We start from the raw sequence: 72,089 nt of genomic DNA, 5'->3' as shown, positions 1-72,089 counted from the left end.
TAGGACAATAGAGTCACAGGCCTCCAGCTTCCTCCTGAGGGATGTGGGCAACAGCCTGGTACATGTCTTTGAGCTGTTCTGCAGAATCTAAAACTCCACCCAGCTGGAGGAGGGTAACTATGTGCTGACCACAAGCATGTAGACCCCAGACTGGCTGGAACCAGAAGGTTGAGATTCCAGAAACATCACCCTATTACCTCACCACCAACCAATCAGAAGAAAGTCACACATCCTGCAGCCCTCACCCCAAATTGAAAACTCTTCCCCGCAAAACAATCGGGGAGTTCGGGTCTTTTGAGCACGAGCTGCCCGTTCTCCTTGCTTGGCCCTGAATAAACCTTTCTCTGCTCCAGACTCCGCCGGTTCAGTTTGTTCGCCTCCCTGTGCGTCAGGCACATGAACTTGGGTCCACAGCCTCACTGTGCATAGGCACACGAACTTGGGTCCACAACGGTCCTGTTCAGTGAGGCACTCAGGGTACTGGTACCCGTTTCTGTGGGCAGGTTGGTCATGGGGAGGATCCACTCTCTTCTCTGCCCCACTAAACCTCAACGGAGGAGAAATGGGGCTTTTCTATTGCTGTCTGGCTGGAATGGGGTAGATATTGTTTAAAAGATTTTCTGTTCTTAGATCACTCTTTTCTCGATCCTTTAGCTGAGGGAATAATCTTTCCTAGGATGTTTGTCTGTCTCTGTTGGCCATTCTGGGTGTATAGTGCCCTGTCTGGGGTATATGGGAGGCAATACAGAAAGACAGGGAACTCACCCCCTCTGTTCCTCAAGTCCCAAGGTCCCTACCCATTCTGCCTTCTTTTTTTCTACTTTCAGAGTCTCCTTGTTCCTGTTGGTTTTCTTATGAACAGAATTATTTTAGTTGCAAAAGAGAGGAACCGGGAGGAATGTGGCAGCTCTATCTTTGCCAGAAATGATCAATATGCCTTGAAATAAAATTATGCTCAAATTTTCTGCCCAACTATTGAAAATTAAGTGCACATTTAACAAGTAAAATCCAGTATCAAAAAGGCAGAAACTGACTTGATAAAATGATGTATGGAATAACGTGAGTTATTTATACGGCTCGTAAAAACATCGTGGAATATATTTACTTTGAAAGCAGTGATGAGATCTCTTCAAAAGCTGAAAAGCCCCACATCTGTGCTTTCTGGTTTCTGTTCACTTACTGGAAACCCTGTCTTTGAGCCAAATCTTTAAGTGTATCTCTCTTTGAGGCTGAGTGGCTGTCAAACTGAGAAGATGCAAGGATGCCTGCTAAGGGGAAAAGGAAAACAAAAATGAGAAAACAAACAAAAAACCAGAGATTAAAACCTTTGGATGCAATGAGACATCTGGGCCGCAGGGCACTGTCCTTGCAGGGAGAATTCCTATTGACTCCTGAGGACATGAGGGATAGGAAAGTTGCCTGTGTGGGAACCTCCAAATGTGTCAGGGTAAACACAGCTATCGAATGAGAAGCCACTTGGCACTCTGAGGAACCAGAGACACAAATATTATTGTGCCTATGGTATGAGTTTGGCTACTTAACTACAACATAGACTCTTTCTTGTGACTGTTTTCTCATAGCCTTTTAATAATTTCTTTTTTCCTTCTATTTAAATCAGTCACCATCTATTTCTGTTGCTTGCAACCAAAGATCCTAACAGATAAACCATCCCAAACATGTTCTCCAAACTTGGACAAAACCTCTTTCAGGGCTTTTCTTGATGATATTCTAATTGATAGATGTCTATTTTTATTTACCATGTATGAGAGATATAAGAAATAACTGGTACCATGTTGAGAGAAGAACCTAAGAGATTAGAGTTTCCAGGGAATAGATTTGAAAGTAGTAATTCTTGAGCCAGTCTGCTAAGATTGGTATACTTGGATCTGCAAGAGGAGGGTGCTCTAAGTTATCAGTAAGGTTGAATCCTGGATTAGGGACACACAGCCAGTTCTGCTTTTTGGCCTCTCCATATTGCCATCCCTTGCCTAATTGATAAATTTTATTCCAAAAGCACATTTGATGAGCTTTGCTTTGTCTCATAAATATTCTCTCTTAAGGGCAATTTTCTCACTGCATGTTCTTCTGGTGTGAACTCATTTCTGGATTTGGAATGAGCTAAATTCAATTACATTGTGAGTGAGTTTTTTGGCAGAATATGTTTTGATGAAGAAAAGACATTCTACTTTTCCTATAATTTTCTATTTCAAAGCTAAATTTATTTTTGCTTTTGAGATATGATTATACAGGGGTGATTCACAAAGAAATGAAGAGAGGACACTGTTTCTTCCCTTCCTTCTTTCCGCCCCTTCCTTTGCTTTCTCTGTGCTAAACTGGACACTTGACTGTATACATAGTGAAGTGCATGTATTTATATACATATATAAAAATATATATATATGAAGTTGACATGATAGTTCCTTCAAATAATATGTTAAACAACATATACCTTTTAAATTTATTTATTATTATTATTTTTTTTGCGGTACGCGGGTCTCTCACTGTTGTGGCCTCTCCCGTTGCAGAGCACAGGATCCGGACGCGCAGGCCCAGCGGCCATGGCTCACGGGCCCAGCCGCTCCGCGGCATGTGGGATCTTCCCGGACCGGGGCACGAACCCGTGTCCCCTGCAACGGCAGGCGGACTCTCAACCACTGCGCCACCAGGGAAGCCCCATATACCTTTTTTTTTTTTTTAAAAAAAAAAAAAAAACCTTCAGATGCTATCAGAGCTCTAGTTTGGTGGTATTGTAATTAAGACCTATTATTATGGAGAGAAACTTGTGTCAAGATTTGACACTAATTTTTGAGATTCACGGTTCCCTAGGTTTGCAGTCTCACGTTTCTTTGCTTCTCTGTGAATGCGCGCTCACCGTGCACACCTGAACCACACTGGTGTACCTGACACAAGACTTCTCTCATGAGCTTTGTTTCATGTGTGTGTTGTCGGTGCTTCTGTGCCTCAAAAGTAACAGGCATGGCTTTCCCCATATTGTCAATCAACCACGCATCACTGGCAAACTGAGGAGAATGAGGTCACATGGGGCCTCCGGTCTGGTTCAAACTTGCCCTTCTTAATGTGACATGTGAAGTATGGGTTTTGTATGCCCTTTCTCTCTGTAAGTGCTTACGGGGGACTGATGTAATCTTCTGCTTGGCTGGGTAGGAACTAGCAAAGCAGGACTCCTTGTCTCACCATGTCAGCCTCTTCAGTTCAAAATTTGGAGATGGCCGCTGACATACTTCTGCTTTTTTTGCTCAAGGTAAAAACAATTTCGCAATCTTCAACCAAAAGTATAGATCTGTCAAATGTATTGGAGATTCAGACTTTTAAAGGAAAATTATTATCTTCATTAAATTGCTGGAAGTATAAATTATTTATAAAAGTCTAAAACGAGTTGCAGCTGTGGAAACAAAAAAGTATTATTTCTTCCAAATGACTAACAAGTAATAGAAAACCCAGGGATTTACTAGAATCCTTTGACAGGTGAGTGGTGGTAATACCGGAGGGCTGCCACCAGAGGGAGCTAGTGAATTTCACATGAAGTATTTCCCAAGTAGAAAAGAAGGGAAACTTTCTGTAAAAACAGAGGTTCTAAAATCTTACTTCGATGACTGGATCTCATCCAATGAACTGAAAATCTATAATTGTGTATTGATTTTTTAGTGTGATTTAAGGCTTAAAATATAATTATTTTACACTAATGCCTGTCCCTTCCCTCTCTCTTCCTCCGGAAGTGGCAGAGTAGGGTAAGGATGAAAGTTAAAGGGGAAATTTCCTAGATGCTTGCATATATGAATAAGTGTTTTCACCTTCTGCACTCCACTCACAGCCCCCTCCAAATATTGATCACAAATAGAAAAAAACGCAATATTAATTGCAATATACATCCTGACATCCTGTTTCCAAATCAGATTAAAAATTCATGGTTAACTTCTAGTTGGTTGATGCATTAACTTTGTGTTATTAAAAGAAAATTCTGTCTGTAATCAACTTGCCTTTTTGTGTGAAGAAAATTGGGAGGAGATCCCTGAGAAGGAATTGCAACCCTTTTGTTTTATGTGCCTGTCTGTTTAAGGAGTCCTACCTTTGTATCTGGGCAGGTGAGGGACATTCAGGAATGTGTGTTTGTGCACGTGTGAGGGGGAAATCTGCTAACCTACCTCTGGGAGCTCTCTTCCTGTGTGCATTTATACATTAAGCATGGTCTTGGGAACGTGAGCTTAACTTATGCTTCTCGGAAGAGCTTAGGGCAATAATTATTTCAGATGTTAATTGGGGTTAATGGAGGTGTTCTCTTAACGGACTTTCATTTAACCCAGATTGTGTCTTTATTAAATTTATTTTATTTATTTTTCTATTTCTTCAACATACTGATATTATTCCAGGGACTAGCGCTGCTCCTGGCTAGCTGAGTGCTCTCTACTTTCTGGATTTTAGAATTTCTGCTTCCTGTAGTTAATTTGTGTGTTTACCAACGGATGGTTTTGTTTCTTCAAAACGCCATTTGTAGTGGCTGAGCTTATCAGCTTAATTATGTGATGAAATCAAATGTCACCTAAAGAGACCAACTGTGAAGGAAAATCTAGAGACTTTTTTTCTGTAAAACTTATGTTGAATAGTTTTGAAAAACTTCATAAGAACGAGTGAAAGAAAAGCCCCATTTATGTATGAATAAACATTTAAAAGTTGAAGAAAACATGCACAAATTCATCCTGAGGCTGAATCAGATTGCTTCACAATCTCCACACTAAAGAACACGGAACTAAAAGTCATGAAGATGCTGTACTCAAGATAGACTAGACCAGACGTCAATAAATGGATTCCAACTCAAAGGAGGGTTCTGGCCCTGAATTAACAGGCTGGCAAATAAAAATGCATGTGTGTTTCATGTTCAAATATGATGTGTAACATACATAAGTATCACAGTTTTTGATTCCTCAATTTAAACTGCCTTTTTGATTAATTGATCAACTATCAGACACTTTTGGACTAGAGGCATTAAAATGATAATCATGTTTACTGCCTTTAAATTCCCTGAGACGTTAAAGCCAATAATTAAGGCAGAGAGATGAAGCAAGTCTAAAATGGAACACATATTTGATAAGGACAGCTGTGTACATAGGTGCTGACCCAGGTTAAAAAAGAATCTACCAACACTTCTATTGGAAAAGGCAATCATCAAATTGGTCTAAGATGAATGCGGGGAACTTTCTATCAGGCAAGAAACTGCAGTTTTTCCAGGACCCCAATGTGAGAAACACTGACCATAACATTACCCAAAAGATAAATTATTGAACAATTGATTCTGTTAATGAGAGTTTTCTCAAATAGGGCAAAATATCAAAATAAACAATAAACTGCTTATTCTTACAGAAGCCAACGTAAACCCCCTGCAGCCAATCATTCAGCGGGTGTGTTACACCATTTATGCCCACCTGTCTTTCTCTGGTCAGTTCAACCTCCCAGCCCCACCATTTCTGTCATTATTTAATTTTGCTAAGTCCCCTTTTATAATTTTTATAAACAAGGTCCTTTTAAACAGTGCAACCTTTCAGTGTGGTATCTGACACGGTTACTAACAGACCCAAATTTATCTTCAGTTTCTCTACAATAGGAAGCCAACAGTAGACAGACCTATGTTCAGTAACTTGTGTTTTATTATCTTACCTTATTTGGAAATGATCTAGATAGTCAACGAAGTTCCATCATTTAATTTAATTTAGCAAAACTCTTAGGGTGTAGATTACCCAAGTGATTTGGGAAACTGTTTAAGTAGATATATAAAACAATTATTGTTTAAAAGTTCACCTAAAAACTCTTATTCGTTTACATCTATTTAATTCATTTGTTCTTAACAATCATACTTAGATTACTCCTGAAGATTTTAGAAGACATTAAAGCAAGTAGCCGTCTTATGTATGTATGTATGTATGTACGTAACTGCTGACAAACTTTGTAATAAAGCTAAAGTGCTGATTTGACTTTTCGTACACCTACGTAGGACAAAAGTATTATACTTAATGTTGACATTTCTAAAGACACGTCTGTATTAATTAAACCAACAAACGTAAACTGCTTTTATTGACTAAAGATTAATCCTAGACCATGTGAATTTGAAAAGCATTTGGGTTAAGTTGTATTATACTTTAATTCATATAAGTGATTGTTTTTAAACCAATTAAATAGAGCTCTTTTAGAAATTAATTTTGGTAATACCATCTGGAAGTGTAAAAATACCACATCTGTAATGTACATACATAAACATACAGACAGACACAAATAGAAATCTTTTAGCTTTCATTTGAAAACTTTAGCCATCAGTCAGGTACATTCATTTTTGATACTTCTGACAAACTTCCCCCAAATCAAAATTTACTACTTTATAAATAACCGTTGGAATTAATTAGTTTCCACTTGCTCGGATGGCTAAAGTATTGCTATTTGTGGAGAAGAGTTTTAAGATCTGTATTTGCTCTTGACAAGCAATCTTATGGCGGCTGTGGTGTAGAGTTTGGTGAAGAGAGCCCTTTTGCAGTTTGAATTTTAAAAAAGGTTTCTTTTCTTTTTGTTTTTCCCTTCTCTCTCAGGTGTCTGTGGGCTGTGTTTATACTTCAAAGAGATGGTAAGATTTATAACTTCAAGAGACGGAGAAAGAACACAAGATTTTTTCCCTAAGGGTTTCAGGGTAATTGCTATTTAAAATTTTCTTTTCTTTCTTAAGTACAGGACAGTTTTGTTCCAATATCTTTATGTTTTATAATATCTACAAGCATTTTGAGAATTGGTTTTGGAATTGGTAAAGATAGGTGAGCTTCAACTTGCATCTAGAATTCTACTTCTGGTTTTGTATAGATTTTCAAGACAGAGACAGTTGTTTCTATTAGTCCTTGAACCTTGGCGTCCAGCTGGTCTACTTTCTGATTATTTGTAGGAGGGCAATTCTTAAGAAGGGGAATTTTATGTTGGATTTTTGTCGTAAGTCTAATTTTTCTTCTTTCAACCTGTTAGGGAGGCCCTAAGGCTATAACTGCCACATCATTTTCTTTCCTGCTTTTAACTTGGTCTTCCTTAGGTACCAATGAGACAGCTGTTTGTGATCAGAACTCTCTAAAAATTTTCATTTCAAATGTAGCCAGTTCAAAAGATCCATCATGAATATTTCTGTTTGTTTGCTTTTATTCAGGCCTCTGCCTAAAGTGTTTTCAGTTATGAATAACTGAAGATGGTTTCTCTAAAAACATCAGGCTACGAGAAATAAAGAAAGTGAGCCCCAAATTATGGATGCTTCTATGTAGTTTTGAGTTCACCCATTTATTCTGTCAATGTTGTAGCTTTTAGAGCTGTTTGAATACACTTCTTTAAACTGAGCATTATACTAGGTAGGGAGGGAAGGAAGAGAAGAGACCCTCACCCAGTATAGAAGACACTAAGATATAAAGCTTTAGGTTAACATTCCTTTAATTTTGCTCCTTATAACTTTCTAACTTCCTGACTTTTTGGTATTTAATTCACAGCATCCTTGATTGTTTAGTATTTCTAATCCATTTGTGCTCTATAATCCATACTTTTCTAAGCACTGGCTGCATCCTTCAGTAAAACAGAGATGCCTATCCTTTAGGATCTTATGTTCTTACACATAACATCAGTAACTGATGATTAAATCACAGAGTTAGTTAAAGGCTGAAAGGGCTTTGGAAAAAAAAGTAGGGTAGAGGAATGAAGATTTAGAGAAAAGTTTACAATTTTAAATAAAGTAGAGAGAGTAGAACTTATGAGGATGTGCCCTTTAAGCAGACCTGGAAGCAAGAGTGGAAATTAACCAGACAGATGCCTGTGAAGTGAACATTGCATTCATGGGGAACAGAAGAAGCTCAAGACCTGTCATGGGGATTTTCCTGGAATGTTCCAGGCAGAGCAAAGGGACTAGTGTAGGTGCAGTGAGACAAGAACTAAGGAGAAGGAAATGGTAGAGCCAGGTCATCACAGTGTAACCGCCCAGTGAAAAGAGCTTGGTTGTTCAGTACAATGAAAAGCAGTGGGGTGACAGAATCTGATATCTGAAAAGATTGTTTTGCCGCAGCTCCTTAAGGAACAGACAATAGAAGAATAGCGTGGAAAGAGCGAGACCCGTTCAAAGCCTTCTGCGTTAGTCTAGGGGAGAGATAATAGTGGCTTGGATTAGCCAGGTACCCATGAGTGAGCCCACATTATTGGGCTCCAGGTACATTTCAAAGACAGAGCCAAAAGGAGTTCCTACTTGTTAGGAGGCAGAATGACAAAGGGCCAAGTATTTTCTAGTTATTCCTTGGCTATAGAGTAGAAATCAGTGAGATGGGTAAAGGATGTGATGAAGGATTTGGTCTTGAGGGAATGCAAGGAAGAATTTACCATCATCAAAGTGAGGAAAGCAGACATTAGAGCAGATATGATGAGAGAGATTAGGATCTCAGTGTGCGCACCTGTCATCTGGGGATGTCTGTCAGACATCCAAGCTGAGGTATCATGTTGGCAGTTGGACGTATGAGTCTGGGCTTCAGGAAAGAGTTCAAGGGTTACAATACATGTAAAGCAATTGTCAGCATATAAATGGTATGAGGCCATGAGACAGGATTAAATTACAGGAGGTAAGGATAGAGAAAAGAACCCAAAACGGAACCCTTGACACTCAAATTTAAAGGATTTGGGAAAAAGAGGAGAAACCACAAAAGTGTTCCCAAGAATGAAAATCAATGAAGTAGGAGGAAAATCAGGAGAATATTGTGTCCTGGAACCAAATAAAATGTGTGAAGGAGGAGGGAGAAATCATCTGTGTTGAATACACTGATACTCAAGAAAGATGAGGACAAAACCTGGACATGGAATTAGCAATGGCGGAGTCACTGGGACCACGACACGGGCCAGTGCCCTGGGCAGATTCTCATGTGTCATGTTATGAAGTCCCAAATCTTTGTTTGGTCTTCTCTCTCTGGAAATGATGAGACGATGATTTATTTCCTAAATGTGCTATTAACATGTGTAGAGGTCCCTGGTCATCTTCCCATCTGAGGGATGCATACTTTTGTCCCTTTGAATTGACTCCTCTACTGATTCTGGATTTGTTTATTTTAGCTGCGGTGTCGGGGGAGAAGCATTGTCATCCTTGAGTTTTTCAAATTCTTTATCTACTCCAGCGAGGAGATCTGAAACTCTTTCTTAAACTAGGTGTATTCTTCTAAAGAGAGAAAAGAAAGATGAGGCATCAGAAACAAATTAAGCTCCCTTAACTGTAGTGTCATATTTTAGTAATAACATGCATTGACATTGTACAGTATGCCTGCTTTGACTAGTTAGAAAATTAATTTAGTAGTTCCCTACTTTGAAACGTACTAGGCAGTGTAGTATATAATTTAGGGGAGAACAGAGAATCCTGATTATTGATACCATTGCTAAAGTATAATATAATGACTGACATAGATAGGAACTCCGTGGATGCCATTAGTAGAACTCTGTGTTGAAAAGAATAATAAAAATTCCACTATTGTTCTTTTATTATAGCATGATACAAAGTACTGACCAAAATAAATAATTGCAGTAAGTTTTATGTCAAACCTCAGAAGGTAAGATTAAGCAATTTGGCTATATTCAATGATTCCAATATCATAATTTTATTTGATGAAGAAATAATTCTATGGACAGACTTCCTATCTATGTGTATATCTGTGGTATCAATCCCTTATTATGTAAACATAATTTGGTATTTAGATAATACACACACTGATATTTGTATTCTTATGAATGTTTTCTGGATGCGGGTATAAGTTGCCCAAAAATTTTAGGAAGAAATAACAACAAAGAAAACTTTCCACAGCAAGGTATATCCAAAATGATCGGATATAGAAGTAACAGCCCATAATTTCAGATTCCCGCTGAACCTTGTGGTCAACAGTACCCTCATCCAACTGCTTCCTGTGTATCGCACAGAATGGGAAATCACTGTTCCTTACTTTGGAATTTGCTCTGCATACTTTCAGCATGACACGAGTATTCTTGGATTTGCCAACATCAAGCCTAAATTACCTTAGGATGCATTGGGCTAAACGTGCAAAAATGTGTGTGTAGCTACCAAAGCCAGTAGGGCTCTGACGTTCACACGTTGTCTTGTCATGTATACCTCGCTGTGGGAACACAGGACGGCAGTAAGGAAACGATGTGTGCCTGAGATCTTTGTGTGCCCATCTCATCCTTATCTCTTAAGTACGTCCCAGAGAATCCTGGTGCCCAATTACTCTAGGCACTGAGGCCCAGAAGTGGAAAACTTTAATTGTTTCTCTAAAGCGAGAAGCCACTTGAACAGCAGAATCAGTTCCAAAGTAATTACTCTTCCTCAGGGTATCCCTATGAGGTTTATCTGGTGTTTAAAAAAAACCCAAAATACAGTCCTTGAACTTTAGGTGGGCCGTGTGAATTGAGGTTCGGAATCCAAAGAACGTTGTTTTCTCTAAGTAATTGCAGGCTGTCTCGTGGGGAAAGCTGAACTACAACTAGAAAAGCAAAATTGTTTCCAGACAGTTTTCACAGTGAACGTGGGTGTATCAGCGAGGAACTTGCATATTGTGTCGCACGCTGGGTGAAGAGATGAAGTGGACAGAGAGGTAGGACTTTATCTTTCTATTTAATTTTCGGGGAAAGACGCCTCCGTTGACTAGACTGACGTGTCCTCAGAATGTTAAAATACATCAATATTAGGCATGACTGTGATTAAATGGCTATGCGTTCACCGAAACCCATCCTCATCTTCCAGAAACTCATCAACAGCCAATAGCAATCATGGACCAGAACGTCATGGCAGACGTGAGGATGGGCACAGATGGAATGAACACTGAAGTGGTAGTCAGAATAAAGTTCCCAGCCCCCAGAATAGACTATATTTCACAAATGTGGTGAAGAGAAGTATTCAGAGGGAAATAAAGGGTTTTAAAAAAAATTTATTGAAGTATAGTTGATTTACAAAATAAAGGTTTTTATGTTTGAGAATTTCTGAGAAAGGTTTGTTCTCTACCCACTGTTGACCAAACTCCTGAGAGACAGTAATGATAAAACCTCTAGATGGGTTTGGGGAAGCCGGGAGCAAGGGATACTACTCTTCTTCCTGGAGAATACCTGGGGAGAAGGTGAAACTCAAGTTGTGAAACTGCCCGTGATTTACCCAGGCAGCTAAATCTGAACCAGCTTCACAGATGTTCTCTTGCCTTCGTGTAGAACCATAGGCTGCTTCCCACAAAACCTGGATAAGTGTGTCGGACGTGGGGAGAGAGAGACAAGAGGCCTGCATGTCGATTCTAGTGACGGCTTACAAGCACCTAAGAGGCTCATTGAATGAAGACCAGGTAGGATTGAAGACCAGAAGGTCTCCATGGAAGTCATGATACAGAGACTGACAGTGAGAAGCACATGGTTACTTCCCAGAAAGTCACAGCCACAGGGTTTGGGCAAAACTAAGCCCCTTAGAACTTAGAACTTATCTATGTGGTATGCCACTTTCTGCTCTCTTTCCTTCTCATCCCTAAAGCTTGGAATATAGCTAAAATGGCTGGAAATCCAGCATCCATCTTGTACCATGAGTTGATCTGAAGGATGAAAACAAACGCTGGGATGGCTCAATGGAACACCCACAGCGTGGTCCTGAATGAGATGTGGGAACCCTCATAGTAGTTTGCTCACCTCTAGATTTATCTTACACGTGAGGTAAAAATCCCTCTTGTACTTAGCCACCTTATTGTATTTCATTTTTCCTTTAAAGGCAACAGAACCTAAGCTTAATTGGTTGTGGCCATCTCCCCAATGTCTGCCTACTGGGTCTGAAAGGCATGTCATACAGCTGCTCTTAAATATCTGTTTACAAATCCGGCCCATTCGGTTTTTCGGGGTGTCCCTTATTCCCTGCAGGTCCCTCAGGCTGCCTCCCCGCATTTACCACATCCTGCCCAGAGACACCAAGTTCCACAAAAACAAGCAATAATTAGGGCATAGTGAGAGCTCAGTTCCTACACTGAGCTCTGGGAAAAAGTCTCTGGGAACCAGTTCTGGGGAGAGAGAGAGAGAGAGGGAGAGACAGAGAAGGAGAGAGAGAGACAGAGAGACAGGGAAGGAAGAAAGGAAGGAAAGGAAAAAAACAATCCAAGAGCTTATTTTACTAACTGAACTGAAAACTTAGTGTGTGTGTGTCTCTGTGTATGTATGCATGTGTTAAAATTCCACCTCTAGATAAAGAAAATTCTAGCAGGTAAGAAATTTAAAGTACATAGTAAGCAAACTAACAAAATACATAGCAATGAGCGTTTGGGGCTTTTAGTTTTGGTTTTTCATTTGGTTTGCTTAATGCAAGTGTGTATGTTAGGAGCTGTTTCTTTCTCACGAAGTTTTAAAATCTTAGTGCAGGTCACTCTGCTGTAATACAACTCTGACTATAGAGAAAACTATGACGATGCTTGTTTTCACCCATAGGCAATGGCAGAATTGAAGAGAGAAACAGATTTTTCTAACTACCATACCAGAGCTCTTTGTGTTCAATTTTGGGAAGTATTTATTTTTATTCCATGATATTAAGAAGACATGGATCATATTGGTGAAATGGATCCAGCCAGTGGATGAGAAGAAAACACTCTTATCTTGATCATTGCACCGAATGTTGGAGAAGTGGAAGTCCATCTTCAGAGTAAAGGCAGCAGGAGCTTGGGCGGTTGCCCTGCCAACAAGCTGAGAAAGCTCTGTGTTGGAGGATGGAGAACAGGCTGATTTTCACACTTCCGAAGTGTTAAAGCAAAAGTGGGCTTTGTAAGGTTTAGAAAATGCATCTCTTTAAAATGCTGCAAGATAGAAAGTGGAAACCACCCAAATGCCCATCCGCTGGTGAAGGTGGTATATCCATACAATGATATATCATTCCAGTAAAGGAATGCAGTTCTGATTCACGCTACCGTGTGGATGGACTGGGAAGCCTTTAACCATCGCAATGACTTCGACTGTGATTTTATACTATTCTGTGAACAGACTAAAAACTACGGAACTGTACAGGATTAAATGGGTGAATTTTATGGTGCATAAATGTACTCAATAAAGATACTTAAAAGAGGGGAAAAGTGGACAGAAAATATTTTTAAATAATGCAAGACTAACTTCTTGAAGTAAAAGTCATTTTTCTTCCCATATCAGAAATGAATTGCCTCAAAGCGGTTGTTTGAGCTTGTACCATATGACTCTAAAGCAATCATATAGTTCACCGCATTTAACTATCTAAATTATGCAATCTGGCTAAATCCACGGTGACGTGACACAGCAAATATTTTCCTGTGGAACAACAAGCCCATTTTAAAATGACACATCTACAGTTAATTTAATAAGGGTGTTTTTTTTAAGGGATAAGGACCAAAACCCAAGTTAACTTAAATGTGCACAGTGCAGCACAAATGGAAACACATTTATGTAAATTACATATGAATTATTCAGTACTCAGACACCAATCTGATTTTGCATTAAATTATATGGATAGAGGCTCCCCAATCTTGACACAAATTAAACGTTTACAGAGTTTGGCCCTCTCTTCTTCCCTGCCCTGAATGGGGATTAGGGAATGACCTTCACTGTACATAGTTGGGTCTTTCAAGTTTTCCCCAAATGGCAGGCAGTAAACTCTGCTTGAAGCCATTGCTTTAAAGGACTTCAACCAGATATCATTATGTGCATATCTGTAAGTCACCCTTAGGCACCGTGGGGAATGAAAAGAAGCCCCAAACCCTGCCTTCAAAAATCTTAACGTCCGGTAGGAGAGAGGTTATTGACCAATAAGAAGTTAATAAAACTATTATCATAGGATGACCCCTTAGATGATACCCATGTGGGTCTTCGAGGCAGCTTGGTATTTATCACAGGTCTGAAAATATACACAAGGAGTTAAGTTCAAGTAACATATAAATCCAGTCCTGTTGCCAGCTATGCACAAATGTTGACATGTGCAATTAACTAGTTCTGCTATTCTCCTATTATATCTGTATTTTTAAATCTCTATAGTTCCTATCTAGGCCCCAAGCAGCTGAGAAAAAATTTTAGGGTATAATTTCCATTTTTCTTTCACTCTCCAATTTGGATTGACTTACTGTCTGTCCTTAAACTCCTTGCGGTAGATTTGGTCTTAGAAAGAGTAACCAATAGAGGGCAGCAGAGAGGAGTGGTGGTCGGCCCATTGTGGATTCTAGCCCAAACCTCTATTCCTGTACTAATTTCTCACATTGGGAAATCCTGATTTCACTTTTTTTTTTTTCTTTATGGTCGTTGACACAAATGTTCTAGTTATTTGTCCTTGGGTCCTCTACGTTTGGTGGCATTGCTTCTGTCCACTTGTCCTGTTTTCATATATCATTATGGGGGAGGGGAGCTTCCTCATTTTTTCAAATTATCATTCTTTAGATAATTACATTTCTTCCCATCAGACCTTGGATATGTTCCCATATTTCCATCCCTCTTACCCCTCTCTCCCCATCATGCCAATCGATAGTCTGTTACATCTGTTTTGGTTTCAAAGATTACAGAAAATTATCTTGCACATAAAAAACCTCCCTGATGTTTATTGCAACTTTTAAAATACATATTGAGTGAATCCGGTGAATTCTGGGCCGACTAACAGTGGTGGAAATTCTGTGATGTCAAGGTAGCACTGTAAGAAATAAAGTGCAAAAGTGAGTGTAATTTATACATCACCGTGTTACAGCAAAAATTGTGAACCAGGACCCTGGGTGAAGTCTGGATGATGTGGGCTGACAAGGCCCCGACAGTCTAAGGAAAGAAATTAGAAGCCCCTCTGAACTAGGTATTCAATTCTTCACTTTCCTTCAGAGGTTACAAGATACGCTCGGCGCAGCTAGGGCTCCCCTTGAACCAACATGCATCTCGACTATATTCTACCCTTTGAGATTTTGCTGTCTACACTCAGTGATAGTGAGCAAAAGTGGAAGAAAGCTTCCTTATGTCTGAGTTGTTATTTTTGCCCGTTTTTCAAGTCTGCACCAGCTTTTGTGGTCTTGTCCCTTTCACAGGCCAATAGGGATCAATTTTCCAGAAAAGTAACAGCAATTCTGTCTGAAAATTTTTAAGACAGGAGCTGGGGAGGGGAGGCTTGGAACTGATAACTAGATTGCTGGAAAGGAGATAAACATAAGATATAGAAAGTCCTTATCTCAACATTTCATAGGCAGAACATACACAAAGAGCTAAGACCTCTCTGAGGTTCAAAAATACCAAGGACATTTTCCATCTCTGGGACACAAGGCCAGTGTAGGGACAGAAAACGTGGTGGTTCCTTATCGACCTCTAAGGATGTGAAACAAGTTCCTCTACTAGGAAGCTCAAGCCTTCCTTTATGGGGTGAGAAGCACGGGGACAACTAAAAAGTTAGCGAGCTCGCGTTCCTCAGCCTAGCGTTCATCCCTGGAGGTCCCGGTCACTAAGCCATCGAGGGAGCAAGTGAACAGTGGCCAGAACAGAGCCAGCCTCAGTGCAGCGTGGGGTGCAAAATCGCCCACGGCAGCAGCCCGCGCATCTCCAGAGCCAAGGAGGTGCCCGTCCACGCAGTTCACTGTGGAGATGGTCTAAAATGCGAGGCACCTGTCATGCGTCGCAGAAGTGATAGCTGGGAAGCTGGAAGGCCTTGCCTGTTGACCTTCCTAAACACACTTTGCTTTTGACTGCTTTTAATATATGTTCACTTCTTGGAACAGTTTTTGGAATTCTCTGCATTTGCAAAATCCTTAAAGGACCAACTTAATACAGACTTATGAAATCTGTTCTATATGTAAGACATTCATATAAGACATTCTGTATGTTGTGGATATATTCACACCAGTGTCAAAAATCTACTTACATTACCTTACACGTACAAAGGAAATGCAGTATAAATTTTTAGTATTCTTTGATTCAGCTCATCCTATAAGCCTCTCCCCAGTGGGTAGTGGAAGAATTAAGACAGTCTCTCAGTCTCTTCCAGTTTTAACAGTTTCCTTTCCATAAATAATCTTCAACTATCTAAGTTCAATTCTTTTTTAGGGATGATATAAATCAAATAACTTGGTCCCCAGTGAACGCTCAGTCTTTCAGAGCTCTGCTTTCACCTTCTCCCCAGATTGAGGTCTGGGTGAAACACGGGTGTTAATGTGTGCTCATAGCACGTAAAGTGGAGGCAGGAGGGAAATCCTGACCTCTGATTGGTCCTGGGGTGGGTGCCATTATCATGGTCTACTAAGCAGCTCTTCCGCTAGCTTCCCAGAGTTCTGTGGGCATCGTCTAATGAAGACCACGACTTGGTCAGGACCCAGCGGTCCTTCCTGTTGTGTTGTCCTCCTGCAGGTGACAGCATGTGGTGACAACTCTCATTTGATGTCTGCCCCACAGCTGGCCCAGAAGCCTTTTCTTTCTTGTTTATTTTCTCCCTCTGTAGCTAATTGGCACTCAACTGAGAGGACTGTGGGAACTTCAGGATTCTTCCTGCCCCACAGGGGATAGATGGATTCCAGGAGTGCTTTTCCTCTGTCCAGCCAGGCTGTGCTCTCACGTTTCCTGAGATGCTGCCCCATCGACATTGGTGCACAGTCTCCCTGGGATGCTATCTCCTGCAAGATTCCTAGTGGACAGAGGTTCGACGGGCTTCCTCTTTTTCAGATTTCCATTCCAACGACTTACCTGCAGTGGTGGTTTAGAGCATATCCGCAGACACTTTGACATTCTTTACACAAAAAGTGGTGTTTAACCTCCCATTGCATATGGGTCGTCCTTAGAAACTCTTCTCTAAAGACTTGATACATTACTTTTTAGGCTAGCCAGCCAAGAGGAAACTGTTTCTGCCTCATCTCTTGATCTCTCTCTCTCTCTGTTGATTCCTACTGGTTTTGATCTCTCTCTCTCTCTCTCTCTCTCTCTCTCCCTCTTCTTCATAAGTCTCCATGTAAGAAGTCCATCTATCTTGAATGTATTAGATTGAGAGATAAGGTGAAGGGACTACACAGAGTTAGACAGAAATACCCGAGGAGCCTCTGACACCCCCCTCCCCAGAGGCTGAAATCCTCCCAGCCTGGCACCAGCCCTGTGACACAGCTATCCTTCCAAAGATTCTAGCCCTCACTAGTGTTGACTCAGTGTGGGGCAGAGCCTTCCCATACTGCCGATACAAGTTCTTTTAAGGCATTAGATTTCAGGGTGGTGCCTTACAAACCTGTAGTAACTGGAACACGCCTTCACCTTCCCTTTAGGACTTGAGCTGGAGAGGGAAGGACAAGATCTCTGTATTCCAACCCTGCTTTCTCTTGATCAGCCTTTCCTTTCCTGACTACCTAAAACCTGAAGGTATAGGCTTTCCATCTCCTCCTCAAGCCTTGCTAAGGTTTTTCCTTCTTAAAGTCTGTGATTAGTTCAGCAAAGCCTGCCTCTTGATCCATAAAATGGGAGCTAAAGAACTTCAGAAAAATGTAGTTTTATTTCAACAAAGCTCGGCTTTCAAGATTACTGCCTGGTGCAGGATTCAAAGCAGTCTGTGATTTGAAAGCTGATCTGTGACTCTTCTGTTCAGTACCATGTCCTCCTTGCATGAGATCTTTGCACAGCCAAGGAAAAAGAAGGCAACGAGGAAAGGCGACCTAAGGAGGAAATGATGATGTGTCATTTTGTCAAAATTAAAATGGTACCTACATTAGACAAAGAAGCAGAAAACATATTCCTTGTCTTTGAATAGCTTGTGCGTTATTTCTAGAAGCAAGAAACAGATACAGAAAGTCACACACTCACTCATACACTGAAAGCTCCTCGTATTGTCAGTTTCCAAGTGAGCGACGCAAACAGTGTTTGCATATTCGGTGAGTCAGATCATTTGCGATTGGAGCTATGAAAGATGGTTTCAGGAGGGCAGGACTTGAAATGGTCCCCAAAACCAGACAGACAGAAAAACAGATGAAGAAATAGGAAGGGTGACTAGGCAGGGGAAGCAGGATGAGGTGAGCAGGGACATAGCATCTGGAAAGCAAGACGTATATGCAGAGTAGTGCCGGGTGGAATTTGAGAGAAGTGCTTGTGTACATGTCCAAGGGACTAGAGGAAAATCAGAGCAGTGAGTGGTAGTGGGTTGAACCAACAGCTGAGGAATTCAAGCATTATAATCCTTATTGGGGTAACTGGGATCCAGGAAAAGATTTTGAGCAGGAAAATGACATGGACTGAACACAACTTAGAAAAATGATTGATTCTGCCAGTAATGCGTGAGATGATTTAGAGTTGTCAAAATGCTGTGAGAATCCACAGGAGACTATGCTGCAATGTATGTAAAGTTCTTAAGGCAGAGAATGGAAGGATGTAATTGTTCGATTAATATTAGTTATTGTTTTCAATGCCACTTTAATTCTGGCTGACATGAATAGGGAAGTTGTATTCTTAAAGAGGATGGTAATGCATCTGGATTTGAAAAAATGAGTAAAATCTATAAGTAAATAACTAGAGTCTCTATTAAGAAAATGTAGTAGCAAGAAAAGAGTGGAAACAAGAAAGTGACATGACTGTTGAGATTCTATGTCGGGGTCAGTTTGGTTAGATTATCCATCGAGTGCACTCAAACGTAAAATTTTGTTTGGAGACAAATCACTATATGCCATCAACATTCTGGTAAATAATTTATATAATAATAATAACAGCTTAATATATGCCACGTACTATAGTGAACACTTTACATTTTCCCAGTGTAGTCCTCACAATAAACCATGAGATAAGCAGTATCGTTAAGCCGGTACCACAAATTCAGGTTAGTTGCAAACCTAAAAGGTGGTATATTTAGGATTCAAACCTGGCTCTGTCTAATTGAGCCTGAGTTTTAATTATTCTCTTTATATCACTGTAGGTTTTAGTGAGTCCAGGCGGAGCCAATAAAGACTTTGGATCAGGAAGGTAATATAAATAAAATTGTAATTTAGGAAGGTTCTGCTGGCTCTGGTGTATTGGATAGATTGATTGGAGTGAAATTAGAATCTGGAGCCCAATGAAGAGGGTTATTACAAGATTCTGTGCAAGTATTGAGGACTTGAACCATGATGGATGTCATAGGATTAGAGAGAGATCAAGGGTAGGTACAAACGGGAGACTGGAAATGGAAGACGATGGTGATATTTCAAAGCATAGTAAGATATTGATAGCAATATTCAAAAAAGGAAATACAAGAGGCAAATATGGATTGTGAGAGGCTGGGAGGAAGTGATGGAAAGGAGAGTGGACGACAGTGGATTTGATTTCGAATGTGCCTTAGTTTAAGCTGTTATTTATTACAACGTGGTGGAAATGTGTCAAAAGTTGTTTAAATATAGTCTGGAGCTCAACATGTAGGAATGAGTGTGTGATCTACATATAGCCTTTGAAATGTCTGACAGCATTTGAGGTAAATTGAAGGTATGTAACTTTGGGCTAACAAAATCAACCCAAAGTGGGTGACGTGAGCTATTTTTATTAATGTTTCCCCAAGTTACCCATCTTAGCAGTGATCGTTCAGTGTTTTCATAGAACTAGGTAGTTTTCTAAATCTCAGTAAGAGGGCAGATGTCTTTTCTTATAAGAGCATCTCAACTCCAAATGTGACTAAGTTAACCTAAAGCTGTGTTTTTGGCAATGGGAACAGAGCTAGCACAAGGAAGTATTATAATGCTGAACACCTACCAGGTGACTGGTAGGAAGCTCTGAATCAGGAGATTGGAGAGTGAGGACTTGTCAGTATCATTCCAGTGTCATCTGGCAGGAAGAAAATTCTCTGATCTTAATGAGTGGTCCTCATTATCTTGATAAAGAGCACCATAAAATAAAGAACTGTGATTCGGCCAACTACTACAGCTTGCTATTTCCCTTAAAAATCATTTAACTCCTTTTCCCTTTGCTCTAACAATAACCTCCTGGTCATTATTTTGTTCTCACCGGGGGACCTGGCATTGCTTGTCAATCGTCAGTCAAAAATCTCATGAGCCCACAAAAAAGATTTCTTCCTTGGGTTGTGCTTATCTCTGGGAAATTGAAAAAAAAAACAAGAGTAAGAAAAATCCACATAGCAGACCAGGTGCTGGATTTAGAGTGACTATATAGAGAAGCAAATTCCCCTTGAGGCAATTCCTTAAAAAAAAAAATTGGCCATCTCTTCTTATAGCTTTTTTCTTGAAACATGATATAAACATGGTACAGCTACATCTTTGTAGTATGTAAGATTGCCAACGGGATGGGGGTAGAATGAAGAGAGAGAGAGAGAGAGAGAGAGAGAGAGAGAGAGAGAGAGAGAGAGACAGGGAGACAACCTTGGAAAAAACTGGAAGATTGGTAATATAAGGAAATGAAATGCATTGGGATCCATTAAAGGATAGAGAGAAAGTGCAGTTAGGGAGAAGGATGAAAAAGCTATCCCATCCTAGCAGCCAAGGCAAGAAATAGTTTGTAGGTCAAGTGCTGCAGAGGACAATGTTACATAAGGAAAAATAAAATTCATTGAATTTGCGATTAGATGGTTAAGAAAAACATGGTTTGGGTAAACAGTCAGAGACACAGGCTAGATTTTAAAGGCATGTAAAGAGTTGAGGACATAGAGAATTGTGATGGCAGTCAATTCTTTTTCATAAGTCTGATGTACAGAATTAGGTAAAATATGAGACTGGCTTGTGGCTAGAGAGAAGGTTTGCTGGGCTTTTGCCGGAGGGGATTGGCAAGGTATGGTGTGGGGTGGGACAAAGGTCAGCAAGATGAGCGTGGAAAGTGCAAGCTGATTCTTTCCCGGGGGGCGGATATCCACATTGTTTCCCCAAATAGAAATTGTACTTTACAATCGACGCTGTTACAGGAAATGGCCTTATTCTGGGAGAATGCTCCTTGAAATTGCATTTTTGAAAGTAGATATCTATAAAATGTTATGACAACCTCTTGAACAAATGTCACATTTTGAACTTTCATAGCCAGTGTTCATATTTCCACAATCTTCCCAATGTCAGGACATTTTATTTTAGCAAATTCTGCATGGTAGAGAATGGAGTGATAAATGTCAGTTTCTTAACTGCATGAAATGGGATTCTCCCCCTATCTCTGTTGCAATGCAGATGAAGCTTGTGCCATTAACTAGGGCTTATCATGAAAGTCCTGGATCATTTGAGTGGCAGCTGAGGATTTTACAAATAGCAGATCAATTCAAGTGCCTTTCTCTGAATCTGACAGCTCTGCATAATCTGACGCTCTTAATGACTCCCTCCTTCTTGAATACACTCTTCCCAGGAATTTTGCTTTCTAACTCTCCGTTTCTTTCCCTGAATCTGAACGCTCCTTTTTGTTCTTCTAAAGTGGCTCCACCCAGTGCCTCACCCCTGTTTTGGATTTATGGCAACTTTCACCCTTTTCTCCCCTCTTTTCTCTAGAGATATTTTCCATCATTATCTCATCCAATGTGATATCTATCACATTTATATGACTTGCTCTTATGTTTTATCAGTGCATTTATTTTGGTGTTTTTTTCTGTACAGCTTCCCAAATTTTATTGCAAAGTCCATCATCACTTCAACATGGACATGTATAAAACTCACCTCTGCCAATATATATAAATACATATATATATGAAAAAAGTATACCATATTTGACCACAAAAATGTTAAAGCAAACTACGGTTCAAAAATATCATAAGCAAATGACAAATGAGGAAAAATATTTTTATCAAAAAAAGATTCGTTCTTAAGAAGCTCTTATAAACATATTTTTATCAACACCCCAGTAAAAAGATTGGACATGAACTTACAATTTACAAAAAAAGTTATTAAACAAATAAAAATGATAAATATTCATACTCTTTAGTAATAAAAATGCATGATTTAAACTAAATGAAAGATATTTACTCCCCCAAAATAAGCAAAGCTGAATTAAGATTAATACTCAATGTGGTCAAAATTACAAAGGAACACTATTCTTTAATATAAAATGTAAAAGTAATGCAACATTTTCTAAAGGAAAATATGTATCGAGACAAAAATATTTGTAACTGTTGACTCAGTATTTCTATTTCTAAGTTTCTACTCTAAAGAATAAAATCACATATTTGCATCAAGATTTGGATACAATGATTCCTACCTCAGTAGTACTGCCATCAGTATGCAACATCCCTCCAAAAGCAACATTTGCCATGATCCCACTAAGTGCTAAGTGGCCAAGGTTTGCCTGCCTGCACTAATGTGGGCAGTTTCATTGTCCACATCATGCTCACATACCCCAAACTGCACTAAGTCCTATTAATTTCACAAGAGACATAAAACTGGACATAAACCTGAGAAAATGTATGGTAACTCCATCAAAAATCCTAAATTATGTACACGTGTATGCTGACGTGGGTGGCTCCACCATCTCTCTCCTAGCCCATGAGGGAGCTGACCTTGGACAAAGATGCTGTAAGACTGTAGCAGACTTAAAGTGTCTAGACTCTCTAGGAAAAAAAAAAAAAAAGAATGACAATGAAAGTATATGCAAATGTCCAATTATCCCAAATTATTTTGTTTTGGTTCCATAAATTTGAAACATCAGGTCTCTTGTAGGGAGTCAATAGAGTCTATTCAATCATTTTTGTCCACTTGGGTTCCTCTCATTCTGTATAATTAATATGAAGCCTTGGTGGTATCTGTCAGAGTTTACAGTCTGCAGCATCCTTCATTCTGTGGAGGCTGGGCTACACACTTCTCCTATTTCTCTGAAGACATCCTTTGTTACATACACATACACAGATACACACTCTCACACTAGCAGTATAAGCTAAAGATTAGAAAAGTACTAGCTGGTCTCAAAGTAATATTTTTCTAATTAAAGCTACTTTGCCTTAAGAAAAAATTTCACATTGACTTTGTTATAAATACATGACAAGGTAATGTCGAGATGCAGTCCTTAAAACTTTCACCCCTTAAATCTTACTTGTGGAATAGCTATGTCTACAAATAATGAGCTGAGTTTGAAACTGAACCTTCAAAATAAAACCCAGGCTCTTGAAATTCTAGCAATCTGGTCTAACAGTGTGCTGTCGAAGCAGAGAACACAGAGGAGTCGTGATCTAGCCAGGAAGCATCAATCAGACATCACGTGCTGGGGAGAAGGCTCCTCTCGCTCTCAAAATTCTCAAAATACCACTGAGTTTTAGTTGCTGGTGCACAATATTGCTTGTTTCTGGGTAGTGGAATACCCTGTTGCTAAATAATGCATTGGTAACTCTATTGATAGAAGTGGATGCTGCTTTGACAGGAAAAGTGTCCAGATTTCCTGTTGTGGCATGGGAGATTAGGTGGCATATGTCATTTGAAAAAAGCCCTGCTAGCACAACATATTTCAGAACTGCTTCTCCCTTGGCAAGTCTAAAATAGACATGTGGGAAATAGCAGATGATTCATGGACCACTTGAAATTTAGTCATAAGCATAAATGTACTAAGACTGTCCAACAGGTCTTCACATTCATCAGCAAGGATAGGGGCTGTAATTGGGTTAATCCTATGAAGTTGGATATAAAAGTGGAATAACAAGAATGTACTCTTCTCCAGATCTGCAGGAATATATTTTTATTTTCTGTGAGTATTGGAATGACATGGGGGTGGGATAAGAGATGAAATTTTAGGTTTGAGGGAACTTAAGCATGTATCCTAGAAGAAAGTCGGCTCCTGGAAATTGTGGAACGAAAGACAACAGCAAAAAGATGTGATAATTAAGAATTAAGTGTAATCCAAAGTACTTACAGGTGTTTTCTTAATAAAAAGCATTCCTTTAGAACTTATTGGAATCTAAAGACTGTTTTGCAGGGCAGTTTATTTCAAGGGCGTTCTTTTTGTTTACATATAGTATGTGTATATAATTGCATATTATACTATATATGTTATTCAGGTGCAACTATCAGAGCCTGCCTCACCCGAAACTTGAGTTTTCTGCAAACCCTCCAAGGTTTGCTATAACAAAGGACTTGCCCTGCTGTTCCCCCACCTGGAATGTTCCTTCTCTTGATCTCAGCTGTCCCATCTCAGCTGCCTTATCCTGACCACCTAGTTCAAGGCACTCCAGTAGTTCTGACTCATTTCCCCTTTTACGTTTGCTTCACTCATAGCACATACCATAATCTGAGATTGTCTTATTTACAATTTGACTTCTGTTTGACGTCTTTCTTTCCCATTTCTCTCAGGGAATAAAAGCTCCCTGAGGGTAAGGTCCTGGTCTATCCCCGTCAATCACTGGGGAACCATGGTGCCTGGCAATGGTAGATTCTTAATAAATATGTGTTGACTTCATTGAATGAAGTCTATTTATCAGGTGCCAATTTCCCTCTGGGGAAAATAGCACATAACTTGGGCTCTCACAGAGCCACAGTTATCGTGTTGACAAGTAAAGACTTCCTGTCAGGGCAGCTGTTCATTCAAAAGTGACAAGTAGCACACTGCTGTCACTTTCTATTCACACCAGCCTGGTGCCCGAAAGAACCGCCAGCTGCCAGTGTTGGGCTGAGGCTCGGCTCAGAAAATGGAATCGGAGTCTCAGAATTTTTCATTCAAGTCATCAAATTGACCGCTTAACAATCTGATTCTTGGCAAACTTCTTCTTCAGAAACTAGTCACTGGTAACCATTTCTTACACTATAGATAGATGAGGACCACTTTTTATTTGTTCTATGGCATAAGCACTGGACTTTGAGAGGTATACAAGTATTTAAGCTTATCATAAGTGATTTCTGCACTTAAGAAAATAGAAACACAGATACGACATATAATATTTCACAATTGTTTGTCAGATTTGCTGAGTAAGGTACAAAATTCATGAGAAAAAAAGTTTTCTGGTGATTGGAACCAAGATGGTGGAGTAGAAACACATGCTCTCACTCCCTCTTGCGGGAACACCAGAATCACAACTAGCTGCTGGACAATCATCGACAGGAAGACACTGGAACTCACCAAAAAAGATACTCCACAACCGAAGACAAAGGAGAAGCCACAATGAGACAGTAGGAGGGGCACAATCAAATTTTGCCACAGCAAAATCAAACCGCATAACTGCTGGGTGGGGGACTCACAGACTGGAGAACACTTATACCACAGAAGCCCACCCACTGGAGTGAAGGTTCTGAGCCCCACATCACGCTTCCCAACCTGGGGGTCTGGCAATGGGAGGAGGAATTCCTAGAGAATCAGATTTTGAAGGCTAGTGGAATTTGATTGCAGGACTTCAGCAGGACTGGGGGAAAAAGAGACTCCACTCCTGGTGGGCACACACAAAGTAGTGTGCGCATCGGGACCCAGGGGAAGGAGCAGTGACCCCAGGGGAGACTGAACCAGACCTACCTGTTAATGTTGGAGGGTCTCCTGCAGAGGCAGGGGGTGACTGTGGCTCACCTTGGGGACAAGGACACTGGCAGCAGAAGCTCTGGGAAGTACTCTTTGGTGTGAGCCCTCCCACAGTCTGCCATTAGCCCCACCAAAGAGCCCAGGTAGGCTCCAGTGCTGGGTCTCCTCAGGCCAAACAACAAACAGGGAGGGAACCCAGACCCACCCATCAACAGTCAAGCGGATTAAAGTTTTACTGAGCTCTGCCCACCAGAGCAATACCCAGCTCTACCCACCACAAGTCCCTCCCATCAGGAAACCTGCACAAGCCTCTTAGATAGCCTCATCCACCAGAGGGCAGACAGCAGAAGCAAGAAGAACTACAATCCTGCAGCCTGTGGAACAAAAACCACATCCGCAGAAAGACAGACAAGATGAAAAGGCAGAGGGCTATGTACCAGATGAAGGAACAAGATAAAACCCCAGAAAAACAACTAACTGAAGTGGAGATAGGCAACCTTCCAGAAAAAGAATTCAGAAAAATGATAGCGAAGACAATCCACGACCTCGGAAAAAGAATGGAGGCAAAGATCGAGAAGATGCAAGAAATATTTAACAAAGGCCTAGAAGAATTAAAGAACAAACAAAGAGATGAACAATACAATAACTGAAATGAAAACTACACTAGAAGGAATCAATAGCAGAGTAACTGAGGCAGAAGAACAGATAAGTGACCTGGAAGACAGAATGGTGGAATTCACTGCTGTGGAACAGAATAAAGAAAAAAGAATGAAAAGAAATGAAGACAGCCTAAGAGACCTCTGGGAAAACATTAAACACAGCAACATTTGCATTATAGGTGTCCCAGAAGGAGAAGAGAGAAAGGACCAGAGAAAATATTTGAAGAGATTATAGTTGAAAACTTCCCTAACATGGGAAATGAAATAGCCACCCAAGTCCAGGAAGCTCAGAGAGTCCCAGGCAGGATAAACCCAAGGAGAAACATGCCAAGACACATAGTAATCAAATTGGCAAAAATTAAAGACAAAGAAAAATTATTGAAAGCAGCAAGGGATAAACAACAAATAACATACAAGGGAACTCCCATAAGGTTAACAGCTGATTTCTCAGCAGAAACTCTACAAGCCAGAAGGGATTGGCATGATATACTTAAAGTGATGAAAGGAGAGAATCTACAACCAACATTACTCTAACCAGCAAGGATCTCATTCAGATTCGATGGAGAAATCAAAAGCTTTACAGACAAGCAAAAGCTAAGAGAATTCAGCACCACCAAACCAGCTCTACAACAAATGCCAAAGGAACTTCTCTAAGTGGGAGACACAAGAGTAGAAAAGGGCCTACAAAAACAAACCCAAAACAATTAAGAAAATGGTCATAGGAACATACATATCGATAATTACCTTAAATGTGAATGGATTAAATGCTCCAACTAAAAGACACAGGCTTGCTGAATGGATACAAAAACAAGACCCATATATATGCTGTCTACAAGAGAACCACTTCAGACCTAGGGACATATACAGACTGAAAATGAGGGGATGGAAAAAGATATTCCATGCAAATGGAAATCAAAAGAAAGCTGGAGTAGCAATATTCATATCAGATAAAATAGACTTTAAAATAAAGAATGTTATAAGACACAAGGAAGGACACTACATAATGATCAAGGAATCAATCCAAAAAGAAGATATAACAATTATAAATATATACACACCCAACATAGGAACACCTCAGTACATAAGGCAACTCTTAACAGCTGTAAAAGAGGAAATCGACAGTAACAGAATAATAGTGGGGGACTTTAACACCTCACTTACACCAATAGACAGATAATCCAAAATGAAAATAAATAAGGAAACAGAAGCTTTAAATGACACAGTAGACCAGATAGATTTAATTGATATTTATAGGACAATCCATCCAAAAACAGCAGATTACACTTTCTTCTCAAGTGTGCATGAAACGTTCTCCAGGATAGATCACATCTTGGGTCACAAATCAAGCCTCAGTAAATTTAAGAAAATTGAAATCATATCAAGCATCTTTTCTGACCACAACACTATGAGATTAGAAATGCCTTACAGGGGAAAAAACGTAAAAAACACAAACACGTGGAGGCTAAACACTACGTTACTAAATAACTAAGAGATCACTGAAGAAATCAAAGAGGAAATCAAAAAATACCTAGAGACAAATGACAATGAAAACACGACAACCCAAAACCTATGGGATGCAGCAAAAGCAGTTCTAAGAGGGAAGTTTATAGCTATACAAGCCTACCTCAAGAAACAAGAAAAATCTCAAATAAATAATCTAACCTTACACAAAAAGGAACTAGAGAAAGAAGAACAAACAAAACCCAAAGTTAGCAGAAGGAAAGAAATCATAAAGATCAGAGCAGAAATAAATGAAATAGAAACAAAGAAAACAATAGCAAAGATCAATAAAACTAAAAGCTGGTTCTCTGAGAAGATAAACAAAATTGATTAACCATTAGCCAGACTCACCAAGAAAAAGAGGGAGAGGACTCAAATCAATAAAATTAGAAATGAAAAAGGAGAAGTTACAACCGACACCACAGAAATACAAAGCATCCTAAGAGACTACTACAAGCAACTCTATGCCAATAAAATGGACAACCTGGAAGAAACGGACAAATTCTTAGAAAGGTATAACCTTCCAAGACTCAACCAGGAAGAAATAGAAAATATGGACAGACAAATCACAAGTAATGAAATTGAAACTGTGATTAAAAACCTTCCAACAAACAAAAGTCCAGGACCAGATGGCTTCACAGGTGAATTCTATCAAACATTTAGAGAAGAGCTAACACCTATCCTACTCAAACTCTTCCAAAAAATCGCAGAAGAAAGAAAACTCCCAAACTCATTCTATGAGGCCACCATCACCCTGATGCCAATACCAGACAAAGATACTACAAAAAAAAGAAAATTACAGACCAATATCACTGATGAATATAAATGCAAAAATCCTCAACAAAATACTAGCAAACAGAATCCAACAACACATTAAAAGGATCATACACCATGATCAAGTGGGAGTTATCCCAGGGATACAAGGATTCTTCAATATATGCAAATCAATCAATGTGATACACCATATTAACAAATTGAAGAAGGAAAAAACCATATGATCATCTCAATAGATGCAGAAAAAGCTTTTGACAAAATTCAACACTGATTTATGATAAAAACTCTCCAGAAAGCGGGCATAGAGGGAACCTACCTCAACATAATAAAGGCCATGTACGACAAACCCGCAGCAAACATCATTCTCAACGGTGAAAAACTTAAAGCATTTCCTCTAAGAACAGGAACAAGATAGGGATGTCCACTGTCACCGCTATTATTCAGCATAGTTTTGGAAGTCCTAACCACAGCAATCAGAGAAGAAAAAGAAATAAAAGGAATACAAATTGTAAAAGAAGAAGTAAAACTGTCACTGTTTTCAGATGGCATGATACTATACACATATGATCCAGCAATCCCACTACTGGGCATATACCCAGAGAAAACCACAATTCAAAAAGACACATGCACCCTAACGTTCATTGCTGCACTATTTACAATAGCCAGGTCATGGAAGCAACCTAAATGCCCATCGACAGATGAATGGATAAAGAAGTGGTACATATATACAATGGAATATTACTCAGCCATAAAAAAGAACGAAATTAGGTCATTTGTTGAGACGTGGATGGATCTAGAGACTGTCATACAGAGTGAAGTAAGTCAGAAAGAGAAAACCAAATATCGTATATTTACGCATATATGGGGAACCTAGAAAAATGGTACAGATGAACCAGTTTGCAGGGCAGAAATTGAGACACAGATGTAGAGAACAGATGTATGGACACCAAGGGAGGAAAAGTCGCGGGGGTGGTGGTGGTGGTGATGTGATGAACTGGGCGATTGGGATTAACATGTATACACTGGTGTGTATAAAATTGATGAGTACTAAGAAACTGCTGTATAAAAAAAAAAAGAAAAACATATTTATTAAAAAAAATAATAAAAAAAGTTTTCTGTCCCCCCACTCTGTAACTTTTTGTTGCTTCAATTGTTTTCTCATTGCAATTGGGCTTAATTGCAGTTTTGTTTATATTAAGCATTGATAATGATCATGTTTTGTTCCCTTAAATGGGGTAAATACTTAAGATACTTTTTCATATATATTGTTCTTCTGCATAACTGAAACCGAAATCTTAAAGGTGAAAATTCAAGGCCAATTTTATTGTCACAGTAAGAGTGATGAGAGTAAAATTTCAAGTGACTCTTTCATGCCTGGAGTTTACAAGTGTAACTTTGCTCCTTAATCATGTCAGGTAGAAATAATTTCCATTTTACATATGAAAAATCAAAGGTTTTTTTCATGATCCTATTTTGCAATGGAATTTCTTCTAAACTTTTTTTTTTAACTGTACACAAGTTTCTCAACCTAAGTATGAAACCAGGGGTCTGTTTTTTTATTACTTTTGAAAGAAGTGAGAAGGTGAGCTACCCAAAGAATCTGCATTTGCCCACCTATCTGGCGTGTAATAATTAAATTTGTTTCTCATTTTTTTTGGCCACATTATATTACCTTACTTTGCTGACTTGTTAAACAATCAGTTCTGCTGTGTTGTATACGTTACTGAATCAGGAAAGAAAAATGCCTGCTTATGTGAAAATAACAGAATGTGAGATCTTTCTTCAAGACCTATTCACCTATGATATCAATACTTTGGGGAATATATTCTTTAAATAATGCTCTGTCTTGCAAAAGAAAATTAAACATATTTGAGTTTGGAAAATGTAAATTATAAATATTAATATATTAAATATCACTAGTTATTTCTGATATGAGCCGTTTATTTGGAAACTTCTAAAATGGAGAAGAGAGTGATTTTGCTTTTTAAACAGTGGGCATCTAACTTTAAAAATAAACAACTTAAAAAACAAACAAACAAACAAACAACTTATTTGATTCAAGATAAAGCTATGTTTTTTCTCTATATTCCTAATTAAAATAACTTGCAGGTATAATGATATTGTAATCTTTTTTAGAAACACTTATATTTTCTCATTTGCTTTCTTCTGTTTTCCCATGGATATTCATAAAGATAAATACAAATGATTACTGACTTCATTTTCTGATATGACAGGACTGAGTATGGTTTGAGATGTTGTTTCTTGCAAATGATAACCTAGGAGTTTATGTTTAAATAGGGTCCTTCCATCAAACCAAGTTAGACTTTTGAGAGACGAATATTTGAGTCTCTGGAGTTTTGAATGATTTTGTTTCTTTGCCCTCTCTAAACTCCTTACTTTGTTTGCCAGTTTTAAAATAATTAAGGTTGATAATTTTCCTGAAAATGTCTGCCATGTATTCTTTTATAAAATATTATTATAAAATCAGTTGGCCTAAGGAAATAAGATGAAAAACAATAATGGAAGGAAAATTATAACATGCTAACATATGTATTTGCAACTTTACTTTGAAACATGTAGAAAGTGACTCTCTATAGCGCTCACCCTCCCGATGTCCATCCACTTCCTTATCAGCTGTACCTTCCATCCCATCTTGTCTAGAATGAAAGAAAATTTAAAATGAGGCCTTTTTTCCCCGTTCTCCTCTATTTCATAACAAGCAATTCAATTAGAACGCTTTAGGTGCTCACTAAATTGTTATATAAATATTTGTTCATCAAAGTTAGGGACCTTGGGGTTTTTTAAAAAAATAATTAATTAATTTAAACTTTTCACTTTATATTGGAGTAGAGTTGATTAATAATGTTGTGATAGTTTCAGGTGTACAGCAAAGTGATTCAGTTATACATATACTTGTATCTATTCTTTTTCAAATTCTTTTCCCATTTAGGTTATTACATAATACTGAGCAGATTTCCCTGTTCTATATAGTAGGTCTTTGTTGGTTCACCATTTTAAATATAGCAGTGTGGACATGTCAATCCCAAACTCCCTAATGATGCCTTCCTCCTTCCCTTCCCCCCTGGTAGTGTGAATAAGCCACAGCAAGGGTGTTGGTGCTGATTTTACTTTGAGATCAGGATGAATGCTGCTTGAGTTCAGGTGTACTTTTACTCATTCAACAATTTTCCAGGTAGGAACGCTGTTCAGGAAAATACGGTGATTCACAGATGACTAAGAGACAACTCATGCCCTCAAAAACAGCACAAGATTAACAACTTAAGCCATGGCAGAAATAGAGGAAAAAAACACCTTTGGTAAATATGGTCAAGAAAGAATTGGCTCATCTAGGGAGGAACCACCACTTGGTTAGTATTTCTTGTTCTCCTCAGTTGGACTTCTGAAATCTTTGAGAGCAAATTCTAGGTTCCTGGGAGAGATAAAGAGAGGTTTTCTAGGCTATTTGCTCTGTCACGTCCTATATCCTAGAGTAAGTGTGAAAATGTATGTGAATAAATTGTAAAATTTTATTTGAGAATAACTAAAGGATATTACTTTGTAAAAATATCTTACAGCCACAGGAGGCCACTGTGACTGCAATTATGAATCCCTGAGAACAGCTTGCCTCGCAAAATAACACAAACTACTTTTTAATATACTGCTCTATTGCTCCTCCTCTAGGCTCCAAAGGCACTTGTTTATACCCCTTGTAAAACATTTCTCATGTTACGTTATAAAACATCTATCTGCATACGCATCACATCCCTTGTATTGTAAATCCCTCATGCCTTATTAATTCTTGCATTCCCAGCAAGGATACATTTTATATGGTGCTCAGTCAACATTATATGGGATGAATGAACAAATGAATGAATGAATGGCAGATGGTAGGTTTTAAAAATTAGCTTCAATTACATTATAATTTTAATAATTATGGGGATCTTGTCTAATTTATCTGGGTGCATTCCCTATGACACATAACACATAGATTGTTTCACACAGTAGGTAAAGAATAAATGGTATTTAATTGAATTAAATTACATCATTGACCATAATAGCTGGTTAGTAAAATAGATTGAAAAGGCAGTGAGTACTGCAAATCCTCTCCTACGTTTTCACATAGATCAGTAGGATCCGATCATAATTTATGTCTCACAAAACCACTGGTTACAGAGTGATGAGGTTCAGGGCAGGCCTCCCCAAAAGATGCCACATTGGCATATGGATTATTTTGAATTACAGTTACTTAAGAAGCAGCTGGTTCAAGAACACTCTGACCTGCCCTTGTCCCCCTGGTAACAGGATATAAACCTCCCATGTGAAAGGTACCCTCCCAGTGCCAGATGGTAGAAGGCGAACTTATCACCTGAGATAGAGGATTTAGGGCTGAGAAGCTGTATAAACAAACCTGTTACTTCTTCACCAACTTACTACCCCACACCCAAACTTCTTTGCATTGTCAATTCCTCATAAATTTATTGTTTCATCTAAAAGATATAAAACTGTCTGCTTTGGTCACTCCATTGTGTCATATTTCTATGAGTTCCCATAAAGTTTATTTTTCTCCTGTTAAACTGTCTTATGTTAATTTAATTAGACCAGCCAAAGAACCTAGACGATAAGAAAGGAAAATTTTCCTCCCCTGCAAGAGCATCTTAAAAACCCTTATATATTCTGGAAAGATGAACTTAATGTATTAGTCAAATGTTAGTTTAAAATTACAAAAATATACATCTGTTTATGTCTAAATTCTTATTATGCACACAATACAAATATTTCCCTCTTTCACTGTATTTCAGTTTATTGAATTGTTGTTTAGTGTTTGCTTTTTAATTTTTAAATATTTTTAATTGATAGCACTTTAAAGAGAAATTTGTATGACACCACAATAAAAGAAAATAATCTCAAAACAAATTTACTCAGATGTAAATTTACTCAAACTTACTGAAGTGTTATCCTCTAGACACTTCTCACAGACCTATGTTTAGACACATTTGCCTACTAGGGATGTTTGATGTTTTTAATCTACTAATTGAAAACTTGTTTCTAAATTAGGAATGGAGCAGGATGATAGGAAAAAAGCAAATAGCCTAAACTGGAGATAAGTCTAATTTAAATTCAGAAAGAAATATTCTAGTACTATTAAAATTATCAATCAGATAATGCCATTATTCCCTTAAAATACATAGATAAAATTCTGTAAACTGCCCATTCAAACTACATCACAAAGACATCGTGTAATGCCTAAATTCGTGCAAGTTTGAACTGAATTCCTGAGTGAATTTCACAGGAATATTTTCAGCTCTATTGTTGGTGAGATATTTTGAGATGTGGTATAAAACAGGACTGTCAAGCTTTATGAGGAATGAATTTTTGGCAAATGATGGATGGTCCAGAGATACTAATTCCATGACTTCTAACCCCAGATAAAAAAGCAAGTTGGGATATGTTAGTGTGGTTTTTATTCCCTAATGTCTTTAGTATCATTGATGTGGAGGTGTGGAGAATGACACATTCTGTGTCCTGACACATGTTTCCCAAGTACACACTTCCAGAAAGCACTTTCCGGATATGAAGTGGGTTTTGTAATGAATAATGGAACTAGTTCAGATTAAGAAAAATAGGAAAATATTTTTAAAATATCTACTAGCCTTTCTTATTTAATAACTATAGAATTCCTATGTGATCTGGTTTCAACTTTGTAATTTACAAACCCAAGAAAGTTGAACAAGGATCGTATAATTTGAATCAACACTGGGGATCAAAACAAAATGATACATTTCTTTCAGTTTGTCTCTTTCCTTATTTTCCAAAGCTCAACTGCCATAGATAGCACCTGAGTTGATCTGTTCCCATAAGAAGGCAGGTATGTAGAACTTTCTGGTTGCTAAGAAACAGAAATGCCCATTAAAAAAATTGAGCAGTCTCTTCACTAAAGAAGTTTGCAAAGCATCTAATCTCCTTGTTAGTATGTTTGTGACACAGAGTTCCTCCACAGGAAAGCGTATTTTTACCGACTTCCTTATAGAGAGGAACTAGTAGCTTATTATTAGACAGGTAACAATTTTTCTTAGTTACTATAAAGATTTTAGTTTTACGGCAGAAACATTTTCATAACTGCTTTTTCTCTTTTGTGCTTGAGAATTCAATAAGGACTATTCCACACAGCATGTATTTATTTATTCTGAAATAAATACAAGCGTCCTAAGTCCTAAACTCCACTGCAGAGCCTGCCTCCTGGGAAAACTGCCTGCCACAAAGACCTTTTTATTTTCTATCTAATGTCAGGACTGACTCCATAATTTGCAGGTTCTCTTGTAAAATGAAAACTCGGGGCATTTTCTTTAAAAATTATTAAGAATTTCAAGATGGCAATGCAGAGCATTAAACCAAGCATGGGGTCTTCTAAGTGCAGTCCCTGTGTGATGATGCAGGTTCCATAACCACGGAGCCAGCTCTATTTAAGTAGAAATGACAATTTTCATCCAGAATTTAAAGAATATACAATCATACTTCTGATGATTTAGTAGAACAGATAATACAAGATAATAGACAATAATTTTAGAACCATGCAGATAGATTCCTGGTAATAAATAACTGACCCATTTAGTAAAATAATTTGACAAGAAACCTAATTTCATTAACGTCTGTGAAAAATAGACAGGCAATGGTTAAGCTATAAATACGTGGAACAGAACAGCTTTTATTTTAAATTTGGACCCTTGAACACTCGTAGCACAAAGACAGTGAAATCACTTAAATTTCTGGAAAAGCTCCGATCTTAAGCAAGCCCACGTGACAGTGGTTCTAAGGGGAGAGGCCCTGTCCCAGGTGTTTTGCTTGAATTCATTCATTAGTTGTTATCCCATCCCCCATCCTGCCCCACAATTAGGCATTGTCATTCCGATTTTACAGATGAGGAGACTGAGGCAGAGAAAGGTAGGCCAGAGTCATGCAAGTCAGAAATAGTAGTTAGAGCCTGATCAGTGGGAATCTTGATCCAGCATCCCACCTAAGTGCTACGCCACACAAAGAAGAAAATCATTCATGAACATAATGAAGTGGAGAATCCACACAGGTGGTTTACAGACACCCCTCTTAGATTTGCCTGGCTAAAGGTTTATCCACTTTCTGACGGAAAGAGGTTGAAGACGAGTAGCCAAACTATTCCATATAGTGTTTTGATATGTTTTGAGTATATGGACACTCATGTACACCCACTCACAATCCCACGTATGTGGAAGCCCGTTTGAACAGAAGACTAACACAAACTCTGTGCGGTTACCTTTCACAGGACTTATCCACACCCTCTCCATTCATTCACTTATTATCATTATAGAGTCTTAAGTCAAAGTATCTACCTCCTGGCCTCATAGCCTCACGCTGATTGTTACAGATAATTCCTGAGACTTATGGGACAGCAGATGACGTTGGCAACCAGGGTACCAGTGTCCAAAGTGAGGAGACAAAACCAAGAAGCATAACTTCCCTTTAGGAATAGTATTTGAGCAAGGTATGGTCCTCTCAGGGCCTTCCAAGCAGCAACATCTCCTTACAAAAATAATAATAAACATTACATTACCACAACAAATAATACGATATGAAACTCTTGTATAAATATGAGTTTTTTTCTAGCTTATTTTCTTTCTTAAAAACCTCCTAGAATAACATCTACTCTGTAGTTTGTGCTATATTACATTTGCTTAAAAAACATTCGAACTAGTATCCAGAGTATATTTATCTGTTCTGCGATGGATTGGCTTTGGGAACGATTTCAGTTTGAGTCTACAAGTGCTGCAATGGGTATTCTTACACATAGCTTTTGGAGGACTGCGGGTATATATTTTTGAATACCCTTTATTTCTACACATTGGAATATTCTACAGTGTGAGAATAAGTCAATGCCAACTGTGTGCAACAAGATGGATGCATCTCACAAAAATAATGTTGGGTGGAAAAAAGCCAGACACAAAAGAGTACAGACTGAATGAGTCCATTCATATCAAGTTGAAACACAAACAAAACGAGTTGTTAGGAACCGAGATATTGGAGTGAGACAGACGCCTTTGGGTTCCGATTGAGCCACATCAACCTGGAGGCCTGAGGAGGAGGTCGGAGGAAGCCATAACTTGGACTCAGTATGTTGTGAGAACTGGTGGTCATCAAAGCAGAGAGTGCCCATTTGCTGATTTGCCTTCCATCTGTCTTTTTCTGGGTCACAAGCCTGATTTCCTTTTTACACATCAAGGATTGATGACTAGTTTTCACACAAGTTTATGGCTGAGACATTTTTCTTTGATATCACCAAACTAACTCCCAACTAACTTGACTCATATATGCAATTCTACCATTACCCATATAATAAATGATGTTTCCCTTCCTTTATGACATTGTCCCCTACTAATGAAAAATTCTCTAAGAGTAGTAACAAATTACACCTTCTCCAGGACAGAGATCATTCTTATTTGTCTTTGTAAGCACAATGCCTTGTACATGCCTTATACCAATTTTTGACCGGAAGAAGTAAAAAAATGAATATCTGCTGAATGTGAGAGAAACTTTCAGTGGTTACATGTTGCAATGAATGAATTCTAGATTCTTTCCTCAGAGGTATTTTCTACTGGAGAGACAACAGGAAGAGCTGCTCTCACTGGACCACAAAGTTGGGAAATGATGGTAGCCTGGGAGCTGGGATAAACGACTGAAAATGAAGGCTGAAGATGTAAAAAGAAAGTGTGCTTTCTACACAACTTTGCCCAGGAATGGCCTGAATCTCAATGCATCTAAAATACGATTAAAATAAAAACACAGCAGTTGGTCTAAGAGACAAGAGAATATGTGTTTATTATACCATTCTCAGACTCATTCTTTTATGAATCTATTCATATATTTAAGAACTAATCAGTGAGTTGGTACCTTGTACCAAGTGTGGGCATAAGTGATACAAGAATGAGCAGAAAACAATTATAGTCCATGAACTCCTAGAGCTTGAAATGTAGGTAAAGAGAATTTAAGGAATCGTACAAATAATAATAAAAGTATGAAAGTGGTCAACTCTAAGAAGGAGAGAAACCTGATTTTATGAGAATATATAATGGAGATATCTAATCTAGCAATTCTAAAAAAGAGAAAAAAGAGTCTGAGATCCGAAGCATCCATTGGAAGAGGAAGGTTGTGAGGCATTTTTAGACAAAGGAGAAGAATGTGCAAAAGTCGTGTGGCAGGAAGAACCATGGCATATTTAAGGAACTAAAAAATTTACTATGGCTGAGAGCACTTCAACATAGGTTGGACAGAAAGATGGAGGGGTATATCCAACACCCCTTGCGGGGTACATGAGTATTTTTTTGTGCTTGTTCTAAGAGAAATGGGAAATTTTTCAGATTTACATTTTAAAAGAGTATTCTGACTGCTCATAATATAGAGATTACAGTTGATCAAGAGTGGATGCAGGAAGATGAGAGAAAAGTCTAAGAAGCATGTTTATTTTAAATATATTTATGGGCAAAATAAGCAGAATTTGGTGACGGACTGGATACGAGAAGTGGAAGAGAGGAAGGGGATCATGTCAACTTTTGGGTTTCTGGCTTGGACAGCTGATCAATCACGGTGCAATTCCTAACACCAGGAAATGCAGAAAAAGACAGTAGCTGAGATTAATGAGGAATTCTTGGTTTTGTTTTATCATATTGATTGTGAGATGTTTTGGAGGCACTGAAGTGAAAGTGTCAATGTGTTAACAGCCATTATAACATCACTAGTCATGTAAGCTCTCAGACTGGATTAATACACCTGGCTCGTTACACTGAATGTTAGATCCTTGAACATACGACCGACATATTTGTGGAATAGCTCATCTAACCAGGATTACTGACTTGAAAATATTATGAAAATATTCAAGATTACAAAACGTGGAGGCAACAGAATAATGAATTTACATACACTCATCACCCAGATACAACAATTTTCAAGATTTTGCCTAATTTGCTTCGTCTCATTTTTTTAATTATTTAAAAATTTTTCTCTGCTGAAACATTTTGAGTGCCATTTACATACTTCATTATATGCCTTTTAAAAACATTCCAGTATCACATCTAATACAAATACCATACCTCATGCAATAAGCCATAATAAAAGTATCATTCTTAATATAATTAGTGTTAATTCTTTAATGTATTGAATACCAAGTAATAGTAAAATTTCACAGCTACCAAAGTCTTCTTTAGAATGTATTTATTTGACTTAGTTTCCAAAGTCCACACCGTGCCTTTTTATTATGTCTCTTCAGTCTCATTTATTCGACACACTGCACCCACCACAGCTACAACTATTTTTTTTTGGTCACGCCACTGGTGTTTTGCATAAAGTGGGTTGTCTTATAAAATACCTCACATTCTGGATTTGTCAGAATGATTCATTGGGATCATTCAACTGGTTCTGCTGTGTTACTCATAAGGGACAGCTTTTGAGGATTTATAAGGTTCAACACTTTAACAAGAATCCTTTATAGGTGGTGTGATGTGCCTCACTTTACATCACAACAGAAGACAACCAGTGTTCCATTTTCAGTGTTATTCAGATTGTTCTGTGGGTTCACGTGGTGACAGGTTGACCTCTTTCCTATAAAGCTGACTGCCAACTTCTCATGTAATTGCTGGGAGGCGCTCTATAGGACTCAATTTTTATTACATTGTGCACAGTGACCATCTCCTAACCTTATCATTCCTGTCACATGTAATAGGTAGAATTCTTCTGTGAAGAACTTTATCAAATAAATATATATCTATTTGGATATCATAAAATACAGTTTATACAGAAAGGGCTTAATGATTGACTTCATCAGTCCAACTTTCAGAGGAAGGCTTCCTATGCTTTACTATTTCCACTGATGCCCCAAATGGTGTTATTGCTGCTGCTGCTCTTTTCTAACAGTTCATGTCTTTATGTCACATTTTGGTGATTTTCATGATATTTCAAACTTCACTGTTTTTACATTTGTTATAGTGATCTGTGATTAGTAATCTTTGATGTTACTATTGTAATTACATAGGCATTTTTTACCAATAAAGTATTTTAAAATTAAGGTATGTACATTTATTTTAGACATAATGCTATTGCCCATTTAATAAACTACAGTATAGCATAAACATAACTTTTATATGCACTAGGAAACCAACAATTTGTGTGACTCCCTTTATTGTGATATTCATTTTTTCTTGGTGGTCTGGAACCCACAGTATCTTCGAGGTATGCCTGTAGTTAGTTCTTACAATTTCAGCCAATGAGAGTGTCATCAAGTTGGCTTCTGTGTCCTTAGGTACCATCATTCCATCTGGGACGGCTGCTTAACTTTCTGTCACAATATGCCTCTGTGTCATATTGTGTATTTCCTATGCCAGCGGTCCCCAATATTTTGAGCACCAGGGACTGGTTTCATGGGAGACAGTTTTTCCATGGACCCATGTGGGGGGATGGTTCATCAGTAATGTGAGTGATGGGGAGCAGTGGGGAGCAGTGGGGAGCGATGGGGAGTGGTGGGGAGTGAGGGGGAGTGGTGGGGAGTGAGGGGGAGTGGTGGGGAGTGATGGGGAGCGATGGGGAGTGAGGGGAGCAAGGGGGAGTGATGGGGAGTGAGGGGGAGCGGTGGGGAGCCATGGGGAGCCATGGGGAGCAATGGGGAGTGAGGGGGAGCGATGGGGAGCAGCAGATGAAGCTTTGCCCACCCGCCCATCACTCACCTCCTGCTGTGTGGCCCAGTTCCTAACAGGGGTTGGGGACCTCTGTCCTATGCCACATTTGGGATCAACACTGGTTCCTTTTAGTGGGGAATGGTATTTAGAAACCACTTTATGCCTGTGAGGGTGCTCATTATTTTTCTATTAGCATTGCTTCTAGACCTTTCTGGAGGACAGAGTTAAGATGTGCATATTTTTGGAAATTCAAAGAAATCATGAGTTCATACAAATATTTTCAACTCAAGTTTAGCACTATTTTTAATTAACATCTTTGATTTCTATATCAGTATATTTTTTCCTACACAAAAAATAGATCACTAATAATCTGAACATCATTATTGAATTGCCTTATCCTCAGTTAGACCTATAATATTGTTTCAAAATAATCTTAAACTATTATTATTGATAATTAGACTAAAGATCAAAGTCCACGTTTAAAATCACATTTAAGATTTTATTTTTGTAGTTCCGTTTGTCCTTGCATACATATCATTGTGGATAGAGAGCCTTAGTGTTCCCATTTTATTTAAAATTATTCTTTTCTAAGAATGTTTATTTCACCAGCTTCAACAGTCATTTGTAGTTTTGTTTTCTATTCTTATGTACTGATTTTCTTTCCTTTATTATTTAATTTAATCTTTCAATATGGGATCCATTTAAATTTTTCAAAGTTAAAACAATAAAAGATATATTTAGCAGTATTGTTTCCCTCCCCATCCTCTCATCTGCTATCTACTTTTACTTATAGGTAACAGTTTTTATTAGTTTTTGATTTATCCTTACAATAGTTTTGTAAATATAACCAAATATAAGTACCTATTTCCCTGCCCCATTTCTTATACAAAATATAACATATTAATATATGATTTTTCCAAACCAAACTGTAGAAAGGAGTAAGACAAACATAGTATAACTAAAAAAAAAACTGTTTTCTACGAAAATGAAGAGAAATATCAATAATTGAAAAGATATAAGGCTGCTACTTCTTACTGGGAAAAGATTCATAGAAATTACCCTTGGATTTATTGATGTAATAAAAACACGTTTGATTACGCGTTTGTTGCTGCTACATAATAAAATAGCACTGAGTAGAAAACCAAACCTGGAAATTTTTTCAGAACGGCCCAATTTAGGTCTACATCTGTTTGTTTTGGATGAAAACATACATGTTTACCCTTATAAACAAACTAAGTTTGCCTTTGAATCAATCATGTGTAAGACTTGAACAAGTTTCATGCATAAACCAGGCTGTTTGGAACAGAGGCTCCACATGGAAGAGTTGTAAGATTTTTTATAAAAAGGTATATATAGAAAGCTAAATTTGAGCAAGATTGTAAATTTACTTATATATCACATAAAATAATTAGGATAACCTACTAATTAAAAATTTTCGTAGTTCCCCAGCAACCATTGGAAGATGGTATAAACAAAGAAATGCTTTAGGAGCAATAATCTACTGATCCTTTTTAGTATGGGTGCAAAGAGGCAAAGTAAATATTTTTTCATCCTAATCCAAGTGTCAGTTGATGGAGATATAGCGCATGTCTTGGGTAGCTACAAGGAAACTTTATGCTTCAGGAACAAGGAAGGTCCCAATTTAGAGAGTGGGAGAGAAGGATTTGACTGCTGACCCCCACGGAGCTTCTCTCCCAGCCCAAGTTACTCTTAAAATTAATTGGACAGAGACTTGGAACAAGTGCTAAATACACAAAGTAGATGTGACACAGCTGGATGTTTTTTTTCAGATTCTAGATCTGCTTGTCATCCCCTCTGACATTCAGACTCCAGGCTGTTATTTCCCAGCAGATTTTGAAGTAAGCTCTGTAGATGAGTTAGAAAATATGCTTTCAAAATTGCTGCCACATCCTTAACAAACGATGGTAAAAACCTGTCTGATAATCAGTAAGATTTCAGGGAGAGAGATTCACCAAAGCACCCTCACTTTCTTGTGATAATTCTCAAGCTGGAAAAAGCAATGTTTGTTTTCTTTAGCTTTCCTAAAACTTTTATCTTTCTAAAGCTGCTTCCAATTACTCTCTGCCCCTACACTGGCTTAATACCAGCCTCTTTTTGTATTTGACAACTTTTCATTAAAGTTTTCTTTTCCGCACATTTAAGTAGTATGTAACCTAAAAAGAAATTATAATATTGCAAGGTGCATTGAGCATTAATTGTCAGGCTGATTTGTCAATATAGATACTTATAAAATTATGTAAGGAAACCATAAACTATCTCACCAAAATTAAACATTCAGAATGATATTAGGGCAAGTCCAAGATGATTATGCAGGAGGTAATTAAGGAGATTGTTTCAATTTAGCTGCTGCAGTAGAGAATGGAGCATCTCAAAGAAGAGGGAGAAAACTTGGGGTTTTATAAAGCAAGGGGGTTATGAGGGAGGAGGGAGATGGGTCTTGCATCAGACTATCTGGGGACAAAGTGGCCCCTTGTGATTAGCCATTTTACTGAAAAAAAAAGGGATGGGGGCCTTTCTTAACCATCCTTCTTTTCTGAGAGCACAGAGCTCTAATACAGTCCATCTTCTGTCCCCCCTGTTGTCCAAGATGAGTCACTGGACAACGCAGGAAGTCTAAGCATCTCTTAGATACTTCCCATGTGCAAGAGTAACCTATTAAATAAACTTATTATTTCTAACACCTCTCTTTTTACAAGGTGAAAGAACAAATCCGTTGTGGTTTTCCAGGAACCATTTGGGAAATCTCGTAGACAGTTTTGCTCAAAAAAAAATTGTTTTTGCTTTGAGGAAGGCAAAACATCAAACGTTGTCAGATCTGAAGACCTGAATAAGAAAGGATCATAGGTTATTAAGAAATCATAAATGGCTACCTATTTAACAAAAGTGACAACCAAACATTTTAAAAGCAGACATAGAGGGTAAAGATGCTTTGCTCTTTCATAAGTGAGAAACCTTTGTTTTTTATAAATAATCTAGGGCATAATCTCTCATAAATCACAAAAGATTACTCTGGTAGAAAAGGATCTTTGCAGGTAGATTACGCAGAAGGTAAACTTTTATAGCCTCTAAGAACATTTCATTATAACAGAGAAAAAAGCAAATTCTACTTTTGCATCAGTATACAATTTGATACTCAATCTCTTTTTGAAAATCTTACAAATAAATCCACCAAACCTTAGCTGGTTTTGTCAACGGCAACCAAAATTCCCTATCTGAGAATCCTCATTAACTTTCTATATCCATTCAGGTATTGTCCTACACGTCACTTTTTTCTCTTTCTGGAATAACCAGTCATTTCATTTTAGGACAAAACCTTTTTTCCCTTAACAAAAACTCATCCTATACTTCTTGCATACAAAGGTATACATTTCTGCCACCATTACTACCAGTGGAGTCTCTTTCACATGCATGGATGTTCTAACCACAGTAACTTCTATTCCACAGAGAAAACTGGAAGGTGAATAAATGTGAACTGTCACACACACCAGCCTTCTGCATCGGACTAGCGAAGCTAATGAATAATGTCTCCCAACTTTTTATAGCCATAAATACCCCTCACAGTACAACTTCTCAAAGTGCAGAACTGAAGCTAATAAGTATACACTCTCTGTAGCACATAAAAATGAGACAAAATGTATATATACTTAAATTTTTGCTTAGCAATTAATGCGCTAATATTCTAGCTTAGAAATGATGTAGGTATCTAATAAATAACCATTAATTAACTCAATTTAGTCTCAGTCTAAGGTGGGGTAATTTCTTAATCTTGGTTATTTTCTTGGAATACAGAACTCAGGAGAATTTCAATATTATCAGGTACAATACTGCTAAACGTGAAGGAAATTAAAAAGTTAACTCTTCGGGAAACATTCTGGTCCATTTCCACTGTTGATAGTCACCAGGAGTTCTTTGGATTGAAAAACAGGTCATGGGTAGATGAAGAAGAGAGTCAGAGACTTTCAAGATTCACTCTCTCACAGTATTGAAAAACTGCTAAGACTGAACCTTACATTCCAGACAACAACTTGATGGAATACTCAGCCCCTAAGTGGGCTAAGTCTCCTTGTTTCTTTCTGGAGTTATTAGTTAGATTTTTATCATTGGTTACATTGTCGACATTCATCTGACCATGAAATAAGTCAATTTATTTTACTGGTCACTTTTCGTAGAGAATCATCAAAAACAAAACAAAAAACACTTACCATACGCATTGTGCAATGCAAACTTTTATTTCAATAGCTAATAAAAAACCCCAAATCAATAAGAATCCATTCTATACTTTCTGATCCACATTTTAAAAGATTTTTTTATTTCCTTGAGTTGTTAACTGACAAACAGAAAGCCTATGTGATTTACATGTGCAGTCAAAATAGACTCAGGCTGCTACACCTGATACGCTCTTGTAATGCATAGCGATATTAATTTGAACAGTCATTGTTAATATAACGTAATTTAAAACCCTGAGTAGATATATTTTTCTGAAACAATTTATGTATATTTTAGCTATCAAGAAAAATTAGCCAACACTATGAAAAACAGTAATTAAGTAACATGTATTTAACTATATAGTAATTTGTCAAAGACTCAAAAGCACTTTATATTTAACTTCATATTTAATCAGTGATTTGTTTTTGCAGTTGACAACCTAGAATTTTACGTAGGCTATTACTGTGGATATGGTATATGAATATTGTACATTTTAAAATAAATCTTTGGCTCTTTCAAATCAGACATGCAATTCTCAAACCACCAAACCCAATGGTGTAAGTCTTTCCACTTTCCACATAATTTGTTCTCTAATGAAGTCTTAATGTACACCAAAATAAAAAAAAATTGTTATTTGGCCATCTGGTACATTCAACGAATAAAAGAAATCATATCTCAGAATTAATCATCTTACTTGTAAACTTTAACAATCCATCCTCATGTTTAGATACTCAAACATTGTTAGATGATATGAATAGAGAGCGCAAAAATTATTTAAATGTATTATTTATTTTAACTTTGAGATTTAATTTATCTTGACTTATTTATGATAAAATGCATAAATAACTTTTAAGCTCAACGCATCTTTTCATTTGGTTACAAAGTGGCTGCTCGTGTCCGAAAGGAACCGGCATCAGTTTCCAGAAAAGCTTATTTATAGTTGACTCAAGTCACTGTGCCTTAGTGGCAGCCAGTTGTGCAGCGAGCTGAGAGATGTAACCAAGGCTATCAAAAATTATGTACCAGGAAAAACATGATCCTGGAGGCCATTTGAAAATCTTGTTGACAGAGAGTAACAGGAGAAGCAGTCTTTCACAAAGGAATTTCAAAACACAGAGCTGGGCTAGAGGGATATATTGTCTTAAAAGGCATTTTGAATATAAATTGCATATACTATGAGACACTGAAAAGGAAGACAATAATATGAATCTGGAAGGCAGCAGTGTATAAAAATAAGTCTGACACTCCGTTTCTGGAGTCAACAAGCTTGGGATCTATGAGGCTTCAAAGCAGTAGATGAGCGTTAGCTTGAGGAAAACATGTAAATACATGGGTCCCCAGGGCCCATTGTGGTGATACTGTCCAAACAGGTGATTTTCTGCATTCTGAACAAGCTGAATATCTGTTGAGAGACATTGCTCCCCTGTGCCGTGTCATCTTCTTCTGCATTCTCCCACTTACAGCCCCCCTCCTCCTGAGTACACTGTTACTGGGTATTAGGGTACTGTAAGTAAGCATGGCTTTCGTGAAGCCTTGTATTATTAGGGCATGTCACACAAAGGTGGAAATGAGAGAGCAGAATAATCTTTCAACAAAATGTGCGAGAAAAATATCCCAGTGGCCAATAATAACTTAAAAATATATTGTGGGATACCAGCGATGTGCCCATCATTGGGAAAGGCAATGATGGTACAGAGTGAAAGGCATCCTTCAGTTGAGCAAGGTATTTATGAAGTCGTTATACTGTGAAAACCACTGGGTGGGGCATCTGAACCTACCAGGAGAGAAAAGGAAGAGGCTTTGTTAAAGAACTTGTTGCAGGCTGCGTGGCACGCCCCCTCAAATCCATGTGTTGACGTCCTCATCTCTGGGAACTCAGAATGCAACCTTATTTGGAAACAGGGTCACCGTAGATGTAATTAGTTAAGATAAGGTCATACTAGAGAAGGTTGGGCCCTCATTCAGTATGACTGTCCTTATATAAAGGGGAAATTTGAACACAGAGACACACACAGAAGGAGAACGCCATGTGAACATGAAGACAGAGCTCATGGTGATGCAGCAAAAGCCAAAAGATGCCAAGGATTGCTAGCAAAGCCCTAGAAGCTGAGGAAAAGGCCGGAACTATTTTCCTCTCAGAGTCTTGAGAAGGAACCAACCCTGCTGACACTTTGATTTTGAACTGGGAGCCTCCAGAACTGTGAGAAAATACATTTCTGGTATTTAAGTCCTGCTGGTAGTACTTCAGGGCAGCCCTAGCAAACTCATTCTGCTTCTGGGAGGAACAGATACAAACGCACCTACATGAGACACAAAACAAGAATACACACCGTGAGAGAAACACAAGCAAAACCACACAGGGTTTTAAAGTTCTGGGTCGGGGTAGGTGGGTGTCGCAGACCAGAAAAGTCTCCACAGAAAAGGGTGACATTTAAACTAAATCTTAAAGCAATTGACAGAATTGGGGCAGGTGAGGGGGTTTTTGACACGAGGAAGACATGACCACAGAAAAATACAGAAAATGTGCATCTCGAGCGAGGGAGATAAGGTCCTAAAGGAAAGCTGGGGCCATCTGCAAAGGCCTTTGAATGTCAGGATGAGAGGCTGATATTAATTTGGGGACAGTGGACTCTTAACGTTCTTTGAATTCACACAGCAAGTGTACGCACACACAAGCACATGCACCTGCACAGGCATAAATAAGCGATTTGATAATTTAAGTCAGATTTACGGACTCTGAATGTGTTTATTGTGATGATCATGTAGGACTGCCATGCGGGGCGGGGTTTTTCCTATTGGGTTATATATTGCTTCAAAGGAGTAATATTCTGAAGCTTTTGTGTGTCAAGTATTATTCTAGGTGCTGGGGTCCTAGCAGTGGGCAAAACAGAGGCAGCTTCCTTCATGGAGTTTACCTTCCACTGGAGACACATACACAAAAACAGACATCTGTATATTTGATGTAAATGCTATGAGAAGAAAATTCTAGGTGAAGGAAAGAAGATAATGGGATGTTTAGTTTTAGATAAGGCCATCAGGAAAGTTTTGGAAGGGGAGATATTTGAGCAAAGCCGTACGAAGAAAAAGGACAGAGACATTGGTCTTTTCAGGTACAGGTATCCTAGGGAATAGCTCGTACAGAGACCCTTAGATGGGCACGTGCTTGGTGTTGAAGGAATGAGGCGGGGTGGCCAGTGTGGGCGAAGATGGGACAGAGGAAGTCTTCCAAGACATAGAATAAATAAAAAAAAAAAAACCTCAGAAAAAGCCACAGATAGAGTCCAAAACATTGAGTTCAAAAAGAAAGAAAAATCAGGATGTTACTGGGGAAGGTGTTCACAGCGGGGAGGGCTAGGAGTTTCCCAGTTCAACCACTAAGGCACTGGGTGCGCCTTGGATGAAACCCAGCTGAGGCGGGTGTCACACACAGCAGGGACTTTTGATGGGCCTGTACATCCCCAGGGAATGACTATAACAGGTGGGTGGGCAGAGGTGGCTGGCCAGCCACACCTTTCCCTCCCTGGACTCCAGCTGTGAGCAACCCAACTTGATGACACGGAAGAGGGGTGGCAGCCTCCCGCAGCCGCTCATGACAAGGATGACCAGGGAGTGGGAAGACAGTCAACAAGGCAGCACCCCCAAGTTTATTCTGAAATGGGTTAACGCAGGCTGGTCCCCATCTAGCTAAATGAGAGCAACAGGGGGTAATGGGAAGGGCGCTGGTCTGGGAAAGTGGAACGTCTCACGTGAAACTGCTCCATGGCGTGTCACAGAAGCACTGCTATGTTGCAACTTCTCTTACTTGTACGTGGAGACCATGTCAGGTGGCTTTCTGTAACGGTTTGCTCGGGCAAAGGACCACAGGCTGGGAGACTTAAACATCAGAAATGCATTGTCTCACAGTCTACAGGCTGGAAGCCTGAGATCAAGGTGTCAGTGGTGTTGTTTCTTCCCAGGCAGGCCTCGTTCCTTGGCTCGTAGATGCCACCTCCTCCCTGTGTCCTCGCGTGGTCCTCTGTGTGTGTGTGTGTGTGTGTGTGTGTGTCTGTCCTAGTCTCCCCTTCCTACAAAGACACAGCCGTGCTGGCTTAGGGTCCACCCATACAACCTCGTTTTACCTTAATTACCTTAATTACCTCTTTAGAGACACTGTCTTCAAATACAAGTCACATTCAAGGGTCCTGGGGGTCAGGACTTCAACCCATGAATTTGGGGGGCCCCCATTCACATTTTCTATTTATGAAAATGCATCCATGTTCTGATAGTTATAAAAAGGTCAGTCAGCTTCCCTCACGGGCTTACGCTCAGGCACAGAACCTTCTTTCCTCCTTCCTGTTCTTCCCGTCGGCCCACACCCGTGCCCCTCACCTGTGAACCAAGCCTCTTGGTCCCCCCACGGTGCACAGGGCTCCTTGCACAGGGACATGGGGAGGAGGATGTCTTCTCATCAGCTTTGCAGGCTTCTCTGACTCACTTTCAGGCTCCACTGACTGCGGACTGGCGGAGCATTCATCAGGAATTTGGAGAAATGTGAGATCCTCAGAATCAGGGCTTGGGGCTTCCCTGGTGGCACAGCGGTTGAGAGTCCGCCTGCCAATGCAGGGGACACGGGTTCGTGCCCCGGTCCGGGAAGATCCCACATGCCGCGGAGCGGCTGGGCCCGTGAGCCATAGCCGCTGAGCCTGTGCGTCCGGAGCCTGTGCTCCACAACGGGAGAGGCCACAACTGTGAGAGGCCCGCGTACCGCAAAAAAAAAAAAAAAAAAAAAAAAAATCAGGGCTTGTAAAGTGGATCCCTGCAGGTGTGACCACAGCCCCGTGCCTGGTGGCGAGCCTCAGTGCCGGGGACAAGAGAGCAGGTGACAGGCGAGTGCTTCAGAAGGGGGACAGTGGTGCAGGGGGGCCTGAGGGGGAGCAGAAAGAGAGAAGGGCACATATGAAAGGAGAACCGCTGGTTCTTTTATTCTCCCTGCATTCGGTTCCCCAGGAGAAAAGAAAATGGAGGTTAAAACGGAGATTTATACAGTGTTTCAAAAGCTATGGAAGAAAAGAAAGGATTCTTATGAAGGATTTCTCTTTCCAGGATTTGTTTACAAGCAACAAAGCAGTTGCCCGATGAAAAGTAATGTGAGAACCGTTGTTATAAATTCACCAGGAGTAATTCTAAGATATTGCTGCAGTCATACGAGCCTCCGAGGGAAGAAAAATTACAAATACGTCTGGATGGCTCATTTAGGTAAGAGGTTGCAAAGCTCGTTGAAAGAGTTCAGGGAATATGCCCTCAAATACGCCTGAGCTAAATACTCTTCTCTCTGGAAATAAAATAGCTACCAGAAAGGCATCGATTAGACCACTGCTCCACGTGGCTAGAAAAAAACTGTAATATGTTTAATGCTCCCAGTGAAAGTGACAGCATGATTAGGGAATGGAAGGCTGATTAGGGCAATAGACTAAAAAGACGGAATTCAAAAACTGAATTGAAAAGGAGAGAAGGGATTCAATCACCTACTCAGACTTTCAAATTTAGAATCAAAACCAGATCTACACAGGTCCTGTAAGTACTGGTTTAGCTGACAATGCTTTCTGGTGACACACCTATGTGAAATGTCATGGAATGAGGTAGCATAAAGGAAGCTGTGAGATCTGGGTTTGGTGGTTTGGGGGGTGGAGGTGTCTAGAAGCAAGAGAAAAAGAGCTTTCAACTCTTCTAGTTTTGAGTGACTTGAATGCAAAAGAAGTAGCCATACCTGATCCTACAGGAGAAAGGGAACACTGCTATTCTTTCTCCTTAAAAAAGATGTTAATTATCTGCTCAATGAAAAATGCATACACGTGCCTCTCCAGGTGAGGGACATGTGTCCTCACCCAGGAAATCCTCACAGGGTTTGTATCCATTTGCTGGGGCTTCCATAACAAAACACCACTGATGGGGGCCTTAAGCACCAGAAACCTGTCTCACAGTCTGGAGGCTAGAAGCCCCAAATCAAGGTGCTGTGAGACTCGGTTTTTCTGAGGCCGTGAGGAGAAATCTGCGGCAGGCCTCACTCCTTGGCTGATAGATGGTCATCTTCACGTTCCCACGTCTTTCTCCCTGTTCAAGACTGTGTCCGCATTCCCTTTTCTATAAGGATACTAGTCATATTGGATTAGAGCCCAGTATTGGATTAATGATCTCATCTTAACTTGGTTACCTCTGTAAAGACTCTATTTCTTAGTATGTTCACATTCCAAGGTACTGGGGGTTAGGAATTCAATATATGAATTTGGGGTGGGGAAAACAATTCTACCCTGTCATGCAGACCGATCTCGGGCATCCAAGAACACGGGCACTCCTCCCCACTTGCCATGCTGAGCCTCAGCCCATGTCTTCTCCAGGACAGAGGTAGTCTGCTGTGTCCTGTTTCTCAGCTGCTAAGTTTCTTCTATGCTGAAACAGTAAGCCATTTATACCCACTACAAAATAGACTAAAAGCAATCCTGCCCCTTGATTCTAATATCTGAGAGAGAGTTTAGATTTTATACTCAGATATGTGTCCAAAGTCTCAGTGTCCTCAGAATCATCACTTACGATAGCTTCTGCAGGTGCCCCAGCCAGGACAAATACGTCTGCATCTTCGGGTACACACAGGTGTGTTTACAGGTGAATACCACATCCCCCAAAGAAAAATCCAACAGATTCATATGTAAGAAAATTATGTCTTGCTATACACTAATAATCGTGGTAATCTATAATTAACTTGTTCTGCATTAATGAATAAGAAAATGCATAAAATTGGTAACAATGGCTTTTGAAGATTATTTGATTGAAACGGTACAATGATTATGAAAATAGTTAGCAACCTAAAAAAAAAAGCATTAAGATTATACTGGACTGGGGCTTAAAAAACCTACAAGAGGAAAAGGTGGAAGAAAACATGCCCATTCTGTCTTAAGGTATCCTAAGAATTTATGACATTTTCACCAGTGGGAAGAATCTCAAGGACATAGTGGGAAAAGTGACAGGCAGCATCATTCCAGAGGGACTGGTTGGTTAAGTCCATACAGCCGACTGCATCGGTGCTACAGTGATCGAATGCTGTAATACTTGATCCAAAGAGAATGAGACTGTGATGCTTTAAGGGGGCTTTGCTTTCTGGTTTTCTTGGTAGTGGGTCTGATAAAGAGCAAACATGATACGCTAGAAAGCTCTGAACTAGTGCATAAGCATCCTTGTTCCACCCACACAGAACACGGATTTGAAGTATGTACGTGTCTTATATAGGTATCATCAATGCCTTTCAGAGACCCGTGGAAAACATTCCCTAAATTCCTATTCTATCTGATGCTCCTTTCTTATCGCTGAGCATGGGTCAGTATGAAATGACATCATTTCCATATGAAAAAAACCCATACTTTTACAAAACTTATAAAAATCTATGAATAAAAATGTATTATTTCATGTTTCAAGCTATTTATTTTATTATTATCTCTAGGCATTTGTTACGAGAGGTAGAAAAAATTTAGTAGAATCCAGTTTGGTTTATATTCTAAACTCGCTTGGCATTGTTAACAGAAGGTCAGTAATTAACTTCTGCATTTTGTTCAGAAGAAATCACGAAGCATCCTACCAAGGCAGGAAGGGTGAAAGTGAAGAATGTGTAGGGTCATAAATTAAATACAAGGATGCCGGTAGCTCCACACCACCTTCAAAAGACACTTTACAGCACCAGAAAAGATGTGCATGTGACAAAGTGGGTAAAGTAATCTCACTTTGCTTGTGAATTAATTTCAGTTAGAAACTTCTTTTGAGAGAGGAAGAAGGAAAAGTTGTTAATTCATTGTGAAAGGTGGGGTCAAGTATTCAGATACGACAAGGACTAGATACAAAATGGGGAGACAAATTCTCCTAGAAATGTTCTCTAATCTGCCAAATTCCTTTCTTCTGTGGCAGGCTTAGGCCTTAAGGATAACGTTTTACCTTGTATTATGGTTAAGTGCATGCCATCCCTCCTTGGTCTAGCCAGACTAAAAAAGATCTCTACACAAAATATGACCGATTAGCTGTGCATCTCCTAAAACACATGTATTCCAACTTACAAAGGTAGCTTCTCCTATGGATAGCTAGCTAGCTAGCTAAATAGAATAGTTTGAATTATGCAAGACAAATATAATAAAAAACAGTGATCTATTATGGTGTTGTTTACATTACTGCAGAAAGCAAATTCACTAGTCCTCATTTTGTACAAAATAATGAAGAAATTATGGAAGGCTTTTGACCCAAACAAGCAGAGGAATAAAGCAGTGGTTGAATCAGAGCAGGGGAATCATCTGTGGGTCTTTTTTTTTTTTTCAATTTGGTTACGTGGGGTCTTAGTTGTGGCAGGTGGGCTCCTTAGTTGCAGCTCACAGGCTGCTCAGTTGTGGCTCGCCAGCTCCTTAGTTGCAGCACGTGGGCTCCTTAGTTGTGGCATGCAAAGTCTTAGTTGCAACATGCATGTGGGATCCAGTTCTCTGACCAGGGATTGAGCCTGGGCCCCCTGCATTGGGAGCGCGAAGTCCTATCCACTGCACCACCAGGGAAGTCCCTCATCTGTGGGTCTTGTTTAAAAGCAGACTATGATTCAAGGTCCCCGCCCAGGCTTGAAACATGCCTTGAAACATGCTTTGAGGAGAAGTAAATCAATGTAGATCATTGATTCCCAGATTTGGTTGTTCCTTTTCAGAACTCTGTCTCCTAGCCCCTGTCTTCAAGATGTTGATGCAACTGGTTTGGGATGCAAGCCTACTGTGTGAGTCTATGTGCAGCAAAGTTGGAAAACTACTGGTGTAAATAGTATTCCACCTTTTAGAAAATGGCAAGGATTATTTTTTTAGACAAGGTGAGTCCAGAGATCATTTTTTCCCAAATAATAGCTGAGTCATAGGGACACTCTCAAATACTTATTTCATGTCTTTTTGGGTTTCCCATTGAAACATATTAGATAAAGTATCATTAAATTTTGGTTTTATGAGTTTATTTCCTTGCATGATGCAGTGGATAGATCATTTGGGGTTAGAAGTCTTAGCTACTAAAACATTTCAAAGAGACGGTCTGGTAATAAGGCTCTCACACAAATGACTGCTAGAAGGTCACAGGTGAACTTGAGGGAAGGAAAGCAAATAGTACAATATGAAAAAAATAAATATTATAATTTTTATTAGCAAAAGTCCATTACTCTGAAAAAGGCAAGAGCAGAAAAATAATAAAATATGAATGCTTGGATTAGCATTTTAAGGGAATCTTTGAAAGCCTTGCGTGATTCAAGAACGTACAGTGACTACTTTTCGCATATTATCTGCAGTGCTGCCTACTTAGTAATTGAGACAGTGAATCCTCTTCTTAAAAAATTCACCTAATGAACTAAAACCTGGAATTTCAGAGGTCTGGTTGAAAATTCTGATGACTTTAGTTATTTCAAGTGCTAACGGTCCCATGCCATTGAAGGGATATTTTTATTATTTAGAAATATTGGAGATTTAAATGAGAAGGTTTTGGCACAACCTAAATACAAATTGTAAAGTATGTTACATGTGAAGGAAAATGTAAATAATTAAAGGAAAGACAGGGCAAAGAAAAGAAATGGAACTAATTTATTGAGGTTTCTCCTTGTGGCATGAAACATATGTACAGTTCCCCATTTAATCCTCTCCGTAAGCCTTGAAGACGAGCTTTACTATCATCTACACGTGACGGATCCTTTTGCAACCTCACCCCGGTAAGTGGCAGTGTTCCAATTGGCCTCACTGCGCGGAGATGGGGAAACATATAAAGGTGTGTGTACCAGTCAGGGTTCAACCAGAGAAGGAGAAACTGCAGGAGATACGTATGAAGAGAGTTATTACAGGGAGTCAGTGTATGTGATTAGGAGGCTGTCTAGGCAAGTCCAAAATCCACAGGGCAGGCTGTTAGGAAAGACAGGCTAGAAACTCTGGCAGGAGCTGCAGCTGCAACCCACAGGCGGAATTTCCTCTTCTGGGAAACCTCAGCTCTTCCCTTAAGACCTTTCAACTGATTGAATGAGGACTAGATTCAATCAGTTGAATCATCTAGAATCATCTCCCTTGCATAAACTCAACTGATTGTGGGCTTTAATTTGATCTATAAAAATCTTCACAGCAATACTGAGATCACCATTTGATTGACTGACTGGGGTCTATAGCCTCAATAAGTTGAACTGACCCTATGGTGTGGGGATGGGGTCTGGGGGAAGGAGAAAACAGGGGTTACAAGGAGTCTCCATGAAAGCTAGAAATAGATAGAGGTAAGGAAAGAAAAAGAAAAGAATATGGAAAAATATAGAATCGGTTAAAAAAGGTGAAAATATTATTGGAATGGGATAAGCATAGTGAACATATGGGGATGCTGAGAAGAGAGGCCTCCTTCCCTCCAAACCCAGAGCACAGCCTCTGGGCAAACAGCCTTATAATCAGTCATCCACCCCCTTGTCTTGTCAGTGACCTGATTGATCCCAGAATGCATTTGAAGGAAGAAGTTTAAACACTGAACTGAATAATGTTTCCACGAGATTTGAACTAAGATCTAAAATTAACTCCATGTTGAAGCTGGGGGTGTGATGGCTAAGTTTTTGTGTCAGCTTGACCGGCTTAAGGGATGCTCAGATAGCTGGTAAAACATTGTTTCTGGGGGTGTCTGTAAGGATGTTTCTGGAAGATGTTAGCATGTGATTCAGCAACTGAGTAAGAAGATCCACTCTCACCAATGAGCACAGCCCTCATCTGATCCATTGGCAGACACCACGGAACAAGAAGACGGAGGAAGGGCAGATTCTCTCTTTGAGCTGAGGTGTCCATCAGTTCCTGCTCTGGACATCTGGACAGCTCCTGGTTCTGGGGCCTTCAGACTCTGGAATTTACAGCACCAGCCCCTTGGTTCTCAGACCTCTGGACCTGCACTAAATTATACCATCAGCTCTCCTCGTACTCCAGCTTTCAGACTGCATTCCATGCCATATCTCAGCTTCCCATGGGGGCCGATTCCTACAATAAATCTTTTCCTATATGTATCTCTACGTACTATTGGTTCTGTTTCTCTGGAGAACTCTAACTTAGCGGGGTGGGGGGGGGATTCGAAAAGGGCTGTTAATTGTTTTGTCTCGTACGACGGAACCAAACAAATCAGTTGCAGCCCGCGAGCAGTCTGTCGTCCAAAGAATAAAGACGAGGACAAGTGGTAGGTTTAGCCCATTTGTGAGGCCTACCATGGTCTGGGGAACATAGAGTGAGGGCATCGTCAGGAAAAAGAACTTGTGAAAGGCTTGAAGCTGACGGCCTGCAGCAGAGAGCGGATGGGAGGAAGGGTCAGTGGCTGGGCGCTGAGCAAGGCGCTACTGCGTCCCAGCTCCTCCACTCTGGGCAGGAACCCTTCCCCCGCTGCGTGGAGGCTCATTCTTACCATGTAAGGGGTAATCTATGCTTTTCTGGGGCATAGCACTATTCATCAGCTCTCTGACATTTCTCTCTCCACTCAACCTTCCCATCAACCTGGGAGAATCCTACGTGGCCGAGGCCCTCCATCCAAAGTCCCCAGCGCTAACCCTACATGATGGAACCCCACAAGAGGTAGTCCGACTACACTCTCACCTTCTGGTCCTTGCCCTCCTTAACTGCCCTTCCGTATCTCCACCACCTCTCTCGACCACACCCTAGACTTTGTCTGCATGTGGAAATCTTTTATTTTTGAAACCTAATAAATTGCACTAAGCCTCATGGCCTGGTCTTGCTTCTCTCTTACAACCAGCTCCCCACAGTGTTTCTTTTACTCTCAGGCCTCATGGAGTTCCTTATATCTTGATTCCCCACTTCCTTCACCCTACCACCTCCGTCTGAATCCATGTCGAGGAACCCAACTCCTTCTTACCCCATCCTCTCTTTCACTCCTGACTTTCTAGAAGCCCACCCTACACACCCCATATCTTGGGATCAAGTTTATAACCTCTTTTCTCCCTTCTCTTTGAATCGTTTTTGTGGCTAAAGTTTGTAATCCCAAATGATCAGTGTTTCGTAGTATTAAAGAAAACAAACTCATATTACCAAAATGTAATTAAGCTCACCTAATCCATTTGATGGGAAGTCTGGGTCTCTGTGCAAGGCTGGAGAAAAAGGCAGAACCGTGAACGTTCGTGCAGGGACAGGTGGATGGGCGGCTCTCAGCCTCTGCACTGCAGGCCACGTCCTTCCCCTCGCTGAGAAGCCTGACCCACGGGGAGCAAGCCTTCTGCTGTCAATCCACACTTCCACCTCTAGGCATATTCCCTGTCGTTTCACGAGTCTCCATGTGTCCCTAATCAGACTGGAAGGCAAACCCCACATTAATGCCCTTGACCCTCTTCCCTCAGATTGCTTCAGAGGCCTTGATTTATCAATCATTCCTTCTTTCTCCAATATCTTCAGCCGTTCTTTTTTCGACTGGCCCTTTCTCCCAGGCTAAATGGGCCCTGATGCAGATGTCCTATGGAATCACAAGTAGTTTATTTCTCCATACGTGAGTCTCTAATTTGATTGATGAGTACATGCTGTGCTTTTAGGAGAAAACCCAGGAAACTCTTCATATAAACAGAATCGAAAAGTTCAAATCTAAATTAAAGTAAGATACATCATCCTTTATATACACATGTAACATAAGTTATCCTAGAGCTCTCCGTGTCAGGATGTGCATTAGCAAAATCACAGGTCAATATTGTGACCTTCTTGTATCCAGCCCTGTGAACTTTTCCTAACTCTATTCTTGTCCAATAACGCCTTTTAAATGTTTATTTAAAAAATGAATGTAACATTCTGGCTTTCATATAGTGAAAGAAATTTTAAGGAGTAAATACACAAAGAACACACTTGGTTAAGAAAGAAATAGAAATTAATAATGACAGAGATTTCAACAATACTGCCACAGCAAATTCTCAGATAGCTTTGAAGTAATTTTTAAAAAAATCATGCAAAGCAGTAGTTACATTGGTATTGATTCTGACAGGTTTGTTGGACATCTCTTTTTTATATTTGTCTTTCTCGCAATGTAATATTTATCATTTCGAACTGAATAAGATATGTAAGCAAGTCAGTCACTGTACTTAGTGTTTCAAAACTTATGTCTAGCTGGGTAGTCAGTATGTCAATCACATGATGACAATTGATTTTAATCCCTTTTTTCTAAAACGCCTGCTGAAGCTCAACACCTGTCTCCCTGGCTCTTGGCATATTGATGGTTCCTTTCAAAAAACGCATCCTTTCAGCTAAAAATTGGCCAAATATATCAAAGAGCTATCAAACAGAGCAGCAGCTCTTTGACGATGCCAGGAAGCCAGTGCAATAAATAAGTATTCTGTGGGGAAATAATTTGAATTATACAGGATAAATATGACAAACATAGTGATTTATTGGAATATTGTTTACATGCTTTTTAAATTTTAGTTTATTGGATTTGTTCTTCATGACTTGTTTTTGCAACTGCTTAACCAGTTAGAAGAGAATACAGGGGTTGAAAATGATAAACTTAGCTTTGAGTCTCAGCAATGCCTCTAATTTAACTCCAGACCAGCTACATTATACATGCTCACTGAGCTTTAACTTCTTCATAGAGTTACTGGGTCATACATATTAAATCATTCTGTAGACTGTGAAGGACATTCAAATGCAAATAATCATTGTTATTGATGTCAAGCAGAAAGTCAGAGTGGCCTGTGTCTTCCACAAATATGCCAAAATTATGGGATTTTTAAAGTATAAACAATTTATTGTTATTATTTCTTTTAGAAATAAAAGAGAGAGGAAAAAAATAACTTTCCTAACTAATTTCATAGACTTTTTATCTGCTACACTCATAGTTATAGATCCTTAATTCACTTTTTTTTTGGCTATAGAAAAAAATTCTTTGAGAACCAAATGTAATTGTATTAATAACCCTCTGTCTTCCTTTTCTTTTAAATTTTATTTTATTGTGGGCAAAACCTTAATTCACTTTTTAAATGAGCAAAGTGAAGGGGTGATTGATATCTCGTTACATATTTAGCAAACAGCAAAACATGTTAGTGTATTTACACTTCCGTAGGAATTACATTTAAAAGGTTTCATCTTTCTCTCATATTTCCTATTTATCTTGAAGATATTGCCGCTTGGTGCCAAACTGATTTTAGGGAATACCTCTATAAATCTGAAAAAATGGACAGAAAAATAAATTAAAACCTTGAGTATTTTTGAACTGACACAACTTTATTAAACCTCCATAATATATTTGTTATTTGAATTTTGTTGACGTGCTATTGTCATTTCCGTATACAAAAATGCCTAGCACCGTATCTAATTTTGTGGCTTTTCACACATTGCGACTGGATAGTATGTTCCTATAGATATTCTGCAGTTACAGTCTGGACATTTCAGCATTCTAACTTCTCATTTAGATTTTCTTCCTATGCTGTTGCAGAAAAAAAATAGAGTTGAAATAGAATTCCAACTTGAAATCTCAGCAGTAACACCCCCAAAGAACTGTTTCACTTATTTTATGTTGGAGAACTCTCTTAGATAGTTAATGTCTATTTATATGGTAATTGCTCCCCAATATATGTCTACTTCTTCTCCTTTCAGCTAGATTCCATTTTCACTTAATAACATCAGTCACTAACGTAGTGTGTGAAGTACAATGATCTTCATGAATAGTGCTGAACAGATCAATAAAATGTTCAAGTTTAGCTTAAGCCGAATGCTTAACACTTCATGAATTAAAATGAGGTGAGAGAATACTCGTGAATAGTAGGTCATTTCTCTTCTTTCAGTGATTCCTTGGGAAGAGCGGCCCTCATTTGGCAGTAATATTGCCTCTGCTCTGCCCTCTGCCACCTCCAGCAGACCTTTTGGCACCTTCTGAGAAGTTAGGGAAATAATAGTGTTGGTAAAAATATTCACAGCAGTTTCTCATCTTTAGAGCATTGAACTCAAATGTTCCACCCACATCATGTATATTACAGAATAAAAAGGAGAAGAAGAAGAAGAAAAAGAAGAAGAAACAGCCATAATTAACAACATGAAAGAACATGAGAAATAAACAAGAGAGAGAAAAACTACAAATATTTTAAGGTTTTCCTATTCCATTTTTATTAAAAAAATATTTATTGAGCACCTACTATGTCCACGACAGTCTTTTTATTATTATTCTGGTGATATAGTTGCAAATAAGTTGCCTTATTTGCAACTATATCACCAGAATAATAATAAAAAGACTGTCGTGGACATAGTAGGTGCTCAATAAATATTTTTTCGTCCTCTCATTATGAAGTATGTAAAAGCAGCATACACACATGGCCTTTTGGAGGAGGAGGCACCTGAATTGAGAACTGAATGAGAGCAAAGAAGCAGCTGTAAATGCATGTAGGAGACCTTTCATAGGTGCAGAGAATGTGTGATCCAAGGCCTTAAATCAGGAACTGGCATTTTGGATGAACAAACAGAAGCCTGCAGTGTCTGGAGAACAGTGAGAGGGAAAAAAGGAAGGTCAGTGAGCTTGGAAAGAGCCATAAACATTGGGCCCTGCAGGTCATGGTAACAAGACTACAAGGAAGTTTCATTCAACAAACAAGAAATATGTTCAAAGCACTTAGCAGAGAATCCTGCACAGAGCAAAAGCTTAATAAACATGGGGCCGCTGGTTTCAGCTCTGTCTGTGCGATGCAGTTGCCCCAGTGCAAAGCCTCAGTCCAATCCCAGAGATGAAAATTGACAGGGATGGGAAGGGCTGGGACATGATTCTAACACAAAGCCAAGGCTAAGAAGTACCTCCTTAGATTTTATTATAACTATCAGTGGCAAGAAAATTGACTTGGTTCCTTCATAACCAGGGCTTCTCAGAGATTAATAGAATCCTTGGCCACTTCCATCTTCTGAGGCTTCTGGTATATTAAAAAAAAGAACAAATATCAAAATAGGATTATAAATCTTGTGATACTTAATTTGTGAGATTAATGTTTTTAAGTCTAAAGAAAGCTAAAATTCAGTGTTTTTTATTCATTCCTGCTTTGGTAAAGCTCTAGTTTTGGTAAAGTTCTGGGAGCAGAAATGGATGCCCCTCACACCCCACCCCATGGCGGAGCAGGAGGGGCGGAGTGCTTGGTTGTATTTGTAGGGTAAGTGTGGGGATGGGTGACAGAAAATCACAGCCTCAGTGGGGAGAACCCAGAAACAGCAGCTGCTGTTGTTTAAGGAGAGTTGCTTCAAAACACCAGGAGAGAGCCCAGGCAGACCAGGTTAGATGACTGGTCTCTCTCCCGCCCCTCTTTTCTGGGGTTTAGTTATGGAATGGTTAGAAAACAAAGCCTGGGAATTCTGAGTTGAACACGCATGGTGCTATGGACTGAATATTCGTGTCACCCTCAGAATTGGTATCTTGATACCTAAACCCCAATGTAATGGTATTTGGAAGAGGGACTTCGGGGAGATAACTAGGTTTGGGTGAGGTCATGGGGGTGGAGCCCTCATGCTGCGTGGGATTCATGCCCTCACATAAGGGGATGAAGAGCCCAGACCTGTCTCTCTCCAGCATCTGAAGACACAGCTAGAAGATGGCCAACTGCAAACCAGGAAGTGGACTCTCACCAGACACTTGATCTGCCAGCGCCTGGATCTTGGACTTCCAGCCTCCAGAACTGTGAGAAATAAATGTCTGTTTTTTAAGCCACCCAGTCTATAGTATTTTTGTTATAGCAGCTTGACTTGACTAATACATGTGGCACAGAGAGAAAGGCTGCCTGCCCAGCTCTTTGAGGGCCTTGATCAGGTCAGAACCCACCCCATCCTGGCAAGTCCAGTCCCTGCCCAGGAGGTCAGGTTCCAGGTACAGTTTCTACCCTGCCCTGCCCCATGTATCTGAAGATTCCTGCTTAGCTCTCACAGGGGCTGGCAGGAAGGAGGTGGTCCAGGAAACAAAGTGAACATCAGCAGAGGTTGCAAAGCCTTCACGAGAATGAGGCTGAGCTATGAGCAGAGCTCGATTTAACATTTTCAAATATTTAGACATAGAATGCAAATGTTAGTTGTAGGTCTGAATTAGGTGCTACAACTGTAAGTAAAATTGTGATCTTTTCCTTAAGGACTAATTGTCATCTAACTCTAGATCTCAGGGTTTGACTAGTATTTAAGCTGAGGATGACCACGAATGTCTCCCAGTGTTATCGTTTTTCCAGTTGGTTTTGCACTGGGTATGTGGGGGCCCTGCTCTTCAGAGGGTCTTGCACACACCCTCCCACACCCACACTCCCCCACACACACAAATCACGTGCATTTGTTAAAAAACACAAGCAGCTCTTTAACTTGGGGTTCATTGCTCAGCGTTGGAACAGTATCACCCATAGGCATCTTCTCTTCTGGATCTTGTTTTCAGGCCCCAGGAAAAGCTTCTCCACATCTCTTGCTTAATGTCATAGAAATAAAATGTTTCTGTTTCCAAACACCATGAAGTCTTAATGGCTAGTGCTTCTGTGACACCTGAGTGAACAAGCCTTAAAGTGCGGGGAAGCTTTAGCGGTGGAAGCAAACCACCATGAGGTTCTCTTCCCCACAAAACCCATGCTGTTCCTTGATGAATCAACACTTCAGGTGATGTCAACCAGAAGACAGCAAAGAGCTTTTGCCTGCAACTCAAGTCACTCATTCACCCCTCTCTCTTCCATCTTCTGAATCTTTCCCAATCTCTCTGTACAATGCAGTTTTGTACTGTCTCTTAAAGCACGTGTACAAATATTCTACATTTTTCTATGTGTTTAGGAAACGTCGTGTCACTGTATTTGCCGAAAGCCTTTCTTAAGTTGGTCAACTCAGTTAAGCAGGCATATCTGAATCTTTTAAATGATTCTCGTTTTGCTTTATGTGTAAGTTTGTATTTTGACATTTCATTTTTAATCTCTAAAGTGCCTAAAAGTTTTTGGAAGTAAGAGAGAAATATGTCCTAAATAAATACATGAAATAATCAAATAATTTCAAAGCAGACCTTATGTGATATTGAACTAATTTACCTTATCCTTATCCTTTTCAAAATAAATAAAATATATTTATAATTCCTTAATACTAGTCAAGCTTCATGTAAGACTTAGTCACCCTTATTAAATAAGATGTGTTTAAATATAAACACACATAAAACAAGGTTGGGCATTAATCAGTTGACAAAAATACTGTGGCCAGAGGCTCACAGGAACCTAAGACTAATGGGTTCAGGATTTGCTAATTCAGTCTCTGTAATGACTTTATATAGAACATAAGTACTGGGAGAAATGAAAATCAAGTATACCTACAAGCAAGTCCAACAAAAGATGCAAAGAATGTCAGAAACTTTAAAACAATATTAAGGAATTTCAAATAGATATAATAGTTTGAGATATGTACCACGCTCATGTTTTATAAGATTCAGCACTGCAAAAATATCAGATCATCACAAATTGTTGATATAGTTAATAAAATCTCCATTAAAGATAACATTTTAAATGGAGTTTGACAAAATGCTTCTAAAATTTACATGGGAACGCAAAGATCCAAAAATAGCCAAAGCTCTCTTGAAGGAGAAGAATGTGGGAGGACTTGAACTGCCATATATATGAAGCCAAATTCTAAAGCATATGGTCCTGATGCAAGGGTAGACAAAGAGAACAAGGCAAAAATAGACAGCCTTCAAATAGCCCCCTGCATATATTGACACTTGATTTATGACACAAGAAACTCTTCAAAGCACTGGAGGAAAGGTGGTTCCTTCATATGGTGAAATCTCCTCAAAGATTAAAAGGAAAAACCTTGAACTCTATTCCATATCTTTCACAGAAAAATAATTCCATTGGGATTGTAAATATACATGCAACACACACACACACACACATGCACACACATGCACACACACACACACACACACACGAACTAACCAACTAAACAAGCAGATACTTTTAATTCAATGAATAGAATATCTTCATGATTTCAGAATGAAAAATATATTTAAACAGAATACTAAAAATACTCACCATAGAGAAAAATATTATAAACTGAATGGCATGAAACCTAAGATCTTTTGTTTATCAAAAGTGAAAAAGGTATTATTTGCAACGCATACAATCACAAAGTGCTGTTTCCAGAATATACAGAGGAATTCTACATTTCAACATGAAAAAGACAGAAAACCCATAAGAAAGTGGGCCAAACATATAAGCAAGAATAACCAAACATAAACAGATGCAAAGGGAACCACTGAAATGATTCAGCGGTCAGTATACATGTGGAAAGGTGCCTTACCTCACTAGTGACCATGAGAACAGCCACTGAACAATGATAAAATTCACTATCCAGCCACACGAATGGCTAAAATTCAAACAGGCAGTGGATGGCACAAATGGAAGACCACAAAAATTCTCATATGTGATGGTGGAAGTGTAAATTGTTATATTCATTGAAGAAAATAGGAAATATTGATTAAGTTGAAGATGTTGATACCCCATGACTCAGCAATTTATTCTTCAGTGTGTACTGTTAAAGAAAAAGTTATTCTGACACAGGCTAAGCCAGTAGGGAAGACTTTATTCAAGATTCTTGCAATGGGGTTATGGCAATAGAGGAGAGAGATTGAGCTCAACTCCCAATACAGTAAAGACAGTTGGGTAATTATTGACAACTAGCGGAGTGAGGGGGTCAGTGGATGGAAAATTACCGAGAGGGGACATCAAGGGTAAGGAGATTCTTGCTAAACTGGCAGGCAGACCAAGGACTCAGACATCAAATGTGGGAGGTGAGGAACTTGATTAGATATCAAGGGCGATCAGATTATGAAAGGTGGGGGAATTCTTGCTAAACTGATGAGCAGGATTCCTGTGAAGACTGGGGCGAGGTGGCCAAGACAGGAGTGGGCCAAGGTTGAAGTCTAGTGGAGCAGAGGGTGGAGGAGCCTGCCTGAGGTTTGGTTACGGAGGAGGTCTTTGTCACACCCAACCACAACCTATGCCTGTGTGCTCTAGGGGAGATATCACATGAATGTTCACAGCGTTATTATTCATAAATTCCAAAACAAGCTCCATGTCAATCAACAGCAGCAGAATAAATAAACTGTGGTGTAATTATACAATGTAACACTTAACAGCTTTGAAATGAATGACCTACAATTATACAAAAAACGTGAATGAATCTCAAAAGCATAATGGTTAATGTGAGCAAATGATGGCAGGTAAAAAAAAAACCTATGTATGATTCAATCATATAAAATGAAAAAGTAGGCAAAGCTATACTCTATTACTTAGAGATATAAACTTGGTAGTAAAAAGAAAAGTAACGAACTGATGATATTATACTCAAGTAAGTATCTACTTTTAGGCGATAAGAAGGAGATTATGATAGAGACAAAGCTACAGTGGGTACTGGTTTCCTGGCAATATTCTAGTTCTTGCTTTAGGTTGTGATTATATATATGTTCACTGTGTAATAACTCAATAAGCTGAATATTGTTTCTTTCATATAGTTCTCTGCATGAGTTTATATTTCATAATAAAAAGGATTTAAAAATATATCTGAATGAATTTTTAAGCATTTTTAATAATTATAATATTGAAAATGGAGTTTTCTGATATTTGTTGAAAGAAACTTTGCCAGTCATTTTTTCATATTAACATCAGAGATATCATTAATTATGGTGTCACCTATATAGTTTTTCTAATTTTTCTCTATGTGTGTATCACTTAACAGTTTTCAAATGAGTAGGTTGTGCTGCTACAGTTGTGCTTCTTGTTGAAAAGGGAGAATCAAACTCCTGTCTTCCAGACCAGTAGTTGCTAGAGGCAGAGGGTGGAGGGTTGGAAAAATGGGTAAAGGGGATCCAAAGGCACAAACTTCCAGCCATAACATAAATCAGTCACGGGGATGTAAAGTACGGCATGGTGGCTACAGTTCATATTGTGCTGCATATTTGAAGGTTGCTAAGAAAATAGATCTTAAGAGTTCTCATCACAACAAAAAATATGTTTTATAACTAAAAGGGTGACCGATGTTAACTAGACTCATTGGGGTGATCATTTTGCAATGTATACAAATATCAAACTGTTATGTTGTATACCTGAAACTCGTATAGTGTTCTATGTTATTTATATTTTGATTAAAAGCCAAAACAAATTTAAATGGTTTAGAACATTAAAACTCCAGTTTTCATCGTTCTCTTCAGAAGTATTAATCATTGACCTATTCCAATTCAAAAATATTTTATTTTCATTATTCGCTGAATCTTACATCTCCTTAATTCAATACTGACTTTGTTAAAATCTTCTGAGACAAACATAATATGACCAGAAATCCTTAGGGCAACCAACCAATGGTTTATACTTCAAATTCCAGAGAAGATATTTACCATTTTCTTTAGTAGTGGTTCATAAGAGTACAAAGGCAGTCACAGTATTGTGGCACCAGCCGTACAATTAGTGGTCTGATTCATTGTCGTACTTCTCTTACTCAAAAAAATAAGTAGATATCTACAGGGACAAACATTGTACTACATACTGGGCACAGAAATGAAAAAGTTATAATGCATAAGGATCCATCTGAAATGGAAAGCTGGGTGACATAGGAGGCCTTGATCTAAGAGAGATAGTGTCACAGTTTATGGTTAAATTTAACCTTTAAACCACTTTGAAGAAATAAAAGGTGAAGGGTGCTTTCAGGAAGGAAAAAAACAGTTGAACTCCATCAAGATTTTATTTTTATTTCGTGTATTGCAATGGAATATACTTTAGGAGAAGCACATTTTCCTTAAACCTCCACCATTATTGCATTTTCTAGGCAGATGACACATTAAATCATTTTTATAAGAAAGAGGATTGAAAAATCTATGGATTGAGTTCTTCCTGCACTACAGAATAGTAAATACCACAAACCCTCGTAGCTTAGTAACAAGGCTTTTAAAAATTAAAAATGAAAATGGTTTAAATGGAAAACATTAGAAAAGGAGACTAAAATCTAAGGTTTCGCAGGAACAAAAGTTTATAAGCACGCTTAACACAAGGAGAGGACAAGGGTATCCCCGTATATAGAAAAGAGGGTCTTCAACAGTGTAGACAGTTCTTCCAGGCCTCATGGAATGACATTAAGTCATGCTCTGTATGCCTGTTCCCTGGTGTCTCTATTACCTCAATAGAAGTGGGGAATATTTTGTATATATACATCATGTCATCTTTGAATAAAATTTAAGTGTCTTTAAAAACCTAGTAGTGATTTCTTTGCAAATATTTGTAAAGAGAAAATGAATCCCTGGCTGAGTGGGTTTATATGAATTTTTAACATAGTAACACATATGGTAACTTCAGTATTGAAATTTTGAACACTTTAAGATTGCAGTATGCCACATACTTGTCCCTATAACAATATTGCAGGCATTAAAATCTCCAGTTTACAAATGAGTGACCTGAAGCTCCAAAACGTTACCAAGTTGCTAAACCACCCAGCAAGGAAGATGCAGAGCTGATGTAGCAACCCAGCTCTGTCTGACAGCAAAGCCCACATGGTAACTACAAGATTGCAAGACCATCATTTTTGAAGCGTCACACATCATTATTAATCAATGATCAGAACTGGATTTGAAGATGCTTTTAACTTGTTTTGTTCACTTTACATGCTATAAATTGATTGCAACAGTGTTATTCTTAGTGCAAACTATTACATTATATGTATTCATTATATTCAGAGAACACATATGCCTTAATAGTTTTTAAATGTGCACTTTCAAGACGGAAATGGAATCAGCTGCGATGAATCCATCTGTATCGTTACACTAACGTATATCAGAAATAAAATGAACCCAGCAAGTAGCACGCCACAGGCTACCTGGGGAGTTTTACAGGCTGGGCTCTAATCATAGAGCCATTCCACAGGCTGATGTATTTGAGAAATACTAAAGTGCTAATTTAATAAAATATGATGCAGTTATTTAGATATTGGATATTAATGCAATTGTTTTTCTCTACTCCTGAAGCTCATGTTCAAATGAGAGGTTTAGTTGTGGTAAAGAGAGGTCAGCATGGACTTATTCATGATTTAGGCTTTGTATTTCCTAAGATCATTTTTTTTTAAGTCATACAGAATGATACTCTAATACAATGAAAGTATATAGGAAATTAGAGTGAAATGATACTATGACAATAAATTTTCTCTCATGCAGTTACACTTAAAAATATAAGGTTTTATGATTAAAAACTAATTTATGGCAATTGCAGAGTATCTTTTTTTAAAGAGAAATCGAAGAAGAAACTCAAATGCTCTAAAGATAACCATTGCTAATAGATTAGCAGATTTATTTTTATTCTTCTTCTATATATTGGTATATTTTTTCATAAGTTTATATAATATTGAAACGGCGTGTTTTTCAGCCAATATTTTATTATAAACATTTCCATTGCTATCAACATTCTTTAATTAACGTAACTTTTAATGACTATTTTTAATGGAGTTAGCATAATATGCTAAAGCAATTTCTTTCCGTTATTCCCATTTAAAATTTTTTACGTATAATTCTGGGATAAAAATAATTGTACACGTGTTACCCTCATTTAAAAAAATTAACACCTTGGTAGTTCTTTAGAGACAGAGTTATTGAGTCAGCAGAAATAATTTGTTTAAAACTCTTGAAGTGTGTTTCTGGGTAATATTCCCAAATCCTGAAAGTGCCTTTAGGAAAAAAACCACGATATTTATTTTCCTTTCCTCAGATCCCAGTATAGAATCTGGCACAAAATTGGTACTTAATAAAAAGGTTTTTAGAGCAGAACTGACCGGTATTGCTTTGAGAAATGAAACCATTTTACAGTCCTAAGCAGTGCTGAAAATACTATCGTAATAGCATTGAGGATAGTTATTCTAAAACATTTCTAAATTTTAAAACTAGCATTTTCTCATTTCATTCTGCATAAATTTTAACAGTGAAAACGAGCATTTTTATATGTTTATTATCTACTTGTGTTTTCATTGTGATACATATCACTGTGCACTTCTAAAATATTGGCAAAAGTTCAAGTTCAAGTGAATAAACGGTGACCTCTGTTTGGTGCAGCATTTTGGCCTGACGACACTTATGAACTTGAGGTGAAGCTGCTTTACCCATTCTGAGCAAAGCGTGCTTGCTCACTTACCTCTTGCTTCCCTCTCACAGGCAATTTCACATCAGGAGGCTCACATTCTGAAAAAAAATAGGGAGCAAATATCTTATTAATAAGTCACATATATAAGGCCATTAGGGGAAATACAGACACAGGAAGCCATATATAAATACTCCATGATAGTGCCAATAGCTTAGTTAGTTTTAGTTTTAAGTTTTAGTTCTAGTTTTAAGTTAACACATTTTTGTCTGTTTTGTTCTCTAGCGTATACTCAGTTCCTGGCCTATAATATGTTCTCAATAAACATTCTTAGATGAATGACACAACTGACAGACAAAAAAAATTGAAGGATCAGGTTCAGATTTAGGGTGACAAGGCCCGGTGTGTGTTATAATTCAGGAGAAGACTGGTAAATGTCCTGCTTTAGAACCTTCTAGGAACAATGACTCAGATCACCAGTTCTCCTATTCTCTTCCTTATCTCATTTTTCCCAAACCCCAAACTCTACCCCTGGCTCCTCTGAAAATTCCAGTCCAAAGTCAGCAAAAGCACCTTTGTCCTCAACCTCTCTGCAGACTGGTCCTTCCCCTTCTAGCTTTCCTGGACTCTTCCAAGGATGCCCCAAAGGCTCTGCTTCCACACAGCCCTCTGAGGTGTGGTGCTCTTCTCTCCCACAGCCCTTTCACTACAGGACCTGCAGGAAAGGGCCTGCTTTCTCCTCATTGCTGCTTTCAGATCATACTCCTCTCGTCCTTTCTAAAACCTGCAGCTTTGAGGCACATCTCTGCCGATTTTATCAGCCGCTACTCTTCATTGTTGCTGTCATGTGTGGATCCCCTACAGATTCTCCGTCATTTCTAGATGTTTTTAGCTCCTGACTCACTACCACTCTGTCCAAAATATCCCTGTCTTACATTTGTAACAATCTGAATGTTCATGTAGATGATCTTTCCAACACCCTAGCCTCAAGGTTTTTGAAATCCTCCCCTCTGATGATCTTACGGTGCACACTACCTAGATCACTCGCTCCCATGGCCATTTCCTGACTTGGACATCACCAGTGAGGACAGACCCTCAATTACCTCAGCAGCATGCGTCACATCCCTAACCATCACTTCCTAATCCCTTAGCAGCTCAGCTCCAACCATCTTTCAACCCCACCAGGTTCTCAATCTGCTGATCTGATGTCCTCAATGACCTTTCTTGAACTACCTAGGCTAGACCCATGATTACTCAATATAATCACTTCCGTGCATACGCTCTCCACTCCCTCACTCTCTCTAGCTTTATTATTGTCACTTGAGAACACCAAGGTCTGACTTAATCCACCACATGCTTGCTTGCGTTTCTACAGTGAGCATGGCTAAAGAAATGTACCCAACCATGAGGACTGAACTCATCCTTAAAATTTATCACTGGGAACGACAAACTGCTCCTTATACGATGCATGACAACCATTTCCTATTTCATTTACCTTCCCATTCTCTTCTCCTTTCTCCCCAAACTCCAAGCATCACTTTTCCATTTTTATTCTTGGTTTTCTATTCATGGAGGAAATCAAGGCTTCAGAATAGAATCTTGCAAACTCCCACTACCATGTCTATTCACTTTCTGGCATCTGCACCCACATGCTTTGTGTCCCTGATGCTCATATAAGTGAACAAACCGTGATCCCATCTAAGGCCACCCCCTCCTTCTGTGCACTAGATTCCATCACCTCCCACGTGCACAGGGATAGATTTCAGCTATCCCCTGCTTTAGACAGAATCGCTTTAATTAATTGTGTTCTTGTCCTCACTCCCCTCTCCAGCTACCACATATTTCTTTTCTCTCTTGGTACCAAAACTCCTCAAAAGGAGTGTCTAAATTACAAAATCGCTAGAAGATAAACAAGGGAGAAAGTCTTAGATAACTTTGGGTTTGGTGATGACTTTTGAGATACTACACCAAAGGTGACCCATGAAAATTAATTAAAATGAAAAACTTCTGCTGTGAGGGGCATTGTCAAGAGAATGAGAAGACAAGCCACAGACTGGGAGAAAATATTTGCAAAAGACACATCTGATAAGGGACTGTTATCCAAAATGTACAAAGACCACCTAAAACTCAAGAATAAAAAAACTTGATTTAAAAACAGGAAAAAGATCTAAACAGACACCTCACCAAAGAGGATATACAGATGGCAAATAAGCATATGAAAAGATGCTTTGTCATCAGGGAATTGCAAATTAAAACAACAACGAGATACCACGACACACCTGTTAGGATGGCCAAAATCCAAAACTCTGATAACACCAAGTGCTGACAAGGATGTGGAGCAACAGAAGCTCTCATTCGTTTCTGACTGGAATGCGAAATGGTGCAGCCACTTTGGAAGACAGTTTGACAGTTTCTTATAAAATGAAACATATTCTTACCATACAATCCAGCAATCACATTTCTTGGTATCTGCCTAAAGGAGTTGAAATCTTACATCCTAAGAAAGATCTGCACGTGAATGTTTATAGAAGTTTTATTCATAGTGGTCCAAACTTGGAAGCAACCAAGAAGTCCTTCAGTAAGTGAATGGATAAATAAACTATGGTGCATCCAGACAACTGAATATTATTCAAGACTAAAAAGAAATGAGCTATCAAGCCATGAAAGGACACGGAGGAAATTTAAATGCATGTTACTAAGTGAAAGAAGCCAATCTGAAACATCTGCATACCCTATGACTCCAAGTATACAATTTCCTGGAAAAGGCAAAACTATGGAGACAGTAAAAAAGATCAGTGAGTGCCAGGGCATAGGGAGAGGGAGTAATGAACAGGCAGAGCACAGAGGATTTTTATGGCAGTGAAACACTTCTGTTTGATTCTTATACTCTTTTGCTTAATATTTCACTTTTAATAGGATATTAAGTTTACACTTCATTTGTGACAGATACATCCACCTCCACCCCCCACCAAGATAGTTATTTTCTTGCTAGATACCAGCAACCAAACTTGGATTATAGTTTCCAGCTGCTCTTGCAAGTAGGTAGGGCTGTTTGAGTGGCTTTTAACAATGGAATCTGAGCAGAAGTGACATGTATGTGTCCTTGGTGGGGAAGATGTGCTTGACTCTTTCTTTTGGTTTCATCTTCCAATGATTTATTGAAGACAAGTGTGGCAACTTTACTGAAGATCATAAAACCACAATATAGAGTCTAGGTCTTTGAATTACCTCTTGGAGGAAAGCTCCCTTGCTGAACAAGAACATCTGTTTTAGACTTTCTATGAGAGAAAAGTAAATTTTCTTCATGTTGAAGCCGTTAGGCAGGTATGTTGGAGCTTTTTTGTTAGAGCAGATAGTATTGCCCTAACTAATAAATAATTCTCTAATAAAATCAAATGTCCTCTGTAGAATATGGATGATAAATCTAGCGTGCCATGGAAATTCTTACATAAAATTTTAAAATTTTCATGTAATATTGTGAGTAGAAAAAGCTGGAATATATTCAAAAATATTCATTTTACTTCATAAAAGTAAGTTGTATAATTGTCAAAGATCCCTCATTCCTATTCTTTGACATGCCTACTTTCAGAAAATATATTTCTCTTTTGTTTTTCATAGATAATGAAAAAGATAATGTATAATTTATGTTTATGTTTTGTAGGAAACTGGTAAAGTTTACTAAATTCAAAAGCTCTGTGGTAATGATATTCTAATAACCGAGTGCTTTTTAAAAAAGCACTTGGGATTTGTTAAGTTTATCTCATTAAAATCAGTAACGTT

This window comes from Grampus griseus, assembly GCF_964374135.1.
Source record: "Grampus griseus genome assembly, chromosome: 12".
In the NCBI taxonomy this organism is placed as follows: Eukaryota; Metazoa; Chordata; class Mammalia; order Artiodactyla; family Delphinidae; genus Grampus; species Grampus griseus.
The sequence above is the reverse complement of the archived record's forward strand: the minus strand, read 5'-3'. Positions refer to the sequence as shown.